The sequence below is a fragment of the Abramis brama genome, assembly GCF_963993115.1.
Source record: "Abramis brama genome assembly, chromosome: 8".
Classification (NCBI taxonomy): domain Eukaryota; kingdom Metazoa; phylum Chordata; class Actinopteri; order Cypriniformes; family Leuciscidae; genus Abramis; species Abramis brama.
In genome coordinates, this window is record NC_139970.1 from 34061450 (window position 1) to 34133538 (window position 72089).

The 72089-nt window shown below is 38.1% G+C and overlaps 3 protein-coding genes across 3 annotated transcripts; 2 read left to right on the plus strand and 1 right to left on the minus strand.

Annotated features, from left to right (window-relative positions):
* Positions 1 to 2933: 2933 nt before the first annotated feature.
* Positions 2934 to 22968, minus strand: ralba (v-ral simian leukemia viral oncogene homolog Ba (ras related)). The gene is made up of 5 exons (XM_084123170.1): positions 22841 to 22968; positions 6975 to 7144; positions 6431 to 6639; positions 6114 to 6291; positions 2934 to 4033 (listed from the first exon to the last, which is right to left on the minus strand). The coding sequence occupies exons 2-5, from the start codon at positions 7086 to 7088 to the stop codon at positions 3911 to 3913; spliced, it is 624 nt and encodes a 207-aa protein (XP_083979296.1). The 5' UTR covers positions 7089 to 7144; positions 22841 to 22968; the 3' UTR covers positions 2934 to 3910.
* Positions 22969 to 24688: 1720 nt separating this feature from the next.
* Positions 24689 to 31763, plus strand: klhdc3l (kelch domain containing 3-like). Its single transcript, XM_084123166.1, has 9 exons — positions 24689 to 24793; positions 24957 to 25121; positions 26256 to 26450; positions 26571 to 26653; positions 26832 to 26910; positions 27174 to 27220; positions 27298 to 27418; positions 27569 to 27749; positions 29920 to 31763. Exons 3-9 carry the CDS (start codon positions 26288 to 26290, stop codon positions 30512 to 30514), a joined length of 1269 nt encoding a protein of 422 aa, XP_083979292.1. The 5' UTR covers positions 24689 to 24793; positions 24957 to 25121; positions 26256 to 26287; the 3' UTR covers positions 30515 to 31763.
* Positions 31764 to 33470: 1707 nt separating this feature from the next.
* Positions 33471 to 41308, plus strand: inhbb (inhibin subunit beta B). The gene is made up of 2 exons (XM_084123167.1): positions 33471 to 34408; positions 39075 to 41308. The coding sequence occupies exons 1-2, from the start codon at positions 34012 to 34014 to the stop codon at positions 39854 to 39856; spliced, it is 1179 nt and encodes a 392-aa protein (XP_083979293.1). The 5' UTR covers positions 33471 to 34011; the 3' UTR covers positions 39857 to 41308.
* Positions 41309 to 72089: the final 30781 nt, after the last annotated feature.

The following is a 72089-nucleotide window of genomic DNA, read 5'->3' on the forward strand; positions in this document are numbered from 1 at the left end:
GTTCCCCAAGATTGTCTTCAAATAAGACTAATATCAGTTCAGTTCAGTTTTCAGCACATACTTTTGTTGTAATGGTTGCTTTAATACAAACAACAGCAAGCTCTCATACTGTAAACATCAAGACATCTCCTTTTGATTAAAGAAGTTGTAAAAAAAAAAAAAAAGATGACAACATCAATCATGTTCCAATGCAAGGTTTATGAATAGACATTGTGCACAGGGTGAATGCAAATGACATTTGAAAGAAGCCTTTTGATCAATATGCAATCTTATATCCACTCATCCACTACTTCTCTCTTCCAAACAGAACTATACAATCTTTTAAAAATGTGAAACAGCCTAAGACACAGAAAGTAAATGATCTATTATTCATAATTGTCTGACATATTTTGTTGTTCTGTATGGGTTTGTTTGTACTAATAATACTTAATTCCACAACCCAAATAATAGGAAGCAGAGACCTTGTCTAAAGCATAATAGCAGATCTTATATTAAACTGTTACCTTTTAAAAAATATATAATAATAATAATTTATATATATATATATATATGTACACACACACACACACACACACACACATGCATACATGTATATGGTAACTCAAAAGCCACTTTGAATTAAATATTTGACAGCAATCATTATTTCATTATATCTGATGAAGTATAATGTTAATGTCAAATCTTCTGTTTAGCTTTTCCCTGATAACACTCTAATGGCTTGAGAGGATGTATAAAGAAATGCAATGCATGGAAAAGCATGACATGTTCCTTTACTGAAAATGGCAAAGGGTGGATATCAGTGCAACATTGCTTGGTCTCAAAACTTAATGTTTCTTAATTACAGAAGAAAACATACCGTATAATCATGCATAACCTTGCCTAATTGTAGTCTCCATTAAGGTACTTATTGGCTATTGCTACCAAATGCCATGTACGTGTATCAAATGGCATGCATTAGAAACTGTTCATGCGAACCACTGATCCAGATCAATATATTCAGAAATAGCTGCATGTGGCAGCCAGCAGCACAATCTGAATCTGTGGAAACAGCATGACTGCCATCCAGTGGAAACCTGCAGGTTTATCAGCACTACTGATAAAACACCGCTGTCTTTGTTCTTCTGCTGCTCTGCCAATAGAGCAGAATATTCATGATGCAGTGGTGAAAATAAAGTTTCAAACTTATTATTACCTTGTGATGAAATATTGATATAATCTACCTCTATGATTTTTATTTAGTGTGCAACAGATATTACTGCTGATGAATTTGAGATCCAACACTAATAGAAACAAATCATGCCTAGTCAATTTATAAATAAAATTATAATTTTAGCTTTTCTAAATGTAAATATGTTGGAGTGTGGCCCACTAGGGGCCTATACCATGAAGCCGGTTTAGGTGGCTAGCCAGGTATGTTTCAGTTTAGTTTGCGCCAACCGTGGGTTTTAGGCACCATGAAAGTGGTTTGGCTTTTAGCAGTGTTCATCGCCATAGTAACTCGCGCTCCACGGCTAACCTGGTCCGGGGCAGGTTATGTTCCAGGTAAGAGGTTGCAAACCGAAACTGGACCAAGTCACTCCACTCCACCTGTTTCTCCAAATTAAAGGTCACTACATAGCAAATGATTTTTAAAGACAAAATCGTCAGGCTTTTAGTAACACTTATTTAGAATAATAATTTTGTATGATTTAGATATTATTTATGTAATTATTAATCGATCACACATACAATTTTAGTTTATCAGTTATTATTATGCACAGTTTAAATGAATAAATATATAAAAGGTAATATAAATACGCTTTAGAATCAATAGAAAAAGCTATAAAATGAGCTTAAATGTTCAATTCTCTCTATATCTTTATCAACTGTATAAATTAACTTCACAACTTTTACTCTTTTTTTTTTCAGTTGTCCTCTTTCATAGACAGCTATTTTCTTGCTGTGTAAATTTGTTTAAATTCAATTTTGTTTAAATTGTAATATTCTGCAAAGAGAGAAGTGAATCACGATGCTTCTCTCGCGAGAAATGAATCGCAGTTTCACTCTAAGCATGTGATTGGCCGTGATCAGTTCCACTGATGTCACACCTAAACTCAGGATCAAAGCCTGAGTTGACAGAGAAAGTTGATGATCAGCATCAAGGTACCAACAAAGCCTGGTTGGATTGATTTTTTGTTTTTTTAAATGGTTTGTTGTTGTTTAATAATAAATATATACTGTTTGTAATACTGATAATATCTATAATAATGATAATAAACGATATATAATTATTAAATTAAATATTTAAAATGTATAAACCAATAAATAAAGTACCGAAGTCTTAAGTTATTATCCTTAGAAAACACATTTGTTATTAACCAGCTTCAACTCATCCCTCCAAATGCTGGCGTGATGTATCCAATCTTTCAGCAGAAGGAGCTGGATAAAATATTCTGAATGCTCAATCTACAATCTGACTTGTGATGCAGCCTGGAATCATAATCACAACATGTTGGTTTGTTTTTCCAGAGGAGAACTGGTCCCTCGACCCTTGCCTGGTTTCTCCCAAGGTTTTCCCTCCATTTATGTCAACTGATGGAGTCTGGGTTCCTTGCCACCGTCATCTTTGGCTTGCTTAGTTGAGGACACTTAATATTCAGCAATATTAATTCAACTCATTCCATAATTGATGAACTTCACACAGTTCTTGAACCAAACTGAATAATGACACGAAGTACTGTCTCTTTAGAGCGGCTTTACAGCAGATTTGAACTCTTTTTGCATCATTGATCATTATTTTCCTGTTTATCACTGTAAGCTGCTTTGAAACAATCTGTATTTTATAAAGCGCTATATAAATAAAGGTGACTTGATTTGACTTAACCTAATACAGGATCATACAGGACTTTTGATGGCTAAAAATTCTTTAAATCTTAGAAGTGAAGAACAAGTGATACAAAGGAGGAAAAATGTTTATTTGGCAACATACTTGACATTGTTCTTCTAAAAGCAGTGGAAAACTACCAATACAAATAGCAGTTTAGGTTAGGTGATATTTGTATAAAAGAGCCGTTTTAAATTACTGGTGAAACCGCAGCTCCAAGCTCAGAGTGCTAAACAAACACTAAATAAAATGTGTCTTATGTTCAGTCTGAAAATGCTGCAAAGTCATGATGCTTGTTGGCACATTTTCACACAGAATACATTCTTCTCATAAGACAGTGGTGAAAATGTAACAAGTATTACAAAAATATTTCAATAAAACACCAAAGCATAAAGGCAGATAAGTTCACAGAGGTTAGTAACTTGTAGTTCGGCATGAGGACTTCCTGAAATATATACTTTTAAACCACCAGGCGGCGCTATTGATCAATGCTTCGCATTCTGTCCTCAGTACCACGTGTGCTTTTCAATGGCGTCATTCATAGCAGGTTTTCAAAGTTGAAAATCACAGTACTGACATCTACACAAACATTTCTTGCTCTCTATACCATGATGGTGTCAACAGGAGTTGAAATAAAAATGGATAGATTTGAAAAAACCTGACACAAAAATACTGAAAAGATGTGCACAAAAAAAAAAAAAAAAAAAAAGAGATAAATTTGCCAACTAAAAACTGTGGAGGGAAAGATATTATAAAGTTAGTGTTGGGCGCATGTTGGCCAACTACATTTTATAAAGTCCTAAAGTGCCACAGTCTTCTTTAACCAGTAGCCATATAGTGGTCATCATCGTCCATTAAAACATATGCATACCATTCTTAAATCTAGTTGTTTGAAATGAACTAAGCAAATAAAAGATTGTGATAAAGGCTTACCTCTCCAAGTACAAAACCTTACGCATCAAGTTATTTTAATAAAGAAAAAGCGCTCTGCTAGAGTTTCCCCACAGAGTTGCAAGTAGATTTGGCGAGGAAAAGTCCATGTGTAGTTCAAAGTAAACAGCATCGCTCTTTGAGGCTCTTCTTATTCTTCTTATTTTTTCCCTTCCCGTTTTTGTCCTTATTTTCTGACATCTTTTTAGCACGGACTTCCCTCATTAGATCAAAAAATACCTTTGGAAAAACAAAAGGCTCATTATTGCTCAGTATGACAAGGTTGTATGAAAACAATCAGTGCAAACATATAATCCAAAATTGGATTCTGCTACATTTAGTAAACTGTAGCCACCATCATATTTCTGCATTCAAGGCATCTATCATTCCGGAATACAGACTGGATGCATATTATCAAAGCAAGTGTATGGTTATGGGCAGCAATGGAACAATGTGTTACTATGCTTCTAAATAGTGTTGTCACGATACCAAAATTATTGTTTCGATACCGAAACCAAGTCAAGTATTGCGATTTCGATACTTTTTCGATACTTTTCCTGAAAAGGGAGAAACACTCTCAAATATCATTGCTGTGCTTTATTTTAAAACCGGGACAACATTCTAATCATATAACACACTAATAAATGAACATATGAACAGCAGATATATTAAACATTTGAACAAAATATGAAATATCAAAATATAAAAAATAAATTAGAGCAATGACATTCAAGGTAAATTTTTTTATAAATTTAGCAGCATTATCTCATTTATCATAAGAAACATAAGAGCTTTATCTTGATTCTGAACTTTGAATAAAAATATGAACAGCGATTATATTAAACAATGTTTAATATTGGTAACATATGATAAGCCTCATTGGTGATATATTTGACATGTGGGGAGAGAGTTGTGGAAGGCCTATACTTCATGTTAAACATAAATATATAGCAGCAAAGACAACGTCGGCAGTGTTGACGGTAAAATAGGCTACTGAATATTTCGTTCTGTATTGAGAGGTGCAATATTTGAAAATCGATAATATTTTTTTAAATTACATTTATATTGTATTTATCTCAAATCTTTCAAACATCAAAATGTCATTTATTAATATGTATTCGTGTCAAAATGACATAGAAACATATTTTCCTATTCTATTTTGCCTGGAAACGCTTCCAACACGCTTGCGTGTTGCGTGCAAAATAGGCGTTGGTTCTATTTCTAGCATGCACGCGTTTTCCGTGCGTCTCGAGCTGCGCCCAGACGCGTGTGTCACGCAGGCAGTTAACATGGGAGCCGAAATAAAAACGGACACGACACGCAGCCAGTGTGTCGCCGGCCTTACAAATCTGGAACGCGGTCATTCTTATAAGTATCGATACTAATAAATTAAGGAATCGTGACGTTTTTAATTTCCGATTTACTTTTGAAGTATCGGTGCACCGTGCAACAGAGCAAGGTAGGCAACGTACTTCCATATGTCACTCATCGCGTCATCTTTTTCTACAAGTCGTGGACCACTTGTGCTCGCACATGCAGCCATCTCGCTGTAGTGTTTTGTCACATGACACTGACAGCGGCAGGTTCTTTGCTGCGTGCGTCAGGAAAAAAAACACAGATGTCCATAGGGAGGCGTTTTTTTATTTTTTTTTAAGTATCGATACTGATAAATTTAGGTATCGTGACGTTTTTAATTTCCGAGTATCGCGATACTTTTGAAGTATCGGTACACCGTGCAACACTACTTCTAAATGGTTTAAAAAAATACTACTACTATTAATAATAATAATAATAAAAAAGATAAATTGAAATAAAAAACGAATTTATATTTATACATATTGTGACAAGTCTCCAGAGTGCATCGCCCTGTAATTACTTCTCAACATTCAATCAGCAGCCATTAACAAGTACTGATCGGCCACACCTGTGCTTCATTAAGAAGAGAGAATATTAGCAGAGCAAGAGAATGAAAGGGTGAGCTAGTTCTCCACTGCAGGAAATGCTAATAGTGTGTTCTCTTTGTCTCTGCTTCTCCAGATTCAAGTGAGGATTAACTGATCAGCACTGGCCTTCTAACACTGGAAAGCCACATACCTTTTCTGCACCTTCATCACTTCATCAACCTTTGAGCACCGTAATTCCTACGTTAAGATATTACTTTATGTTCAATATAAACCCACTGCGGACGTGTGCTCTGCAAGTCAGTTTGGTCTGTGTCCTCATTCAGCCCACCACAATACACACACACACCATTTAAACCGAAACTTAAACGTTATAAATGAATCATCTAAATTTAGAAAAAAACAAGCAGAAAATGTACCTTGTCCACATTGGCTCGTGTCTTGGCAGAAGTCTCTACATACTGCACACCCCACTCTTCTGCTTTTCCTCTGGCCTCCGCCACTGAAACCTTCCTCCGATCCTCAAGGTCCGACTTATTTCCAATTAAAACCAGTGGAATCTTCTCCTCCTCAGCTTTAACCCGCAGGATCTGCTCCCTGCAAACACGCACTGATACATTTAATGTTGAGTGTTCCAATTTTCCGATTATACAAGGCCACAATGGGAGATTCAATTTTCTGATTATGCTACAGTAGCTTACAACTCAAGTAGCAAGAATGGTGCAATACCACAGACCTGAATTCTGCTGTGGCTGTGAAAGATTCGTGCTCTGTTATGGAGAACACCAACAGGAAACCCTCCCCGCTACGGAAATAATTGTCTCGGATGGCCGCGTAGTCTTCCTGCCCAGCTGTGTCCAAAATGTCAATCTGGACCTCTTCTCCGTCCAACACCACTTTCTTCCTGTAGCTGTCGGCCTTTGTGGGCTCATAATCTTCAACAAACTAAAGGAGAAAAAAATACCAATATCACTGATAAAGTAAATAAATGGCAATGCAGAAAACAAAAGTATATTGAAGACTACCAACACTTTTTTTTTTTTTAACACTTATGGTTTTCCTGTAGCTCAAACAGTACAGCGTTGGCGCTTGCAACGCCAAGGTCATGGGTTTGATTCCCAGGGAAGCAAGAACTGATAAGAATGTAAATGTGTACCTTGAAATGCAATGTAAGTCGCTTTGGATTAAAGCGTCTGCCAAATGCATAAATGTAAATGTTATGGAGTAAGTAGTCTCCTGCATCTACCAGATTTTGTACAACATATAGTCTGTTGATTTACCTCATCATACATAAACTGAAGTGTGAGGGCGGACTTTCCCACGCCTCCACTGCCCACCATAATGACTTTGTGCAGGGCGAGGGAGCTCTGACCCCTACTCTTATTGGCTGCCATTTCTAATTGTCTCCCTCAGGTACACCACAAGACACCCACAGACAAACTGGCACCACCTGTGGAGAAACAAAAGTATTATGGAGAAGCTGAACCATCAACACAAGAACAGGTGTGCATTTGAACTTTCATTGGATCATGGTACATAAATCATACAATACAAATATATTTTATCATGCTGGTTCCAAAGCATTTTAGAATTACCACTCTATACTTTAATAAAACTTTCAGACAATTGTAAAGGTAATCCTTATGGCATGTTTCTTAATAAATTCACCCTAAATGCAAATTATGTATAAAGTTATTAGTATCCAAAGCCTGTTGGATTAAAAAAAAGGGGTTATTGCCCAGCACCAGTAAGAGTAAACTTATTTTTTATTTTTGGAGGCTTCCTCTTGTCACTCATATCACATTTACAAAAAAGCAACATATGGTTTTGCCATGTACATGATTAATGCCACAAAAACCTAAAAAGGAGGACAAAAACATTTCCCACGCAATTATCAAATGCAATACCATGACATTTTTAGTACATTGGAGCACCAAGTACAATGTTCCTGGATCAACATTCCGATCAACATTCCAATCAACCAATCAGATTTGAAGGACAAGTTTACAATTTATGTGAAGTTTAGGCGTACAACCAGGGCTGTGTGCTTCTACATCAGTGTTATTCACCAATATTTTCCCTCTGATTTTTCAGGGATACGTTAGGGTTAGGGTTAGGGTTGTGTTTTCAGACAGGAATGTTGTTCCACGATCAACAAAATATGTTGTCTAAGGGAAGCTCACACTACATGACTTTTGGTTGGACTTTGCTGTCACAGACAGATTTCCAAGGTCTGCGACAAAACCCCCGGATTGCGGCTAAATCAGTGCTTGTTGCATCACTGATGCTTGTCAAGTAAGAGACAGTCAGAGAGGTGATCTGAGCACGTCTCGAGCAGTCACAGGCGCTGCCATATTTTCAAACCGGTTTGTTATTATTGCAACATAATTTTGTAGTGTGTGCAATGCAACAACAAGGTGGAACTAATCCAGCCATTCAAAGTGCAGATGGTATAAATGGAAAAATCTCATAATCACTTGAGTGAATTTCTCAATACATCAATACATTTCACAAAACATTGGTAAGGGTATCTTTTTTATTTTGCATCTTTCTTCTTCTGGACATCTGTAGCAATGGCTCTCACTTGCCAACGCATCACCAGGGAAAACACCTATTTATGAAATTAAAATGTTGTGGAAGGAAAGCCCTGGGTTTATTTTTATGAGCAGCACTGGTACTTTTCCCATCCACAACATCACAATAGCACAATAAACCACTTATGATGCATTACTTGAAAAGTACACACCATAAAAAAATTATAAAAAAAAAAAAAAAAAGTAAAATCACATCAACAGACTGATTCTTGCATAAATGGCACTTAAAACTTGAAAAACGATGTGTACTGACGTCTTTCTGCGGTTGAAACAACATACCTTATGATGTTCATTCATGTTTACTTGATGCTATAAATTAACGAAGTAAGAGATGATCAGTTCACGAGCAGCTTTAAAAGGTACAATATGTATGATTTTTGTAATAAAATAAACAAAAATTTCACTAGCACAGTGTGATATATTTCCTGCAATTGTGTACTTACAATATCCCAAAAGTTCTCAAAGATTTTTAATTTCAGAGAAATTGCAATTTTAAATAATGGCTCGTCCCTGTTCATTGTCGCCTGTCAATGATGTAATATCCGCATTATCCATGGTTTCCCCTCATACCGCCATAGTAACCATGGTGACAGACCTGGACAACTGCGTTACGTCTAGCGTCACACTGTTGTTGTTTCGTTCAACTATTATGGACCATGGAAAGCAGACTTTGGGACAAAAGGAGAAATAAAATGAGGATCAATATCAGCGTGGCGTTTTCGAGATGCCGAGAGCTTCACGTCCGCGACTAACTTCGACTTGACAGAGACGCAGTTCTTGCATGTACTTTATTAGACAGGTGAGCAAATGTACATAAAACGAATCAATGTTATAGCTCAACATGAAGAAATGTTAGATCAGTATGTTATTCAAATGTTGATCTAGCTTACTGCTAGTCTCATACAGCAAACAAACTAACACATAGAATAACATTATAACTTTCAACACACTCAAATGCAGTTTAGTATGTTAGTGTAGACCAAATGAAACAGCGCTGTGTTACCTCACAAGTTTCATTCGTCAAATAAACTGACCTGTGTGAGTAGTAATTCAGCACTTGTGGGTAGTTTGGTAGAATGAAATGTCCTTAATCCTTTATATCCGTGGGACTCGTGTGTGACGCTGATATCTGTCTCTTATTAGCAATCACGACCTGCTTCATTCCAGAGTCATGTTAAAAAACATCAATGTATTCACTCATCCATAAACATTATTAGATCCTTCGGCATGACGGCAAGTTCCATAATTCTGCTTATGCGTCATCAACCTACGCCTTTGTTATTGTAAGAGGTTAGTGACCCCTAGTGGCGAAAAAAAATACATATTGTAGTTTTAACTGAGGCGCTACAGCGAACAGTCAACACATTAAAGAGCCACAAAACGGCATTTATTGTTTAAATTTGTATTTTTAAAAAATGACCAAATTTGAAAGTTGAGACTGTTCCATATCAAAAGTAACCTGCTCTGCCCTGTCTGTCAGCGTGTTCTCAGAGTCCTCTTTGCTCAGCGATGTATTTTTCACTGCGTGAGAACATGATGTGTGGCACCGCGTGAGAGTGGCATAGCTTGTCGGACATAGCAACAGTAACTAAAGGGGGCGGGTCTTTGCGAACGGTCATGTGTAATTTGAGCACTATTGTTATATGGTGCATTATCTTTGGAGAACCACAGCTGATTAATGAGGATGATACTTAAGCTTAATTAGGTCTGAAATCCAAACAGGCTATTTCTGCATCTTGTTATGATTCATAAGACCATTCATAGGAGAATAATAAGACCACAGAAGAACTTTTCATACTAGTCTTCTTGAGCAGAGGAAAGGGGAACATGACCCACTGCTTCCAGCTATTGTTCCTGGTGGTCCCAAAAAAAAAAATGCTTCAGTAGGAAACTAGGGCATCGTGCAGGAAGACGCAGGAATCTGCTAACGAAGGCTTATTTAAAGCTGTCCATTTAAGATGCTTGTTGTCCCATTTAGTCATGTTGGGGATGGGCAATATCCCAAAAATAGCAAAAAAGTCAGCAAGACCCCACTGATGCATTTATTTGACCAATAAGATCATGCATTTTATAATATATACCTCAAATATTTACTGCTAACGTAACCTTCTTGTTACAGAAAACAGTTGTGCTACTTAATATTTTTGTGGAAACCATGATTTTTATCAAAACATTCAAAATAACATTTATTCAAAATAAAAATGTTTTGTAACAATTAAAAAGTCTTTACTGTCATTTGATTTAAACAATGTGTTTTGAATGTAATGCATCACTGCTGAATAAAACTATTACTGTTTTTTTTTTTTTTTTTATCAAACCAACCCCAAACATATCCAATAATGTAACAAAAACAATGGTCAGTGGTTTTATTTGATTGTAGATAGCAGCACTTTCTAGGAACACTTCGGAAAATAGCTCAAAAGTGCTAAAAGATTGTACTGGTAAAATCCAAATGACAACACAGTGGAACAATACATGCACAATGTCATCGGCGTTACAGAAAATGCCAGTTAAATAGGGTTAAACAGGGGCTGGGCAAACTAAAATGATGACAGATATGGATATGACCTACATATGCATGCTTCTTAAGCTTCTGAAACATTAATGATGGCCCTACTCCTCCTCCCCAGGCTGGAGGAGTTCATTAGGATTCCCTGAGTACTGTCCACATTCTGCTACACTCGTTCATCACCAAACCCCTGTGAGTAGGGCCTGTGGAGCTGCCGTGCCACTAAAAGCGATGAGCATTCTTCAGCTGTGTCGCCCAGTGAGCCTCTCCACAGCTGAGGGAGAAGCTCAGAGATCAATGATGATTCTATTCCCACGCAGCACAGTTTCTCTCATTTTCAGCCATTTAAATGGATGCCAGTTTTGAAGAGGGTCACTGATTTCATGCACAGGAGAGCTATGCCCTCTGCTTGAGTGGAGTGGCAAGCTGACCTATTCAGCTTCACCCTCTCTGATTGCAGGGCTGCTGGGGACAATCATGGGACACGTCAGGAGCTCGGGCAAGGATAAAGAAGAGGCCAGAGCAAAGCAGAGCAGGTGACGGTGAATGGGTCAGGGCCAGCATTAGGCTAGTTCACATGGCACACTTCATTCACTGATAAAGCATTCTAAGGGTAATTGTAACAAAGGACAGAATACATACAAGCTAAATTATCATCATTATTTTAACTATATTAAAAACCCTGGTATGATGAGTAACACAAAAATGTAATATGTGTAATATCTAGTGCAATACTAGTTCACACTTGACTGAGAACAGTGTGGTATTGGGATACATAAATAATACCCCCCCCCCCCCCCCCCCCCTTTTGTGTAGTTCCTTTATATCTGATTGTACAGTCTTTTTTTAAAAGGAAGTGATTGTTCCACTTAATTGTGATTGCCATTTTAATGGTGTTCCTAAAAATCAGCTGTTGCCAGCCATAGCCATAGGCAAGATCATGAGTTCAATTGCCAGTTATCACACTTACTGAAAAACACAGCTTTTTTGATGGAAACACCTGCCAAATACATAAATGGATTGATTGGATTGGATTGATGTTGCAAATCAAGACAATATTAAACCCCTTTTATTTGGAGTTTACTGAGTGTTTTAATGTCAACTTTCAAAAACATTGAGGTTGACCCTGACTCGGTTTATAATACTAAATTTGTCAATATTACTGCATGCAATTAATTAACTACTGTTTAAGTGTCTTCATTGTCACATGATCCTTCAGAAATCATTCTAATGTGCTGATTTGGTGCTCACGAAACATTTCTTTTTATTATTATCAAGGTTAAAAAAAAAGTTGTTCTGGTTAATATTTTTGTGGAAACCATGATGCTTTTTTAGGATTCTTTGATGAACAGAAAATGCATAAGTACTTGCTTAATAAAAGTATTCATTTCTTATAAAAAATTAACAGAGCCCAAAATAATAAACGGTAGTGTACAATGATTAACACAGTACATTTTAATATTGTTATTTTTAATGGTTGACAGCCTCAATAAATACAGATTGTATACTTATGAAATGATCGTGCTCAAAGCTGACATTAAACTCTGCTCATAAACTTGGGGTATTAAAGGCAAGCTATCTTGATTGCAGAGAATAAATATTTCAACAGCTATACAGAAGTTTAGCTTGAAGTTGTCTTTCTGGAATTGATTTTACAAAATAATAATTAAAAAAAACTAGGCTATATAGATCCTCTGACATGCTGTGCGAGAGGAAATATCGAACCTACAGGAAACCAGATGACTTTCTTCACTGAGCTAGGCTTGTATGGAACTTCCTGGCCGGATTGATGGGAAAAACAGAGGGGAAAACTGGGCCAAGACCTGATAGGGCTCCAAACATCCCCCTCTCTCCCCTTCCACATCATACACTCACTTCCCTGCATACTTTCCCTGTACACTCTCATACCCTCGAGACCAGTGCCAGCTGGGAACAGACAGCAGAGATAAGCTCTCATCTACAACAGAGACCGAAAAAAGGAATGTACAGCGGGGGAACAAATAGGCTACAGTACAAATAAATAACATGAGTTAGTACAGGCAGGTTATAAGCTTTGATTCAACGGCAATGCCCTGGTGAAGAATGGGTAAACAAACAATGGACACACACACACACACACACACACACACACACACACACACACACACACACACACACACACACACACACACACACACACACACACACACACACACACATCTTAGAGGCAGAAAGCATTCTCTATCAGATCTTTCAGGTGAATGTGAGTATAGAAGCATGCCTCGAAATAAAACAGAGTACCAAAAGTAATGATAAAATTCAGTAATAGTGTAATAACAGTGAAAAGCTAAAAAAGAGGTTTGAAAAGAAATGGAAAAAGATAATACATTAGCAAAAGAGCAATGAAAAAACAGTCAGTCTCTGGAAAATCCTCTGACATACTGATTAGAGCATTCCTCTTAGATGTATTCATGGGACTTTCTTGCCAAATTGCATCATAGGCCTATTTTCTAAACTTAATGTAATGCACATGGCCTTATAGATAGGGTGCAGCGGGGGTAGTAGATCACCTCACGGACAAACTGATTCTTTTTCTGGACCTAAAATATGTGATTAAAACAAATCAATTTTGATCAAGGAACATCTAGGCTATAGAAACGTATGGAAGCCTTTCAAACAAACACACCTGCATTTCTTACTTGTTACACATACTAGAAAAAAAATAAAAATAAATAACCATTTAGTACAAATCTGAAAATGACTAACAAAATAGCACAGTTCATTTTAAGTTTCATTTATGTTAATGTCCTGCTACACATACAATTCATTGTTTCCAGTTGAAATGAACACTAAAGGCAGTAGGCCTAATAAAAAAACGTTTATTCTTTTCAGAAATTATGATTACAGGGGCAGTTTATTTATTAATAAAGACTTTGTGTGGTTCCTTGCATAATACTACACTTACTATGACCTATGATGCAATGCATGTTTACACATTTTCAAACTTGCATCATCACATAATCAGCTCCATTTGGGTTTTCTAGCGTAGTAAACTTGCTTGGTAATATTTTTAGTGACCTGTGAAGGTCAAGTATAGTAACCCATACTCAGAATGTGTCCTCTCCATTTAACCTATCCAAGTTAATGCAGAGGACACATTCTGAATATGGGTTACTATACTTGACCTTCACAGGTCACTAAAAATATTACCAAGCAAGTAATATTTGTAATATTACCAAGCAATAACACACAAACACACTGCAAACCATGGACATACACACCCAGAGCTTTGGGCTGCCATTTTTGCTGCGGCGCCCAAGGAGCGATTGGGGGTTAGGTGCCTTGCTCAAGAGCACCTCAGTAATTTCCTGCCTATTGAGAATCGAACCCAAAACCTTCGGATTACCAGTCTGACTCTCCAACTGCCCCCACTGCAGTGTACCTGGTACAGAATTGCACTTGTGGTGCTGAGCACACAGGTGTCCTGTGTTTGGTTTAGGTTTGGGTTGAGGGATGCACCGAAATTTCGGCTACCAAAAATCTTCTACCGAAATGGTTTTGTAGGGCCAAAATCAACGATGACTAACAGACGCTTGCCTTGTTGCTTTTAATATGAAATAAACTTTTATTACGAAATTCAAACAATAAAAGACGTTTTGGAGCTTTTTAATGCGCTGTGACAGATCACTGTAGCCATCTCAGTTCGGCAGTACGGATCAAGCGCATGTGAAACTGATCATCTCATGTCCTCTTTACTACTATACAGCTCAAAATAAACATGAGTGAACACCAGAAGGTACGTTGAAAGATACAGTATAACTTACCAAAATGAATCCTGTCTCATAAATCGCTCAATCAGTGTTTCAACCGGGAAAATGAGTCAATAAAACAGCTTGCAGGCCGCTATACAATGGCAAGCAATTTGAGACTTGGAAATACCACAGTATAGAAGTAATACAAGCATGAACAGCCATCTCTAGAGATTTGTCAGATAGAAAGTGTTTGATTTTTGACAAAAGACGAAGTTGATAAAAGCTAGATCCAATTACAGATGAAATTTGTTTGCCAAGTTTTAAAGATTTATCCTAAAGAACACCTAAGTTCCGCACACGCGACGATCTAAAAGCAGATGAGCTTCCCAAATCAATGCTGTGGCCTGAAAATTGTGGGACCAAAAACGATCACCTCAGTTATATCTTCATTTAAAGTAAAAAAAAAATTGTAGGCTAGCCAAGATTTAACCTAGTCTAAGCACATTAATAGAGATGTAAATACTGAAGGATAATTTCTATTGATCGGTAAATAGATCTAGGTATCGTCGGATATCCCTCGTCTTCCTAGAATGGAACTCAAAGGTAACATAGCTATACAAAGAAAAGAGGGAAGGCGCCAACATCAAACCTTGAGGAAGACCACAGGCGAGATGAGCAATGGAAGAGGAAAAACTACCTAACTTGACTAAAAACTTTCTGTCAGATAAATATGACTGAAAACATTTGATGACTGTTCATTTTAACCCCACCCATGACTCTAATCTAGAAATCAGTGTCGAGTGGTCAACACATAGTATCAAATGCTGCAGATAAATCTAAAAGAACAAGGACCACAGAGTCACCAGAGTCAGTAGCTAAAAAAAAGGTAATTTAACACTCTCAAGAGGGCGGATTCAGTGCTGTGAGCAGACTTAAAACCAGATTAAAAAAATTCAGAAATAAAATTACAGTTGAGAAAAGACTGAATACCTTAGAGATAAATGGTAAGACAGAAATAGGACGAAAGTTATTCAAAACAGAAGGGTCCAGTGAAGGCTTCTTGAGCAAGGAAGTGACGGTAAGCCACTTTAAGAGTAGCAGGAAGGAACAGAACCAAGAGACACAAAGAAAAGACACCAAACCCCACCCAACAGAGTCAACAATTAATATAATTGAATAAAATCTAAATATTATAATATCAAGAGAACAAAAGGAGGGTTTTTGATTAGCGAGGGTGTAAATAAGTATTTGTTGAGAGATAGGATCAAAAACATCCCTGGATGCAACGAAGGGATAGGAGGTTCGATGTGGGAGGAGCTTACTTTGGGTCATAAATTAGAGATTTTGTCATTAAAAAAATAAATCTCAAGAGGCTTTCACATAAAGCATCAGAGGCAACAGACATCGTATTGACCGGAGGATTTATAACAGAATTAATAACCAAAAACAAAATCTTGTGTCTAAATCTTTTTTTTTTTTATTAAAAAAATACGTAGCTTTTGCAGACATAGCAGCACTCTGATAAGCCGATAAGTGGTCTTTGAGCAATTGAAAATAAATATGCAATTTATCCTTTTTCCATTGACGCTTGGCCTTTCATGTTTGCCTTAAAAGTCTGGTATCAGAATTATGCCACAGTTCTTTTTTTTTTTCAAAATTGTCACTAGCCCACCCCCGCGTCCATTTGGGCGGGTAGAATTAAAAAACGTACAGTCATCAGAAAAAGGGATTAAATCACCAACCTTTGTCCAGTATTTAGTGATGAACATATGCTGCATACACATACTTTTTGAGTGATAGGCATGCAAACTTTGGAAAAACAATATTTATGGCTCTCAGACAGGTATATTCAATGCAATTGTGTTGATAGAAAAAAAAAGAAAAAAAAGATGCATTTCTAGTTTCAACAATATATGTTGTCCAGATTTTTTTCCTTAATTAAACGAAAAAGGTATCCACTGTATGCAAAGTGACCAACATTTGTTTTCTGGCCACTGAAAATGTTGACCAAATTACTCATGGAGTAAATTCTCATCTCTGGCATTGTACCATATGGGGCCTTTAAATGAAAATACCAAAAGAAAGGTTTGTTAAAAACCAAAATATAAAAGGATATTAAGATATCTTTAATACTTCTTGAGTTACAGGCATTCAAAATTGGGGCAAAAAAACACAAGTGCTTTTTTTCCCATTTTTGAACGGTCACCCAAGTTGGCATAATGCAACAAAGATTGCTAAAGTAAATTGATTTAACTAATAGACCTACCAATCACGGTGTAAAAATAAAATGATGATGTTGCAATCTTTTAAAAAGTGATTTTTCCCCCGTGTAATTTGGCTCCAAATCTCAGTTGAAAATAGTCATTTTTGACCCCCTTCTACAAAATAGTGGATTACACCGTAAATATACATCCATGACATTTAATATTTTGACTTATCTATATTTATCTTTCTTTCTTTCGATTTAAAAAAAAAACCAAAATCAAAAATTTGAGCCGGGGAAGTTTCTGCAATTTGGTTGATTTGACACTGAATGACCCTTTATCATTTTTTCAGTGAGCCTGTTGGTATTTGGACACATATGGATGGTGTATGATTTAATTATTACATTGCACCACTCACTTCCTTCAAACATGCCTGCCCACCCCCAGATCAACATACATTACAAATATTAAATTGGTCAATTTATGATCAGATGTTTTTGTATCTGTATTGGAAAAAAAAGTAAAAAATAAAAAGCAATAAACACTTAATTCAAGATAAAGGTGACCTTCCTCAATGCTTTTCTAATTTGTAACAAGACTCTTTTTCTTAAACTCATTTTATTCTGGCATAATGTTCTGGTGTTCTTAATGTCATGATCGTTCACTTTATAATTCATTATTCTTGAGTAATCTGGATTGCAGAGGGTCATCAGCAATCTTATTTGAGACGATTTTATGTCTGAACCTCCAAAAAGAAACATTCTTTTAAACATATTGAATACTTGGAGGAGAATGTAAACGTCCATGCATGCTTTTGAAGCCACCGTAGTTCCTATAATGCTCTTTTATTCATGCTCTTTCATGCCATAGAATATGGGCATATTTTTCTATAATTTTGTTTGTAGAATCAAAGAAAAGGCAATAAAAGAAGGTCTAGATATTGATTTGTCTGTTACTGATAAAATAGGTGAAGCTTTTAAATATGTTGATCTGTGGTGCTCATTTGGGAGATGCAGGTTCAATTTTTCAATATTGTTTATTCCAGACCTATGGAACACAAAAGAAAAAAATCTATAGAACATTCCGGCCATTTTTTTCAATATAAAATTCTTCAAAATTTTATTTACTTTTTAATTTACATTTAACTCTAATTTACACTTAAAGCCAAACAGGTTTGGAATTGGAACAATATGACGGTAAGTAAAAAAAAAAAAAAAAAAAAAAAAAAAAAAACATTGTGTGAACTATTCCTCGACACAAAGATCTGCATTAACTTAACTGCCAACCAGGATCTGCTATATTTTGTCAGATTTTATAATTTATGAATAAACTAAAAAAAAAATCGAAATCTGTGCAGAAAAGCAAATAATCTGTCACCCAAGGAGCTTGTTTCTCCCTCTTACTCAAGGTGAGCATCTCTGCTGAATACTAACCATCTAGAGCTGGGACACAGAGGCTTCATTCAGATATATAAAGGCAATGGTGTTGAACTGGGACGTTTCAGCCATGTTGTTATCCAGAACGAGCATGGAGAAAGGTAAATCTCTTCTGATGGACAATCTCTTTACACATTGCTATTGGATAATATTTTCACACTATAATGTGAATAACCAAGTAAAAGTAGCAAAATAATTTCCAACTTGCCACTACTCCCTGCTCTGTGGGAAAGGTGGACTTCATTTCAACAGCACTGTGAAAACATTCTCCAGAGCAAGTGAAATAAACGTCTCAAGTATCTCCCCATTTCATTTACAGGGAGGGAAAACAATTTGCTTAGCTGTTAGGCAAACATAAGGAACTTTCCATTCAAATAAATTACAGGTAAAACCTTATGCAACCAATCTGGGAAAGGACATTTTTTTAAATTGTTACTTAAATGAATGTTACACTTAAGTTACTATTTATGAGCAAATGTGAAAAGGCATCTGCCGATAATTGAGATTATTGATCTTTTTTCCAATTATTGGCAAAACTGATAATTATATGACCTTTAATTATATGTATATAAAAGTTTTAAAAGAAGTATGTAGCAAGTTTTTTTTTTTAGAAAACACAGGCAGAGACCTCCATGTAGATTCACAGGACCGAACCACACAGCAGATCTCTCTCTGTTTATCTCAAACCCTTTTAACATATTCAGAGACAGACTCCATTGGGCTTTCAAGGGTTATGCAGGGCAAGAGAAACATCCCATGTGGGAGCATTTAGAAGCAAAGTCAAACCCAAGAGACAAATTTCTGAACTAGCTCCTGGCCTCACATTCCTCACTGGTATGACTAGTTCATCATGACCCTCTGCAAGATTACACAAGAATAATGAATTAGCCTAGCCTATAAAGTGAATGATCATGACATTAAGAACACCAGAACATTATGCCAAATTAAACAAGTTTAAGAAAAAGATTACTGTATCAAATTAAAAGTCAGGTTATACCCTAGTATTATTCCAGACTTCTGAACACAAAAGAAAAAAATTCTACAGAACATTTTGGACATTATTTTCAATAGCCTGGATGCCAGCCGAACTTAGCCCCGCCCACAACATTTGAGGTCGGGAAGGTCGGTCTGGACTTGATCCGTTGTGGAGCAACTATGCTCGAACCAGAGCTGTTCGGACCAATCAAATTGTCAGGGCGGGCTTTATACGACGATGGAAAGATGATCAACAGTAACGTAATCATCCACTTCAGAAGATCTGCATTAACTTAACTTATTAACTGCCAACCAGGATCTGCTACCTGCTGGGGAACGTGGCAAATCAGCACCTATTGCCTAAAAGGAAGCGCACAGAGCATACTAATGATGCTGGTATGAGACTGTCTATAATAAAAAGCAGAACTTAACCTTTAACCAACCTTTTGTTTTTTTTTGCCAGAAGATCACATGACATAGTAAAAGAGAAACAAATCTAAGGGAAACTGATGACATTCATAAACTTGACTAGGTTTCTTCAAAAAGTACCCTGATTCACCTCAGAAAGCAATCACTACCACAGAGGAGATTTTTCAGGGGAAGAAGCCCAGCTCTAAAACATTAGCAAACAAGTTTGACACAAAGACATGATTCATGAATGTGAACTGAAAATATGTTCAAAAACCCACAATGTGTGGGGTCTATTTCAAATTAATGCTGTTCTTTTGAACAACTATTTTCAACATTGATGATAAGAAATGTTTCTTGAGCACCAAATCAGCATATTAGAATGATTTCTAATATGCTTCTATTCTAAATATATATATATATATTTCAAGGATCATGTGACACTGAAGACTGGAGTGATTCAGCTTTGCCATCACAGGAATAAATTACATTTTAAAATTAAAATAACAGCCATTTTAAATAGTGATAATATTATTGGTGAGCATGGCTTTTTAAAAACAAATCCAACCCCAAACTTTTTAAAGATTGCATATTGTGGGGAATTTGGCAATACCCAGGCGAATACACCTGCCAACGGGGTATTTAAATACAATATTATAGATAAAACATAATATATGCATCAACAAAGAGGGGCGTACAATGAATGATTCAACTTTTCGGCCTATATTTTCCCCCTGTAATCTGATGAAATTCTACACCGACAGGGTCAACATAGTTACACATCAACATGACATCTGGAACATTATGACTTAGATAGCGAGAATGTTCACTCAATCATCTAGAATTAGGTTTAATGCTATTAAGTTTTAAACTTTATCCTATTCATAAACTGAGTAGAGACACATGACTTCACTGTTAAAGTGGGATATTTTGTTGAGGAACATTTAAAAAAAGCATCTGAGCAGGTGATTACTGACAAAACAATGAATGATTATTCTACAGCCATTCTCAAAATCAAATCTGGTCTTTCTTAACCTATTTTTTTCTTAAATACCCACACAACATCAGCAATAGCCTAAGCCTCTAGTACACGTTCAACACCAAAGCAGATGTGTGTTCCTTTTTGATTGATTTAGTGATATCAATATTATTAAAGTGGCCATTTTTGCAATGACTCACTCTCTTTCTAACACTTTTTCCAGAGCACATTTTTTGCAGTTCAGGGACCATCAGAAACTCTATATGAGAAAGACCTGATGGCAAATGTATTAATAAAAGAAATCCAGATATAAAAGTAAATAGTAAAATATAAACACCAGAGAGCTCAGAAAGTATGAAATATCACCTACAAGTAAACATGTGTCCAGATTTTAATGATATAACATGACTAGGGAACAAAGTCTCAAAATCTTTCGGACTCTAACCTGCTCAAGACTCAAAACCTGCTCAAGTACCCAACACAGACAACTGGTTAGGAATCACTGACCTAATTAATGCTGAAAACTATTAAATAGCTAAGTAAATTGAGGAAAAAAAGACAGATTCTGTCTGGAACAAAGTACAGAAAAAAAATTGCAAAGCTTCAAACATGTGTTGAACCCAGAGGCTTGACTTTTTCAAACTAACCAATTCAAGTGCACTGCAAGCCACCTAAAAAATAAATAAAAACCTGTTGAACAAGCCCCATCAACCTAAGGAGAAACTGTTATTTCAATGTGTGGCACTGCACAAGGATGTATACGTCTTTTTATATTGTTGTTCATTAAATAAGCATTGTAGCTTCCAAGCTAATGTCACGCAAGACGCTATCAATCATCAACGCTATACAAAAGTTCAGAAATACGAACAGGTCAGGTACTACAGGGAGTTGATTAAATATGCGCATAAAATACTATAATAATAAATGTAAAGATCAAAAACATTGAGGTAACTGGTCCATGACTTTACAAGTCCCATACTGCAGGGTGATAAGGGAACAGACACTATTGCCAGAGAGGTCACACCCAAACAACCTAGTGACTGGTAAAAACTGTGACCACTCAGAATTTAAAATAAAAACAAACCAAAGTAGCTGACATTACAGATTCTGCTCAAGTCACCCTACATGCAGGCTTGCTTTCAAGGTTAATATGTATGCTAGATACAAGGACATCTTAAATAATGATCAAACTACTGAGACAGAGAAGCACATCTTTACAGCCATCTTTCATTAATGGTCAAAAAAGACTAAAGATCAACTAAAATAGGTTGTAAGTCTAAACGATTCAGAGCTGGACTGTTTTGTGTAAACATAAAGGAAACAGTTGAGATGGAAAAAAATAGGGGAAACGTAGTGCATTCTACATTTTTACCATTATTTAGGTGAATATAGTAGGCTCAGAAGTCCCTGAAAGATTAATAAGAAGTAAAATTAACACTTTTCATACACAAATAGAAGTGAAACATTCCATGAACACTTTGGTGTCCAAAAAGAGAGAAAAAAAAGAAAAAAGATATTGTTTCATGTTCTAAACGGTATCCAACAGAAAGACAAAAAAAGCCAAAATACAAAAATAATATAGGTCTATTTTTATTTTTGTACTTATGGGAAATACAAGTTTAGCAATAACTACAAACTAATATTTGGTCCCAAACATAATGCCACTTCTGAATGACAACTTCATTGTGCAAATTTGGATAAATAAAGTTAATAAAAACACAATTGAATTGTATGTGTTTAATGTATATATATGTATGTATTTAGGGTTTAGGTAGGCATATGTTTCAGTTCTTGTAAGAAGGTCCAACAGAGAAACTGGACAGAAAAATAAGTCATATTTAATTAATTTGACCTAGTGAGTTTAACGTGACATATTTTTGCCGTTTTAGCACCTAAATTTACTTGCTTTACTACTTTATTTTCTGAAAAAGAAAAGCAATATAAGGGACACATGCTGTACTCTAGTCATTGAAAGTGTTAAATATCTTTGATTCATACACGTACTAGGCTAAGCAGAACATAAACGTTGGTGCTTTGAAAATAAACCTCCACATCAGTCAAACACGCGCAACATCCGCAAAAACGCCCGTCTCGCGTGATCTGTCATCAGCTGGGTCCAACTAGCAAAATAATTATAACGGCTGTCTTATTCAACTGACATTTTTCATAAAGACTGAAATATGCACAGAGGGACTTCTTATAACTGACTGTCGAACAGTAACAAAAGCTCGAGCTGGCGTAGAAGATAATTTCTAGATTTCAAAAACAAGCAAAAGAATGGATAAATAGGAACACAAATATACACATTACCTCTCGGTGACTTTGTCCTCCACAGTCTCTTCTGCTATCTCGTGGAACGCATTAATCGCCTGTTCCGATACACCCTGTAGTTCCTCTGAAGCTGAAGCTGCTGGTGTCATAAACCCCACCCTCTGGACATGCAAAAGAACAGGATATGATGTCGTTAACCGTAGACCCCGCCCTCGTGAGGAGGGATGAACAGGATATGATGTAATGAACAGATATGCTGCTAGAGATACCAGCCATAACTTGTGATGTATGTTATGTTTAGAGTTTAGAGTCAGTGTATAGTAAATGGTATGACTTTAATAGAAAAATACTGTATTCATAACTGCAACTTTTATACACAAGTTTGCAATCTTTATGCATGATTTTACCTCAGTGTTGACCTTAAGACTACAAAGTAACAAATGTTAACAAAAACTGTTAAAATGTAGGTATGATAAGACCTTGAATGCTTTGTAGCTAATTATAGACATAAAGACCCTACCCTAATATATCATACAAAACTATATAACATATCACACACACTGGTTTTAAAAGTCTGCATGAAACGGAGGTTGCAATAGTCTTATCTTCTCTATTGTGATGTGTATCCAAGTAAAACGGCTTCTCGATCAAGAAAAATTAAGGATGGATGGGACTTTTTTCCCCCATCGGGGGTTGATTGGTATGGACCATTGTTGTTTGCTATTGCTGTGATGATCTCATGTAAGTGACAAGTTGTCACGCCCTCGCACCAGTGAACACGTCATCAAGAGATGTTGTTGCAAGAGAGAAGGGAAGTTATTTTGATTAAAGATTATGAGGGGACATGAATTTGAAATAATAATTAATAATAATAATAATGCATGGATAAATAATTTATAATAAATACTGCCATATTCCAGAAAAATATGAGTAGTCAATTTTGATTTTATGGTGACTTTAAAATGCCTATTATGGTGCCTATTTTATGCCAAGGATTACCAAATATGAGGGTCCTGTTCCTAAAATATTAAAAACTGACATTTTATTTTATAAAGACCTATTTATACTGTGTAAGAAAAAAAAAAGTTTATTAAAATTAGTTATTAAAATGTTATCTGAAAAATATTAACATTGCAAGTTGACGTTGTAAATTATTTCTAGTCTACCCACTGGTAATGATAGCAAAGATAGCGTACAGTAAATAGGTTATTGATGCCCCCTGTTGTTGAACTTGAATGAATGAATAAATGATAATGATACCATACACAGACAAATAACAATATAAAATTCAGACAGTTTATATACAAGTGAGCCTAACAGATTCTAGACTAAAGACTATAATGACTAGTCTACTGTATGGTTTTGAGTTTCTCCAGAGAGTTGTCGGGCCTTCTTCACTAAGGAGGTGTTGTGGTTACAGGAGAAGTCCTCAGTGGACAGTGGAAATTTAAGCTGGAGGGAGTGGGCTACAGTCAACTTCCTGAAGTCAACAATCATTTCTTTCATTTTACATTAAGAAATTGTTGTCTTTGTACAAGGTCTCTCACAACCTCCAGAACACACTGTAACATCCAGTTATGGGCCTAGAACACAGTTTTGAGGACCTCTATAGTGTTGTGAGAGGAGCACTTTCTGTTAGTCAGGAAATCAAGGATCCAGTTGCAGAGCGTGGTGTTAAGTACAAGAATGGAGTCATTTACTGGTACGTGTTTAAAGTATAATGATGCTGAATGAAGAACCGAAGTCAGTGCACAGCATTATGACAAAAGTGTCTTCACATGACCCTCTCATTCATCCACAGCAGAGTGGCTCTGTCTGTAGGCATCATGGGAGCAAATGTCTGCATTTAGCTAAGACCTCTTGGTTGGTGGGAAACTGTGAGGCTATGACACTCTTCTTACTGAAATAGCATGTGACCGATGATGACATACTCCTAGGTCCTCATGGCAGGTTTCAGCATGTTTGTATTGTATCCTGGATGTTCTGGCTGTGGTAAGCAAATTTCCTCATTTCTGGAATGCAAGGAAATGGAAGACTGGTCATAAATTAAGTAGGAATTACTCTATCCCCCGGTTTCACAGACCAGGCTGCTTCAGAGTTTACAAGCTCGTTTGCTCGCGAGTGTACAGCCTTCTTTTTTTTTTTTTTTTTACAGTCTATGGGTTACAGTGGAGACCCTCTTGAGAGAGAATTAACGCAACAGAGTGTTCTTCGCCCCTCCTTCTCTTCTACTGGCACTCTGTCTGGCAGCGATACTTCACAACATCTTTCCAATGAAGATCAATGGGAGGACACAGACATTCACCGACGATTTTTAGCGGTAAGTTATTCTACATTTGTAAACAACGCAATCTAAACGGTTATATTACAGTCAGCAAAAAAGCAAAAAATAACAAACATTTGCGCTTCTATCGACGACCTCTATCCACTCGTTGCTATCAGTTTTGAAACAGTTCTTCACCGCGGTCATGTGACACGTTCGGGACTTTCTTTAATAACAAGTCACATATATAAACTTCTTGTTTATATGTATGCAAGTAATTACTCAACGACCACTGTAAAGCGATTAGGTAATGTATCTTAGTTACTTTCACGTGCCCATTTTAAATGCCAATGATAGTAGATGTATAACGGGCTGGGCGTTTACACGTTAAGAATGATCACGCGGTGGTGGGCAACATAAACGTGGACCTTTAGGTCTAACTTACTGTATTTACTTTATAGTTTACTTTAAGACTAATACGATGAATCACTTACTAAACGTCGCCTAACATGTCTAATTTAGGCTATTTTAGATTTTTTAGGTTTAATGTGAGGTGTTAAAGATTTTCAAAAAGATCAATTAAAAAAAACAAACAAAAACAATTAGCCTACTTTGTTGGATATTAAACCATAGAAAAGAGTGTGAGTGAGAAGATACATGGCCTACATCGGAAACTGTAGGCTATTGTTGTCGGTAAACAAAAACAAAAAAAGAAAGAACAGGAAATAAGTTGGTTTCCTTATCAGTTGGTAAGCATATAATTAGTTCCTTTTATAATTACTGTGTTCATACAGTATACATTATGCCAGTAGTGGCAACAAGTAACTTTTTTTGGGTGAGAGAGAGTCCCTTCGAGTCATTCAATCAATTCCGTGGCTTTATTTTAATGGTGAAATAGACAATTATTATTGTGTCAAAATGTATGTTTCTCTTTTGTGTATTAAACTGTTTATATAAAAGCCTTTTTTTTTTTTTTTACATTATATGGTCTACAATCTCCAATGTTGCTTACTAAATATACCTGTTTTCTAGTCAAATATTTGCTCAACACTTACCTAATGTATTACCTAATCCCATAATAAAAATTCCTTTCATTGCAATATTCTTGTTCTGCTGTGTCTGCTATTCTAGGAAGTATTGTTAACCTGACTTCATTAGTAGCCCTTGTGTATTTCATGCTTGTCTTCACAGGGATTAACCCATGAGACTCTCAAAGACCAAGCATGAACCAGGGGAGCGGTGCTTGTTTGTGGACCCCAGTGCCGCAGCACCGCCCTGCACCATCTGATCGTTACAAGCATGCTTCTTGTGCCCACAGAGGACATGTTTACTTACTAGGTGGTAGAGAAAAATGCTCACTGAGAGATTTCTGGAAATATAATGTGGGTATGTTATCGTTATTTATCTGTGTCTGTCTGCTTTGGACACTTGCACTTGTTATTGCACAGTAAATGGTTCCTGCAGCATTGACTGATTATAATTCAGGGGAAATGTCTATATTTTTAGTCTGTAATGAGTGGACCGAGCTTCCTTGTAATAGTGAAGAAGCACCTGAAGAACTGGAGGAGCACACCATGGTAGCACATCAGGTAATTATAAATTAATTTATTAATAATAACAAACTCACAGTTGGGGATTGGGTGTTTACCAGTTATGAGGAACAATGTGGCATTGTAAAATGTACATTTTCATATATTTACATAGATTTCATTTTTCATATAATATATTTCTTATAATCATATAATTATTTCCGCTTTTTCTTCTAAGGAATTTCTCTATGTCTTCGGAGGAATGCAAGATTCATCGTATACTAACTCAAAAATTCCTTTTTGGGTGTTTGATATAGGTATTTTTTTATTGCGTATTCAGTGGGGTCCACTAGAAAACTCATAAATTCATTTAAGTGGAATTTTACTACAATTTGTACTACAATTTTATGACAACTAAGCATAACCAATCTAAGGTAAAAATTGAATAGGTCAAAATTAATCTGAATTTCAGATTTTGATTTACTGACAGCAAAAGTTGACTTGCATAAATGAAGATTTTGTTTTACCACAGCAATATGTCACTTAGTTGTTCACCTCTTCAGTTTTATATTCTCTGCAGTTAAAGAGTGTTGGATTAACTGGAAAACAGGGAGTGAAACTTTACAGGTAAACATCTTTGATTTTACAAGACTTACAGCTGAAACACTTGATGGTCCTTTTATTATAGTAAACTGTTTTTGCAGGGAGTGACACCAGCAAACAGAAAAGGGCACAGTGCTGTCGTCTTTGGGTCGTTTATGTATGTCTATGGTGGATACATTGATATAAGAGGATCAACAAAAGAATTCTGGAAATTTGATTTTGGTGAGTGTTATTACATATTTATGCTTTTTGGTAAGCAAGCATCTCCTGGCTAAGACTGAATATTTACTGTTATCCACCTCAGGGATGATTTTTGTAATTTGCATATAGCTGAATGACCTTTCCAAACTAATTATATTTACTGCATGTTAGATTCCAGGATGTGGTCACTACTAAGCAGCGCACAAGGTGGGCCTGGTCCCAGACATGGTCACTCAGCTATGACACACCAGGACTGTATGTACCTCTTCGGTGGCTTGCAGGGCCTTAGAGAACAGAAGGACCTGTGGAGCTGGAATTTTTCCAGTCAAACCTGGAGCCGCATCAATTTCCAGTGAGTTTCTTTATTAACATCCATCGTTCCTTCATTCTTTAATTCTGCCTGTAATATCCATCTAATTTCCCTGGCTTCATGATCACAATGACTTTATTCTCAGTAAAATTGTCATACAACTACTAAACATTCTTTCATCGTGTGAGCCGTCACATGTAAACTGATCCATTCAATTAAATTGAATTGAAAAAAGCTCAGTGTGGTAAACAATAGCATTCCTCTAAACAAAACTGACATACTTGTATAGTATGGTAAGCAGTCAGTATCAACAAAAAAGTAGAACAAAACATTTGTATGTACAGTGAGGAAAATAAGTATTTGAACACCCTGCTATTTTGCAAGTTCTCCCACTTAGAAATCATGGAGGGGTCTGAAATTGTCATCGTAGGTGCATGTCCACTGTGAGAGACATAATCTAAAAAAAAAAATCCAGAAATCACAATATATGATTTTTTAACTATTTATTTGTATGATACAGCTGCAAATAAGTATTTGAACACCTGTCTATCAGCTAGAATTCTGACCCTCAAAGACCTGTTAGTCTGCCTTTAAAATGTCCACCTCCACTCCATTTATTATCCTAAATTAGATGCACCTGTTTGAGGTCGTTAGCTGCATAAAGACACCTGTCCACCCCATACAATCAGTAAGAATCCAACTACTAACATGGCCAAGACCAAAGAGCTGTCCAAAGACACTAGAGACAAAATTGTACACCTCCACAAGGCTGGAAAGGGCTACGGGGAAATTGCCAAGCAGCTTGGTGAAAAAAGGTCCACTGTTGGAGCAATCATTAAAAAATGGAAGAAGCTAAACATGACTGTCAATCTCCCTTGGACTGGGGCTCCATGCAAGATCTCACCTCGTGGGGTCTCAATGATCCTAAGAAAGGTGAGAAATCAGCCCAGAACTACACGGGAGGAGCTGGTCAATGACCTGAAAAGAGCTGGGACCACCGTTTCCAAGGTTACTGTTGATAATACACTAAGACGTCATGGTTTGAAATCATGCATGGCACGGAAGGTTCCCCTGCTTAAACCAGCACATGTCAAGGCCCGTCTTAAGTTTGCCAATGACCATTTGGATGATCCAGAGGAGTCATGGGAGAAAGTCATGTGGTCAGATGAGACCAAAATAGAACCTTTTGGTCATAATTCCACTAAACGTGTTTGGAGGAAGAAGAATGATGAGTACCATCCCAAGAACACCATCCCTACTGTGAAGCATGGGGGTGGTAGCATCATGCTTTGGGGGTGTTTTTCTGCAAATGGGACAGGGCGACTGCACTGTACAGTATTAAGGAGAGGATGACCGGGGCCATGTATTGCGAGATTTTGGGGAACAACCTCCTTCCCTCAGTTAGAGCATTGAAGATGGGTCGAGGCTGGGTCTTCCAACATGACAATGACCCGAAGCACACAGCCAGGATAACCAAGGAGTGGCTCTGTAAGAAGCATATCAAGGTTCTGGCGTGGCCTAGCCAGTCTCCAGACCTAAACCCAATAGAGAATCTTTGGAGGGAGCTCAAACTCTGTGTTTCTCAGCGACAGCCCAGAAACCTGACTGATCTAGAGAAGATCTGTGTGGAGGAGTGGGCCAAAATCCCTCCTGCAGTGTGTGCAAACCTGGTGAAAAACTACAGGAAACGTTTGACCTCTGTAATTGCAAACAAAGGCTACTGTACCAAATATTAACATTGATTTTCTCAGGTGTTCAAATACTTATTTGCAGCTGTATCATACAAATAAATAGCTAAAAAATCATACATTGTGATTTCTGGATTTTTTTTTTAGATTATGTCTCTCACAGTGGACATGCACCTACGATGACAATTTCAGACCCCTCCATGATTTCTAAGTGGGAGAACTTGCAAAATAGCAGGGTGTTCAAATACTTATTTTCCTCACTGTAGCAAACATTTCCAGGATACACTCCATGGTGGAAAAAAACATCTAAACATTTTAACCTGTACGACTCACGCTATGACAAAATCTTTGGTTGCATTGGCCAATTTACCAACATATTTTGGATAGAGTTGAGATGTCCAGTAAAACAGTTGTGCAATTGGATTTACAGTTTAGATAATGTTAGTTCTGTTTCAAACAATGAGCCAAAGCGACTGAGGAAATACTAATCAGAAACATCTAAACACATATTTCTTACTCTGCAGTTCTGGTCCCTCCAGGCTGGTTGGTCACTCTGCTGTATTGTTCAAAGACAGCATGCTCATCTTTGGTGGATGGGAAACCCAGAGTTCCCCTCAGAACAGCTTGTGGAGGTTCAACCTGAAGACAGAGACCTGGAAGAAGCTTGCATTCTTGCCTGGATCTGCCTCTCTGTGCCGGATCCATCACTGCAGCATTGGCCTAGGCCAGAGTTTCCAGCCAACAGCACCAAACAACATCCTTTTCAGGGAAATACCCTACTCTCACAACATCAGTAACAAGCTGAGACCATTTAAGAACAAGTGCCAACCGTCCCGCAGCACAATGCAAGAGCCCTGTATTGAGCTCCAGACTTTCTACATGGACAATAAGAAGTGTTTACCAGATTTGAGTGCTGCACTGAAAGACACTAAGCTAAAAGGAAGCTGTCTCACCTTTGAGAATCAGGAGGCTGTTCGCAAGAAGGGGATTAGTGGTGACCTGACAGAGGAAAACGAGGACGCCATGTTTCTCCATATGCCTGACTTGCTGTTAGTCCTGGGTGGTAAACCCCTACAAGGACAGCATATGATTTCAGTGTGGCATATGACAGTGGCATAAATCTGATGTTTTCAGTGCATTCTACTTTCTCTGTGAGAAAAGGAAAGGCATTAGCAACAATATCCATATCCTGCGGGAGAACGTTTGCATTAAAATGGAATTCAGTCATGTACACACTCTTTACAGCGTCTGTAATTATTACCTTGAAGGTGAAGTTTGTCATTTTGTATGGCACAATACTTTCTCCTACCAATTTAATGTGTATAGACAATAATCAACAACTATAAGTTAGATATTTGTTGCTTGATTTCCCTTAAAAAATGTAAATACTTGCGCTCTGAGGTGCTATCAGAATATTGCTCTGTACAGTTTCATTGACAGACTGTGATATTTCTGGATTGTGATTCACATTTACTCTGAAAAAACACCAATTTGGGCTTTTAACTTCTACAGAATGTGTCATTTCTGTAAGAGCCGCATTACATTGGTTAGCCTTATTATTTTACTGTGTATCAAAGTTTTACGTGAAAGAATCTTAACTAAATGTGAAATACCGGTCAAAACTGCTGATTGTAATTTCATTATATGATAGTATTAAATCCAAACATTGTCATTACATTACATTGAGCAAAACATTTTGTAATGTTCTCTGTGTGTTTTGTAAGATCCACGGATATTGCTGGCAGAAGAGTAGCGTCATGCAACCATTTATTTTCTTGCCTTCACATTGTTTCAAGATGGCTGCACTTAAATGATTTAATAAGTAATGCATTACACGAGTAATGTGGAATCCATTCTCAACAATTCAAATTTGTTACAGCAGTAGTTATGTTATCATTGTTATTTATTTTTTCAGATTTAAAAAGTAATCTAGCAAGGTTTAAGAACAGATATTCCTAGAAAACTATCTGTAGCATGTTTGTTTTAAATAAACTATGCTAGCTAAAAATTGTTAAAATAGTTATATATTAAAAAAATATATAAATTATGCATATACAGTAGTCAAACCAAAATTTATTCAGACACCTTCAACATTTCTAATATCACAGTTTAAAGTTTTGAAAATGGTAATAAAATATGACAAGAACGTAGAGTTATCAAATCAGTTGATATTCCACTGGTTTTGGCCATCCTTCTGTTAGACTGTCTCACAAATTAATTAGGTTGAATAGCTCTCAGCTGTTAAATTTAAGAACACAATTAGATAATACCAATTTAGGTCAACAAATTACCCAGCACTGCTTAATTTTGTTCAGTATGTGGTGTAAAAAGCTCGCATTAGCAATTAAAGAAAAAACACTTGGTCAGGTCAAAGTGTCTGAATCATTTTTGGTCCCAAATTTTTATAAATTTTACTGGTAGTCCACTGTATGAATAATTTTTGGGTATAATATGCCACAGTTTACTTTATTTTGCTATCCTCACTTACATAAATGAACTATAGTGTCCTGCACCCACTAGTAAAAAAATATACAAAATTACATCTGGTGTCTGAATATATCATACCAATTATAATATATTATAAATGAATTTACCTGTACATACATTTCTACATGCATGTAGTATTTATTACCACTTGAGGGCGACAAACTATGCCAGTCACACCATACAAAAAATCTACAAATGTACAAATCAAACAGATTTAGCATAAATCTTTAGCATATTCAACAATCAACTTAACTCTTGGGATTATTCTACACAGTATTTTTGTATATTGAGTATATTATGTGATCAACATTCAATCAGTTAATTCTAATGAAAAAACAAAACAAAAAATCAGATGTTGACCATCTCAGTATCCTTCATCCACAATATAAATTGATAATTTACCAAGTAAATGGTATTCCATTATGAAAAATCCAAGACACAAGACAATGTGTCATCTTTAAATAGTATTGAACTGCATTCAGTTGGGAATTAATTACAATTGTTATATATTAGGACAAACCACATGTGTGGGTAAAATGTGCTTATATATGCTGATAATCCGTATGAAGATGCCACTTAAGTCATCTTTACAGAAGTGGCACAGAAATTATATATTCTGCAGTGGCACAAAGCCTGTATACTCCACAAAAAGGTGTTTTTGTTGTTTATTTTTGCAGAGAGATGGCATCAATACACAAGAATTACAAATGCAAAAGCAATGTTATTAATTTTTTCTTTACATAATTACCTTTACAAATACAGAAACCAGAACCATTAATTAAATAAATATTAAGTAGGCTACATTATTAGCCTACTAAATATGTAGCCTACGCTATGAATATTCAATATGATACCTATGAATATTACATTATTTTATATGACAAAATTGTTAAAGATTTTCTCTGATAAAGAGAAAATCTCAGAATTAAAATGTAAATTCGAAAAGGCCGTTTTCAAATGTATACGGATTAATGTTGCCTAGGCCTAGTACCTACCTTGACAATGTAACATGTATTTATTTTGTTGAGGCGATAGATGGCACCATATCACCTAAGAACAAAATTTGACATTGTAATCCCGCTCCTACCCGCATTACAAAAAGTCTATTAACACTGAAATAAACCGGTGTGTTAATTTGCCAAACAAAGCGACACTTGAGAGAAATTTCTTAAAAATTGTCTCAGGCCTTGCAAAAGCGTCTCCATCATTTAAGTGTATATTTTATAAATTGAATCTAAAATGAATGACAATTATAATCATCAAACCATACAGGTGCCGCTTTATTAGCCTACTAAAAAAAAAACTAAAAAAAAAACAACACTCGATGTTAAACATAAACTGACGTCAAAAGCAACAACTGCTTGTAGCCTACTTTAGATATGCTTAAATGTAGCCTATTGTTCTGCTTTTTGAAAGAACCCGATTTAAGTTGAGTTATGACAAACACTGCAGTCTTATATGTTGACATTGAAAAGGTTAATGTGAAAAAGGTTGTTATAGCCTATCATTTGCAGATCCAGTGGTCATGCAGCACGATAATAGCGTAACCTGTTTTAGCGTATATTAATCTCTCGCGTCCAGTTGGCTGGGCGTCCCACGTGGTTTGAACTATAAAAAAGTTTCAGCGCGAGGTGCTGTAGTGTCGTGATTACACGAGAGAAAAGACCAAAGGACAACATCCCTCCTGAGGCTGAAGAAATACGAGAGAACATACACAATTCACAACACTATTACAGAGAGAAGAGGAGCACGAGCACTTGACATTCGGTGGAAAGACAAACAGTGCAATTTTGTCTTCAAACAAGAAAGAGTTTTGACTACACTGAACTTTAAAGGAATACAAGACTAATAGCCGGTTTGTTTTGATTCTTCACACAAGTCAATTTGTCAGTTACCCCGGAGATGAGGAGTTTTCGCGCTTTTTAACTGGCATCAATTAAGACTGATATTTTTGCGACTAGCCCTCATTATTAATCAATGTGTTTACCGTGTTTACACTTTCTGTGAACGTCTCTCAAAAATGACCGCGAGCATGATGATGAATGGAGATCTGTCAAAGGAGGTTGTTGGAAGTACAACTCTGTCTTGTTTATAGATCAATTGAATTAATGAACTGATTTGTTTGTTGTATGGACACGTTATTTAAGAAAATGAGTATTTACATCCTCTCTCTAACCTGTTTAATGGCTTGCATGCTCTCAGTTCAGTGTAGTCTGGGAGCTGAGACAGTATCTCAGGAGTCTCAGTGTGTCTCTTGTGGACTTGGGCACTCGGATGATTCGGGGCGAATGGACACGGACTTTCTGGAGGCGGTTAAAAGGCACATATTGAACCGACTGCAGATGAGAGAGAGACCAAATATCACGCATCCCATTCCCAAAGCTGCCATGGTTACGGCGCTGCGCAAACTTCACGCGGGTAAAGTTAGGGAGGACGGGAGGGTTGAAATTCCCAACTTAGATGGACATGCTGCCTACAACGAGGTGCAAGAAGAAACGTCGGAAATAATCAGTTTCGCCGAGTCAGGTGTGTACAAGAAATAGCATGCTGCATGGCTAATTTTACCTTAATTGTAGAAGTATTGATATTGTGTATTATATTAGTTATGAAATCATATTTAAGCATATTTTGCTTTTAACATTTCACTACAGTTGAGCATAATTAAGTACAAGTACAAGAATTTCTTGGCTGTAACTTAAATTTATGGAGGGAATTTATTTTAGAGGATGTAATCATCAATCACTAAACATGTTTTACAGATCAAATATTTCATTTGCTGGTCGAATAGTTATCAATACTTTGTACCAAAAGTATTAGCAGTTAACTACATGTACTTACTATAGGGTTAGGGTAGGATTGGGGTTTGGTTTAGGGTTAGTTGCATGTAATTATACCAAATCTATAGTTATTACTATAATAAATACATGTAACGTGTAACAAGGACAAGGATCTATCTATCTATCTATCTATCTATCTTTCTTTAATAGATTAGATTTAATACTTATAATAAAAAATAATAGATTTAATAATTATAATCACAGAATGCACACACATGTACACACATTCCTCTCTCTCTCTCTCTCTCTCTCTCTCTCTCTATATATATAGGCATGTATGTATGTGTGTGCATTCTGTGATTATAATTTAGCCAATACAAGATTTTCATGACAAAGTTTTTGCAGTGATGTAGTAAATTACAGTACTGAATATTACTGAATTGCTTTAAACAAGTGTTGCAATTTTGCTACTGTGGGTCTTTGAGGGTTAATGAGACATGCATCCTTGATCTAATATGTGTATGATTATGTAACTGGAGCAATTAGAATACATGACCCTCTCTTAACATACAATTAGATATGCTGACAGAAAATAATGAGTAGTTTGTCAAATGATGAATTTTGCTTGGTGGGTGTTGAGGCAATTAAAATCCTGGATCATCTTCGGGAACACCAAAAGAGCATCAAAAACATGGCAATCAAAGCATTACAGATAATTTGTTAATAAGAGGGCAAGGACATGCCATGCCTTTTTCCTTATTAACAGACAATATAGCAATAAAAAAGTTGTTAAAATGAATAGAAAAAGATCAAATCAAATTAAATCAAGTCAAATCAAGTATATTTGTATAGCGCTTTTCACAATACAGATTGTATCAAAGCAGCTTCACAGTATTAAATTAAAATAAAATAATACAACAAGGTTTGTTTCTAGTGGAATTTATTGATTGATAAAATAAAATAAAATATCCCCAAAATATCCCCAACTGAGCAAGCCAAAGGCAACAGTGGCAAGGAACCGAAAAAACTCCATCAAGTGACCTAATGGTGTCCTAAAACTCCATCAGGTGACCTAATGGAGAAAAAAAAAAAACCTTGGGAGAACCCAGGCTCATCTGCGGTTCTTTTCCATACATTTCCCTGTAAATTGAGATCTGCGGTTCAGCTCAATTTACAGGGAAATGTATGGAGCTTGTAAAGTGTTAAAAAAACATGGATAACATTTTGCATATTAAGTTCTGTAAATTTGCATGAACAAAATTATATGATAGAAGCAGATTTTTATAATCGTAATCTGTTGTCATTATTAGGAAGGATAATTGATATGTAAATATTTGATACTTTTTTGAATACATTTTCAAAATCCATCACGGTTTGATGCACATTCAATCTTGTAAAACTGGCTTCTTTATCTTCTAGTCTTACACACTGCAGCACAATTAGCTTGGACATTATTCAGACTTCTTGCTCCAATAAGAATGATCTGAACACACTCATGACAGTGCAACAAAAGAAGGCAATTATTGAGCGAGTACTGTGCGTTCTTGCTAAACCCAATATGTCAACATTGGGAACAAAAACAACAAAAGAAATCACTCAGAATAATGCATGAGACATTTGAGTCGTTGTGGGTGACAGAGGCTGGGGTGGGGGGGCTGGCCTTCTTATATCCTACTCTGAAAATGAATTTCACATATCAAAGCTCTATCAGGCCTCTTTTCAGTGTCCCCTATTATTCACGACACCTTTGAACCACTGAGCAGCAATGCATCATGATACTGGCTCTCCGAACCCCCATCTGCCTCAAGGCCAGCTGGCACTAACCCTTCAAGTGAAGGCTGCCAGCCAGGGCATAGCATTAGGACAACCCTAGATCTACTCTGCTCAGAGGTACAAAAAGAGGAATTTGTGAGGTATGCAATGTGCAAATCACTGCAGCTGCAGGCAATTGTGCTGCCTCGCGTGTTGCATGCTCTTCCCTGCTGTTATGCGCTATGATGGCAAGCCAGAAGGTGGCTCCTATCTCACTCCATGCTTTAGGAGAGCAATAAGAAGAGGACTGCCAAGGTACAGGAGAGGACGGCTGCCAATTTCAGGTCTCTATTGACACTGTCCTATGGGCCATTTCAGAAGTATTTGGTGTCCCGTAGCCACAGAAGCGGAGCGGTAGATGCTCGCTTCTCATTTGTCAGCGTAACCATTCGGACTCGCTGAACTCTTCAGGACCAGTTCAACACGGGATATTAAGACTTCATTATTAGACATTATTCAGTGTGGCACAGTGTCCATAAGGTCAAAGAGCCAAATTGATCTCTTTAGAAAATCTTTGTTTTTTGACATTTGATCCAAGCAGGGAAATTAGAGCCTGTAGTGCTAACTGATTGGCTGACAGTCAAAATCTAATCAGGCAGCATGCCATGGTCTTGATCTATTGATCTTCAACAAGCAGTTGAATTAACACGAGATTAATCTTCAGTGAAACACAGAAACAAACCTAACGTCCATTTTCTCAAAAGTACTGTTGACTGCTTATTTTGACAGTATTCTGCATGCTTGGTGTCTTGTAGGCCATTGGCTTTTTAGCTTAATTGATTAATAAACACATTGTTAAGTTTAGAAAAGACTCCAAATCTAGAGTATCAATTAAATAAAAAATATAATTACCTGGGAAGTGGAAGCTAAAAAATTTGTATAGCATTTACTATAACTGCGTGAAATGTGAAATGCATTGCTGATATTAATATTTGTCATGCTGACTGATTAGATAACTTACCATTTTACCTGGTCTGCCAATCAACTAGCTCAGAGAAGATAAAAGTTAAACGCAGACTGTGAACCACAGGATGCAGAAGAAGCAAGCATACTGAAACTTAAAACAATATTTTGAAATTAACAGCTGAACCATTAATTTCCTTAAAATATAACTCATTAAAAATATAAAATAATTGTAATGTTTTGACAGTTTTTATTAAATTAAAAGCTATTTGATGCAAAGGCAAAGATGTCAATGTAATGAAAGCATTCTGATGTAGGTAGGCTAAATGTTGATATTGATGGAGAGAAAGTATGCCACAACACATACTGCACCTTGTCTCCCTGTTCGCATTGCCATGGAGAGTGCAAAGTGGACAAAACCTTGCCCTGTTAATTTCAGTTTTAGCAGGAGCTGTTGAGGCAGGTTCTGAAACACTTGATGGCCATGCAAGTATATTTGTATCCAGGGGGCATATAAAAGCAGGTAACAAGGTGAAATGGTGGAGTAATCAGTTCAGTGAATGTGTTCCCTATCATCAGAGAACGTACTTGTTCACACCTGACACCTCTCCAGGGCTTGATTCTCTGTCACTGATAAACTTTGACTGTGTTCCTGCACTGTGGGATATAAACAAACCTTGACAGCCCTGTTCAAAAAATATAAATGTATATATAAAAATGTATATGTGTTTTGGATTTTTTAAGTTTTTCTTTACAAACTTGGTTAGGGTTTATCAGAAATTTTGACAGCTAGAATAACTATTATAACACTTTTACTGGAAAATCAAGTCATACAGTATTGTGTGATAAAATGATTACTGATTAGTTTGTAGTTTAGCATTTTTTTTCAAGACAATCATTTTTAAAATGTTCTGAAAGGCAGGGCGAGCCAAGTGCATGTAAAGCCACTGTATGTGAGATCAAGCTATGAAATGAAGAAGCCACCCTTTGTGGCAGGTTGTTGGCATTAAACCAAACTAATCTGTTTGCAAACATGGTTGTTTTACTAGAACATGGTTACGGAGAACATGATTCATGTGCAGCTTTCAATATATCTGGATTTCCCTAATTTTATTGGGTGGTCAAATAAATCTTTGCAATCAAATTATATATATATATATATATATATATATATATATATATATATACATACACACACACACACACACACACATAAATTAACTCTTGCATCTTAGACTACGCAATTCACTAGTTCCCAGTGTCATGTAAATGCCTCATAATGCTTCTCATTTGAAGGGCACACGCTCAATGCTAGGCTGTGCCACAGCACTCTCCTAATACCTTTCACAGAGCATTGTGTTGTCAGTCTCTGAGGCTCCAGAAGCTCTGGGTTTTCACAGTTCTCCCTGTGAACTCAATGAACCCCCTGGGGCAAGGCTCACGTCCGACAACCCCCAGCCTTTCACCCGGTCCAGCATCTTCAGCCCAAACCATGAGGCCAATTGGACTTGGGCCCAGACCTGTGGCATCTAGTAAATCTTGACAAGTTGGGGGGTTTAAGTCAGTGAATGTGGCTAAGGAGAGGTAGCCGTCAGCAGAATCACAACCTGTTTGTGCCATTTCAGATCTGACAAAAGGCATAAACAAGACTGTTTTGTAAGAAAGAACCACCATTAACAAACTTCTTTGGTCTCTTACAGATGATGTGACTCCATCTAAGTCCAGCCTGTACTTCCTGATCTCCAATGAGGGGAATCAGAACCTCTACGTGTTGCAGGCACACCTGTGGCTGTACTTCAAGCTGTTGCCAGGTGCTCAGGAAAAGGGACTGCGACGGAAAGTGACAGTGAGAGTGCACTACTATGAGCCCGGTGGGCAGAACATGCACTGGCCCGTGATGGAAAAACGTGTGGAGTTGAAACGCAGTGGTTGGCACACCTTCCCTGTGTCCGAGGCTGTAAGGGAAATGCTGGCGAAAGGGGGTCGCCGTCAGGACCTCGACATCCACTGCGAGGGATGCGAAGCTGCCAACGTTTTGCCCATCCTGGTGGACCCGAGTGACCCCTCACACAGACCCTTTCTGGTGGTTCGCGCCCAGCAGGCAGAAGGGAAGCACCGCATCCGAAAGCGAGGCCTGGAGTGTGACGGCAACAATGGCGGTTTGTGTTGCCGACAGCAGTTTTACATTGACTTCCGGCTCATTGGCTGGAACGACTGGATCATCGCGCCAGCAGGGTACTATGGGAACTACTGTGAAGGCAGCTGCCCAGCTTACATGGCAGGTGTTCCGGGCTCTGCCTCGTCATTTCACACGGCTGTGGTTAACCAGTACCGCATGAGAGGCATGAGTCCTGGATCGGTCAACTCCTGCTGCATACCTACCAAACTCAGCACCATGTCCATGCTCTACTTCGATGATGAGTACAACATCGTCAAGCGCGACGTGCCTAACATGATCGTGGAGGAGTGTGGCTGTGCCTGAACAAAATCCATGTTAGGACATGTTACGTAAGCAGTGACAGTCTTTCTGAACCACATGCATATAGATTGTGTTAATATTTGTGCACTCACAAAGTACAATCACGCACGTGTGTGTGTGTGCATCGAGCAGTAGATCATCAGATGTATGACAGGTGGGTCCTTCTAATGAACAAAAAGGCTTTGGGATGATAAGGGAAATGGAACAACAACAGTTTTTTCTCTAGTTTGCCATTTCTAGACTTAAAAGAAAATGGCTCAATACTTTCCTCTCCAACTGCAAAAAGGAGACAAACTGGTGTCACACTTTGATACAAGTACTTAGAAACTGTTTTACAAGCACTGGCATATCTCAATGTCCCTTCTACTTCAGAACACCAGCACTTCAACAGCTTGTTTAAGACAACATGACAAATCATTCCAGCTGAGGGGGAGATTTCAAAATCAGTGCATGTCATCATCCCAGTCGTTCTCAGAGGCATTCCCTTAGCAATGACTCTAGTTGTCTGCGGCATTGCATTGTTAAACCATTGTGAGGCTTCTACTCAAACTGCAAACACCTCTGGACAAGATCATCTTGAAACTACTTCTGCTTTTCTACTAATGTGTGCACGTCTCGACTGCGGACGACTTCTTAACTAGATCTTGAGGTCTAACCGGTACAGCACAAACTTCACCACTTCCTTCATCTGCACAGTTCTGTGACTGACAAACGCTTGCAGTGGTGTGCATTCCACGGAGCCGCTTCCCTTCTGTCCAGCTGGTTTACAGGGAGTACAGCACTTGCGAAAACTCTCGAAATGCACAATTTAAAGCACTTGCATAATGCAAAGCCTTCAAAAGGGTATAAAGAGGTGGACCTACCCTTGCCCATAGTCCTTTTAATATAAAGTGCCGCACGAACTATGCAATGTATAGTAATCCTGAACTATGTCAAACTGAATTCTTTTTTCTGCTTGTCTTTAAATCTTTATCAATACTTGAAATGTGATCTTTCGCTTGCTTTCCAAAGCGGATGATTGTTACGATGTTTGCACTGAAAAGTTGCGGGATTAGTAAAAAAAAAACTGCCATTGAAAATGTTATTTTTATAGTAAAACTGAATTTTGTGAAAAATGTATTGTACCTAATTAATTGTACCAAAGAGGCCAATATTTTAGCTATTATAATAAGGTGGCAAGGCCATTCCAATATTTGTAAAATAATTATTGATAATAATTATTATCCTTCTCAAGAGGCCTAATAATCAGGGTACAACATTATGGATTCCATTTGTAGCTCTGTCTAATTTTTTATACTATGTACAGCAAACCGATGAAACAATCTCTTCCTTGTCTTTAATTTTCCAGTCTTCTATTTAATAAGAGTTATTTCTTAGCTGTTGTTACAAAGTCATTTAGTTAAACGGATGTCATCTCTGTACAGATTATGTAAAATAAAGATATTCTTTCTTAAATATTTTGTAACTTTAAAATAAATTCTTACTTTGCATCCTTGTGAACAAGTTGCTTTTAACAGCGTATCAAAACTACAATACAGATTGTTCATTGACAGTCTGACTCCTGCATGCATTTAAAAGAATATACTGCCCCCCCCCCCCCCACACACACACATAATTACAAGATGTGCAACTACTGAAGTTCTGCAAGTCTGCAAGAGCGCTTCGTTAACATAATTAGGAGAACACACTTCCTTAACTTAAACCACACACTGAGATATCGATCAACAAAGTGAGATAGTATCAGTATATACTTATATATACACCAGTTAACACTTTGCACATAAATGCAATTTTCCATGGTTTCAATATTTGTCATTCTTAGTACATTCTTGGCTCAGAGTCAAGAGGACTCTCACTGCACAACATGTAGTCACAGAGACTGATTACATCAGAGTGGATCCCCTGAAAGCACTATCAACAAGTACTGCCTTTTCTGAGCCCTACAGGTATAAATGCAAAATATGCGGCACTAAAAAAAAACCTTAGGCAAACAGAAAGACCAGACCAGCACACCTACCAATGGTCAGGGCGTTTCAGACAAATCCTGGTACAAAACAACAAGCACTTTCCAAAACATACCACATAACCCAAGTCAGATAATTACCCGAAATGTACCTGTCTTGCATCTGTCAAGAGAGGCAGATAAAGTGGTGTGAAAAATTACTTGTTTGTAGAAGTCCTCTCAAAATGACAGCACAAGATAGATATGAGTCAGAACTGACACCCACATGTAACAAAAATAAATATTTCGCTTTTAGTTTCTAAGTTATGGAGGTTGGTATGTGTTTATATGTATTTGTTTGTGTAGGTGGGTGTTCGGCGTGAGAAAAGTAAGAGCGACGTTCAGAGAGAAGGAGCAGCAGGTAGAGAGGTACAGGCAGAGCTGTCCCGTCATGTAGCAGAGTGTTAACGGTGCCGCTATGACTGCTGGAATGTTAATGATACCATAGCTACGCTGCAGGCAAACTCATGAAGCCACACACACGTTAAGAAAACACCTCAAACCATCTCACTTGCAAAATACATACAATACAATCTGTACACAACATCTGAGGTTAACAGGTGTTAAGAGATTTATGGGGACTAAATTGAATGTAAAACAACATAGACACATACTTGCCATAATTTGTCATTAAAATGGCCATTATTATGGGTAAAAATGCTTAGAATTTCATAAGCAAACATATGGATCTACATGGTTCACATGCACTCGAAGTGAACCAAGTGCAGATCCTAAAACAGTGTTTCTGTGTTAATAAATTGCATGATTTTATTTTCAAACAAAACAACATTTTATAAAACATGAAATGTATGTACATAAAAAATTAAGTAAAGACTTTCACATTGTTAAAAAAAATCTATCAAATAACTGCTGTTTTTTGAACATTAAAGAATTATAAAAAACATGGTTTCCACAATTAAGCAGCACAACTGTTTGATAACATTCTACATTGATAATAATGAGCAATATTACTTGAGCTTCAAATTAATATATTAGAATGATTTCTGAAGGATCATGTGACACTGAAGACTGGAGTAATGACTGCTGAAAATTCAGCTTTACCATCAGAAATTACATTTTAAAATATATTAAATAATATATTCACAATAGTGCTGCTTTTACTGTATTTTTGCACAGCCTTATAAATAAGAGACTTCTAAAAACATGTAAACTTTTTTTACTGAGAGTAACTGTGACTCAGCTGTATAAATCTATCAAGAATTTCCCTGTGTTTTTCCCCTTTTTATTTTTGCAGTGCTACAACGTACTAGATAGTTTTCCAACAGGCAGTGTTAGATTTGCATTTGGTTTTATTGCATTAATGAATAACTACAAATTTATCCTGCTCTGAATTCTAAAAGAAGAAGAAGAATTTATTGTCACAGAAATTTTGACCCTAGAATTGACCTGCACAAGGCCTGTGAACACTCAGAGAGGGATTACAGGCCAGGGTAAAAAAGCTTGAGAACTTGTAAGCATACTTGAGTGGCCCAATGAGCAGAAGGTTCATTAATCCAGCAATTCTCCAGTGTCTGCACACTTATGCTACTTTTAACATTTAAACAATTCATCTAAATCTAAAATGAATGATCAAAGAAATGATCTTTGATCATTCATTTTAGATTTAGATTTGAGCTTTAAAGTCAAACTTTTTTCCAACTGCCATGTTCGAAGGAAACACCTTTTACTCTGCAAGGAAACAACTTAAGGTTTGTCACTCTCCACCTCCCTCCTCCCCTCCACATTGACCCCTTGACTCCCTGAGCACTAGCGTACATTCAAGCCAACAAAGCTTCCATTTGTGCCATGGTTCTACCTAGTACCGACTGGGGGATCAGGGATCAACGAGGGTCACCTCTATAGGGAACCTAGGAGAGAGTCACCACTGTGAAAGAGCTGATAGTACAGTGTATGGCATAAAAAGGGCAACTAAACACTGAAAGCCCACAGTCAACCACCCCTAACCTTCTGTCTGGCATCCAAAACTCATTTAATATCCATCATAGCCAAACACGATGTTGATGTTGGCTTAGGTCTGAGCTAAATGAAGCTGCTTTGTGGCAGTGTTCTGAAGGATAGGATTATTTTAACCTTTGGAGAACGGAAGAAAGGCAGAAAGAAGACTTGAACTTGTGAGTAATTCCCCGCGCGTACACCACAGTTAAAAGGGGAGCCAAGAGCAAACAGCTGGCCTTTTGTTCAGCCAGGCAGAGTTTCTGCTCGCATTCATGTGACGTGGTGCATGCAAGGGCTGAAACCGCTGACGGTGATAGTGACAATGACGCGTACAAGTGAAACTGCAGCACAGCTCTGCCTTCAAGTTCACAGACAAAGGCCTGCGACTCTCTGATCTCACAACACAAGGAAAATATGGGGGGAAATAAGGGCATATTTGCATCGCCGAGCACACTGTGTGTTTGTGATAGGGGGAATTCCATTGGAGGGGATTTCAGGTGTGGTTGTACATTCATCGCAGGCCACTTTAAAGCGAGCCATCATGCCTACGTTGCTCATCACGGCTGACTGAGGGCTCATTATTTTGCAGGTGCCTTATTGTTTTCCATTGTTCAGCCTTTAGGGAATTTTTATGATTTGACCAAAACAGAGATGCTGACTGTGGGCGTCTCAAGATGCTGCCGTCTCCATCACGGATGGAAGAAAGAAGACCTTTGTGAGGAGAAACTGATGTCGGAAGAGACCTGTAAGAGAGAAGGGCAGTGGAAAGAGTAGCGGAATGTCGCTCTTGGGTGACACGCCTATTGGTTAAAAGGAAGCTAGAAACAAAGACACAAAGAGAGAAGGCAACCTGATCAGATGAAAAGACACACAGAGGCTTGACATGCTCTTCTACGCTAATGAATGTGGACAAAGTCAATATATAGAGGGAATGCTCCACATGGAAGGGAATATTCGGCATCATATCATCAAAATGTGTCTGGAGACAATGTATAGGTCTAACTGCAAAATTGACAAGTCAGCTACAGTTGTGCACACTGCTTCTTTCCCGTGGATGAAGCCTCATTAATAAAGGCCTGAGCTGTGAATTATAAATGAAACGTTGACTGACCTAAACTGAATGAATCCCTGAATCTTTAGGTCTCACACAGGACAGGTTACAGTGCATCCAAGATTGTCCTGCGTGCTGACTGAATAGGGCTGAAAGAATTGCATTAATTTGTCAGGTCTGTGCGCCAAAAAGAAAAAATAAAGGTGCATGAGGTGTCCAACATTTCAGTTAAATAAGTGTATTTTCAGGGCATTTAAATTACATTTTTTCTTGTTAACACAGTAATTGCATTCAAAATTTCTACTACAAAAATTGCTTTGAATAGTGCATAAGTGCATTAACTGCATGGGATGCATCTATTATCTTTTTATGAGAGCAGTACCTGTAACAAGATAATAAAATGTAATTATAAAAAGGGCAACATGTAAAATTATAATTTTTTTCTTCTTCAATAAATCAGCAAAATGTTGCTTTTTATTCAAGTAATCAAAGAAATAATCAACAGATTAATCAATTACCAAAATAATAATTAAACGCAGTCCTCTTAAAGAGACAGCAGCAAAGCAATATCATGTCTTTTAACATGTAGGAACAGTTACTGCCAGTTGGAGATATGAACTCCTAGGAGAAGGTTTATTTTCCACCGTTATCTGATTCAACGCACAGCGATAAAACCAAAATGGGATGTTAATTGGAAAGCAGCGAGGGACCCAAGGACAGTACGCCATCAAAGAACAGAGAGCTGGACTTCTGCGGGACTAGATATCTGTCAGACTTTGGGCTTTCCCCTCGGGGGTACAACACAAGTCAAAGGCTACGGTTATCACCCGATTCAAATGAATTTCACAGAGCGCTGAGTCAAAGAGGGAATGAGAACCACACACAGCGTGCGGTTCTCCAATGCCTCTGATGATGATGCCTTGGCTCGAGATACCATCTTAATTTTTTCCACTCTCAAAGGCTGCTCTATGTGAGATTGGAAGCGTGCCCGTAATCTACCACCAAGGAAGCGAACGCAACAAAAGCCTCTGTTTTAATATGGATCCCATTGTGTGATTTAATGTAAATACTTTGATTGATGACATTTTCAGGTGCATACAGAACATTCCAATGGCCTGTGCCAGAACCACACCACAGGTAACTATTTAATGGGGGAAAACAGAAACAGGAATGCTGTGAAGAGGGCATACAAGCACAACACAAGAGAGCAGTTTTTATTTAGGAAATGTTTGCCTTTGAATGTTATATTCAAATTCATTGTCTCTGACCCGTCTCATCCTGGTTTACTCAATAATAAGGTGAGGCATAATAATGTGGTGATTCAGATTGTTTTACCCACTCTACAGCAACCAAAGCTCAACAACTGCCAAATCTCAATCCCACCTTACAAAGCACATGTCAAACTTTAATGCTGTTTTTTCCAGTTCCACAATGATGACATGAGCCATTTGCCCAAAAAAGGTGGCATTGGGTGTGGATTGCTCAAGCGCGAATGACTGAGGTAATGACTGGATTCCACACATCTTACCTAATGCCCTTAAGCATTGAATAATCCCTCAGTTATCTCAGCCACTTCCTCATGTTGACCACAATTATCAGCTGATGTGAAGACCAGCAGACAAGCGACCGAGTACCAGGCCAGGGTCAAGATTAGATTGGGAAGTTGGACAGCTGTTTGCATGCTGAGAGCCAATGAGAAAGATATGCAGTGTGTGCTTCAAGAGCAGCAGGCCTTTGCCGTATCGGTACTGACACATAGACACTCACAGGAAAAGAAGACATTGCCTCCAATGCTAAGTTCATGCTGCTGTAATGTGTGTGAGTGTGAGAAGATCCAGACGTGGTATGTATCTGATGCAATGTTATGTTAAGGGTGGAGTAAACCTTTGGGATTTGTGGATTGCAGGTAGGGCATGTTATAGGCATGTCTCATTTAAAAAATAGCAACCGTAATAATTCCATACACTTGCTTTTGCATGTTAATAAGTGATGAAAAACATTGAAGGTGTTTATGAGACATTATTATCCATAGCATGTCAAGTCAAGAACACTTTATACAATACAGATTGTTTCAAAGCAGCTTCACAGTGATAACAGGAGAATGATTCAATGACACAGAGTTCATTTTGGCTGTACATCGGCTCTAAATGAATGTATGTGTTGTCATTGCTCAACTGAAGTCAGTTCAGTGTTGATTCAGTTCTGTTGTAAAGATCATCAATTATCAAATTAGTTCATTTCATCAATAAAGCAGTTCTGCAGAAAACAGTGATGCCATCGTCCAGCTCAGTTCAGTTCTCATCAAATAGTGTCAGTGCAGTCAAAACAGTAATATTGTTGAATAATAAGTGTCCCCAACTAAGCAAGCCAGAGGCGACCCGGACTCCATCAGGTGACAGAATGGAGAAACAAACTGGGAGAAACTAGTCTCAGTCGGGGAGGGCAGTTGTCCTTTGGCCAATGAACGAAGACGGTGTGATGATTCAGGCTGCATCACAAATCAGAAATCAAATTGTGGATCTGTAGCATTCATCCAGTTCTTTTTGCTTGAAGTTTGGATTCATCACGCCAGTATGGAGACGAAATTAGTCTTATCTGGTTCTTGTTGGTCTTTGCTGAGGATCTGTGCCGATGGTGACCACTGACCAGATGTCCCGAAATTTGAATGCCTTTTAAATTACAATTCAATTCCTAAATTAAATTTGAACTATAGTAGCAAAATTAACATAGAATTGCAATTAGAATTTTAATGGAAGAAAATTGAATAAGAAAATTTAATTCTTATGAAATTCACATACTGGCAGATTTTGGTTTAAATTTTAAAGCCTTGTTTAAAATTGGATGGATGGATGGATGGATGGATGGGTGGAAAAAAATGTAAAGCCTTGTTTAAAATTGGATGGATGGATGGATGGATGGATGGATGGATGGATGGATGTGTTTTGCTTTCTGAAGCCAGTTACTCAGACCTTGATATTAAGCCTCTGACTGAGTGAGGCAGTTTCACAGTGAAGGAGGAGGACTCGTCACAGCAGATGTTCAGCTGTCCAGTTGTAAACATGAAAACTCTGGCAACAACAACGGAGATAAGGGAAGGAATGGAGCTTTCTGAAAAGTCCCATGACTCACCAACAGGATTTGCTCAGCCCTGCGCCAGCAGACCACAGAGAGTGCCTGTGAAGACATCTGACCACAAACTGACCGTAGCGACAGGCTTCCATGTTGGATATGTGCCTTCATTACTGCTTATTTGGAAGATTATTTAATGGCAGCTCTGAATATGGAACATTGTGGCATTCACACATCATAAATGTTTTTATTTTATATTTTTACATTGAGCAAACAAAAAGTAGGATGATAAAAAAAAATGCAGGCACTCCAAGGAGGAATGTCAAGTTTACAATGGGGAAAAATCAAACTTATGACTAATGACATTTTAAAGCAAGGAACACTAGGACACAAGTAAACAAATGACCAAATGACAATTTTTCTGAACTGGATGTTGCAGACAACTTTTAGAAAATTTTAACAAGCTAATAAGTCTTAAAGGCAGGACTCCAGAAAAAAAGAGATGAGTAGCATTTGCTTCTAAAAATGAAACATTTTGAATCCAAATAATGTTTTATTTTAATTAAATTTGTTTTTTTTTCTTAAGTAGAAAAATTACAAAAGTACTCAAAAGTATCCTCACAACTATGTTCCTTTTTTTTTTTAGAAAGAAATTATATCTGCGAGGATCTCCAGTCAGGATTTAGACCGTGTCACAGTGAGACTGCTCTCATTAGAGTAACAAATGATTTTCTCTTATCATCCGATCATAGTTTTATCTCTCTATTAGTGTTACTGGATCTTAGTGCTGCATTTGATACTAATCAACCACGACATTCTTTTGAATAGACTCGATAATTACGTTGGCATTAGTGGAATTGAATTGGAATGGTTCTAATCATACTTATCTGACCGTTATCAATTTGTAGCAGTAAATGAAGAATTGTTATATCGATCATAAGTTCAGTATGGAGTACCACAAGGCTCAGTACTAGGACCGTTGCTGTTCACCCTGCACATGCTACACTTGGGAGATATCATTCGCTGATGATCCTCAGCTCTAAATTTCTTCGTGCCAGACGAAACTTACCAATTCACAAAATTAACGGAATGCATAGTTGATATATAAAAAATATAATAATGGATGACTAGTAAATTCCTATTACCTAATTCTGAAAAAATAGAGGTTTTAATAATTGGACTAAAAACCTCAGCACGCAGTAACCTAGAAGAATACAGTCTAACACTTGATGGCTGCCTTGTCAAGTCTTCGTTGTCAGTTAGCAACCTAGGTGTGCTCTTTGATATCAATCTTTCATGTGAAAGCCACATTTCTAATATCTGTAAAACCATGTTTTTCCATCGTAAAAACATATCTAAATTACTACATATGCTCTCAATGACAAATGCAGAAAAGTTCATGCATTCATAACCTCAAGGCTAGATTATTGTAATGCTCTTCTTGTTCTTACTAGAACCAGGAAGTATGACCATATTAGCCCGGCTGTGTCAACACTGCATTGACTCCCTATTAAACATTGCATACATTTTAAAATCTTGCTAATTACTTACAAAGCACTAAATGGTTTAGCTCCTCAGTACTTGAGCAAGCTCTTAACGCATTATAGTCCTTCACGTCTAATTCTGGCCAGTTGATAATACCTAGAATATCAAAATCAACTGCAGGCGGTAGATCCTTTTTCTATTTAGCACCTAAACTCTGAAACAGTCTTCCTAGCCTTGTTCGGGAAGCAGACACACTCTGTCAGTTTAAATATAGACCAAAAACAAATCTCTTTAACCTGGCATACACATAACACATTATCACATTTCTATAATTCATATATGTTAAAGGATTGTTAGGAATCATAAGAAGAATGGCATCTATGCTAATATTAGTTTCTTTTTATCCCAAGGTTACCGTCAGCCGCATCTGGTCCATATCCAGATCAGATGGTGGACCTGCACCTTGACACGACCACAACGCATCCCTGAATGTCAGCAGAGATCCTGTCAACTAGACAATCCCCTGTGAAGGCCTTGTCAACACGACAGCCATCGGCACAGATCCCCAGCAAAGACCACTAGAACCAGCAAGTCCACTTTAAGGATGTCACGGTGAAACTTTCACACCGGTAAATAAACTTGTGACAACACCAATATTACAGATAGCACTGGGTGGGGCAGGGAGTTATTGTAGCCTACGTAGTGAAATCACTTTTGAATGTGCGCCCATTTTTCACTTTCAAAATTGCGATCACACGTATTCTGTGTATAGTGAGTGATGGTACTCGAATGGTAGTTTGGATTGATGCGGAACAATTATGATGATGATGCGGAACAAATGCGGAACAATTAGTTCATGCGTTTATGACCTCAAGGCTAGATTATTGTAATGCTCTACTGGGTGGTTGCCCTGCACGCTTAATAAACAAACTACAGCTGGTCCAAAACGCAGCAGCTCGAGTTCTTACCAGAACCAGGAAGTATGACCATATTAGCCCAGTTCTGTCAACACTGCATTGGCTCCCTATTAAACATCATATAAATTTTAAAATATTGCTGATTACTTACAAAGCACTAAATGGTTTAGCTCCGCAGTACTTGAGAGAGTTCTTAATGCATTATAGTCCTTCACGTCTATTGCGATCTCAAAATTCCGGCCAGTTGATAATACCTAGTAGATCCTTTTCCTATTTAGCACCAAAACTTTGGAACAGTCTTCCTAACATTGTCCGGGAAGCAGACACACTCTGTCAGTTCAAAGCTAGACTAAAAACACATCTCTTTGACCTAGCATACACATAATACATTATAGACTTTTATATTTCAATGTTAGGCTGCATAGATTAGGTCAGCCGGAACCGGGAACACTTCCCATAAATCCTGATGTACTCGTTACATCATAAGAAGAATGGCGTCTACGCTAATTTTAGTGTCTTTGTTTATCCCAAGGTTTTCCCGCAGCCTGCCGGATCCAGGCCGTATCCAGATCTGACGAAGGACCTTCGCCTGGACCCGATGACAACGCAGTGCTGAAGTGCCAACTAGTCTCTCCCTATGGAGGATCCTTTACCACTCTACAGATAAAGCGTTTTCAGGAAATTCGTTTCGCGTACCTATCCCGAAGTGACAAAATAAAATAAAATTCTGTATCAAAATTTTTAAGGAAAGACCAGTTCTTTGTTTAGGCTTGGTTTGTAGAGAATTACAAACCTGCGCACATATATTCAAACGCACATAACTATAGAACCAATTCTTAATGCGCATGTGAACGCCATCAGCGTTTATCACAGGTTCGTGTTTAAAGTCTGTGTAGAGAGAATGGTGTCGTCTTAGCGGCTCCTAATTTAATAACAAATAATCGTTGCGACGGAAGCGAATCAATCAAAAGAACCGCTATAAAGCCAAAACAATCTCTGTTACCTTAAATTATACGTTTATCTCTGTAAAGCTGCTTTGAAACAATCTACATTGTTAAAAGCGCTATATAAATGAAGATGACTTGACTTGAGAGAATTTTCATTTTGAAGTGAACCATTCCTTTAAAAGTGCAACAGAGCCAATCTGCACATTAAACTGAGAGCATTTTAACATCAAAACATTAAGAATCTTTTAGAATTTTATTTCCAAGTTTTTGATGTCGACTGTACGTCCAAACACAGCTGCACATTATATCTCTAGTCACCTTGGTACACAGTGTTCATCAAGCCCCCAGCACTTACAAACACTTTTAGCTTGTTAACTTGTGTGGCAAGGTCCTGTAAAGAAGAAAGAAAATGAAGGCTGGAATTTGCTCCAGCACCTGAAGATTAGCTCAGCATTCCTGACCGGGGCTGATGCCGGAATGGTGCAGCCATCCTGCTCTGATCCGTAAAAAAGGCTCAGACAGGACCCTGTGCCTGCTGTTGCATGTTCACTTCAGGTATGGTGCAGGGCAGAGCGTACAACACTTCTCGGGGTCAAGGCCCCTGTGTGCATTTGACTAATCTCTTGGTATGAGTGATTCCATCAGTCAAGAAGGCGGTCGCTCGGCCCCACTGCACAGTGCATTTCATTAAGGGGCTTATACAAGCTCGTGGTGGGAACGCCGAATACCTTTACCCGCTTACACAGATTTGCCTAGCTACTTTAAATATATGTTTGTTTGACTTCACATTCCTTCGAAATTCTCAAGTAAGTCCATTTCATAGCTGAGAATGTTGGCTGTGAAATGATGCCATTTTCTGGCTCTATACACAATGGCAGGAATGAAGAGATTAAACCAACAGCTGTAGTTCCTGTTTATTTCCAATGAACTTTGTAAATATTACATACCGTGTTACGCCCTTCCTGTGCCATAAAAAAATTAGTACTGTTTTGACATTTTTATACAACTGTGTAAACCATATTGTTCAGTCTCAAATCAACAGCTCTCAGATCTTCAACATAGCTTCAAAGCTTTAGATTGACCCCTTTATAAAACATGCACTCGGAGCCACAAAGAACATGTGCAGTTTGTGGAATTCTGTACAATTACGTGGTTTCACTAAATTAACAATACTGAGATAATCAACACAAGTTAATTATATACACTAACGTTCAAAAGTTTGGGGTCAGTAAGATTTTTAATGTTTTTAAAAGAAGTATCTTCTGCTCATTTATTTGATTAAAAATACAAACAAAAACAGTAATATTGTGAAATATTATTCCAATTTAAAACAGCTGTTTTCTATGTGAATATACAGCAAAGTGTAATTTATTCCTGTGATCAAAGCTGAATTTTCAGCATCATTACTCCAGTCTTCAGTGTCACATGATCCTTCAGAAATCATTCTAATATGATGATTTGATGCTCAAGAAACATTTATGATTATTATCAATGTTGAAAACAGTTATTTACATTTTTATTTCATGATGCTATGATGAATATAAATTTTAAAAGAACATAATTTATCTGAAATCTAAAGCTTTTGTAACATTAAACATTACCGTTCAAAAGTTTGGGGTCAGTAAGAATTTTTATTTTATTTTTGGGGGAAAGAAATAAAATAAATCAATACTTTTATTCATCAAGGATGAGTTAAACTGATCAAAAGTTACAGTAAAGACATTTATAATGTTAGAAAATATTCTATTTTAAATAAATGCTGTTCATTTGAACTTTCTATTCATCAAATCATTTTGAAAAAAAATGTACACAACTGTTTTCAACATTGATAATAATAATGAATGTTTCTTGAGCATCAAATCATCATATTAGAATGATTTCTGAACGATCATGTGACACCGAAGACTGGAGTAATGATGCTGAAAATTCAGCTTTGATCACAGGAATAAATTACAGTTTAAAATATATTAAAATAGAAAACAGTCATTTTAAATTGTCATAATATTTCACAATATTACTGTTTTTTTTATTGTTTTTTATCAAATAAATGCAGCCTTGGTGAGCAGAAGAGACTTCTTTAAAAAAAAAAAAAAAATCTTACCGATCTCAAACTTTTGACCAGTAGTGTATATACAGTGAGGAAAATAAGTATTTGAACACCCTGCTATTTTGCAAGTTCTCCCACTTGGAAATCATGGAGGGGTCTGAAATTGTCATCATAGGTGCATGCCCACTGTGAGAGACATAATCAAAAAACAAAAAAAAAACAAATCACAATATATGATTTTTTAACTATTTATTTGTATGATACAGCTGCAAATAAGTATTTGAACACCTGTATATCAGCTAGAATTCTGACCCTCAAAGACCTGTTAGTCTGCCTTTAAAATGTCCACCTCCACTCCATTTATTATCCTAAATTAGATGCACCTGTTTGAGGTCGTTAGCTGCATAAAGACACCTGTCCACCCCATACAATCAGTAAGAATCCAACTACTAACATGGCCAAGACCAAAGAGCTGTCCAAAGACACTAGAGACAAAATTGTACACCTCCACAAGGCTGGAAAGGGCTACGGGGAAATTGCCAAGCAGCTTGGTGAAAAAAGGTCCACTGTTGGAGCAATCATTAGAAAATGGAAGAAGCTAAATATGACTGTCAATCTCCCTCGGACTGGGGCTCCATGCAAGATCTCACCTCGTGGGGTCTCAATGATCCTAAGAAAGGTGAGAAATCCGCCCAGAACTACACGGGAGGAGCTGGTCAATGACCTGAAAAGAGCTGGGACCACCGTTTCCAAGGTTACTGTTGGTAATACACTAAGACGTCATGGTTTGAAATCATGCATGGAACGGAAGGTTCCCCTGCTTAAACCAGCACATGTCAAGGCCCGTCTTAAGTTTGCCAATGACCATTTGGATGATCCAGAGGAGTAATGGGAGAAAGTCATGTGGTCAGATGAGACCAAAATAGAACTTTTTGGTCATAATTCCACTAAACGTGTTTGGAGGAAGAAGAATGATGAGTCCCATCCCAAGAACACCATCCCTACTGTGAAGCATGGGGGTGGTAGCATCATGCTGGGGTGTTTTTCTGCACATGGGACAGGGCGACTGCACTGTATTAAGGAGAGGATGACCGGGCCATGTATTGCAAGATTTTGGGGAACAACCTCCTTCCCTCAGTTAGAGCATTGAAGATGGGTCGAGGCTGGGTCTTCCAACATGACAATGACCCGAAGCACACAGCCAGGATAACCAAGGAGTGGCTCTGTAAGAAGCATATCAAGGTTCTGGCGTGGCCTAGCCAGTCTCCAGACCTAAACCCAATAGAGAATCTTTGGAGGGAGATCAAACTCCGTGTTTCTCAGCGACAGCCCAGAAACCTGACTGATCTAGAGAAGATCTGTGTGGAGGAGTGGGCCAAAATCCCTCCTGCAGTGTGTGCAAACCTGGTGAAAAACTACAGGAAACGTTTGACCTCTGTAATTGCAAACAAAGGCTACTGTACCAAATATTAATATTGATTTTCTCAGGTGTTCAAATACTTATTTGCAGCTGTATCATACAAATAAATAGTTAAAAAATCATACATTGTGATTTCTGGATTTTTTTTTTTAGATTATGTCTCTCACAGTGGACATGCACCTACTGTCACATGCCTGTCCTGTCTTGTGTTGCACATGGGTGTTTTGTTATTTTGGGCCATGTGCTCTTGTCATTGTCTGATCCCTCCCACTTGTTATCTGATTATTGTTTGAGTTCTCCCACCTGTTCCCCCTTGATTAGTTTCCCTTTATTAGTTCCCACTTGTTTGCAGTCTGTGTCGATCGTTGTCTATGTTTCCCCTGTGTTATGTTTTTGATTATGCCTGCCTTGTTTTCCCCCACGGGGAGTTTTTGTTTGTAGTTTTATTTTTGTTTATTATTTAATAAATTCCTTACCTGCACTTGGATCCTCGCTTCACTTTTTGACATACCGTGACAGAACGATCGACCATGAAGAGGATTCAGCGGAAGGATTCACTCCAGCCTCCTATTTCCTGCCCTCATTTTGAACGCATCGAGAGATTTTGTGTGTTGAGTTCCCTTCGTCAGAAGGGGACTGACATCCGAGAGTTTTCATTGAGGTTCTGCGCTGCTGCAGAGGGACTGGGGCTTGGGGTTATGGCTATGAAGGATTTGTTTAATTACGCCCTTGATGAACCCATCGACTTTATGGTCATGAGAGCCCTGAGACATCTGACGTTTGAGGAATTAGTTAATTCCTTGGAGCGTCACTGTAAACCCCCTGCTAAGAAGGTTCCAGTGCCGGTGATCCCAGTTCCGGTGGTCCCAGTTCCGGTGGTCCCGAGTCCGGTGGTTCCAGTTCCGGGGGTCCCAGTTTCGATGGTCCCGGATTCGGTGGTCTCGAGTCCGGTGGTCCGGAGGCGGAGGAGGAAGAGGAAGCACGTCACGTCTGCCCAGCCAGAGACTGTTCAGGTCACGTCTGCCCAGCCAGAGACTGTTCACGTCACGTCTGCCCAGCCAGAGACTGTTCACGTCACGTCTGCCCAGCCAGAGACTGTTCACGTCACGTCTGCCCAGCCAGAGACTGTTCCTGAGCCTATGTCTTCGGACAAGATGATCGTCGCTGCCGCCGAGCCTGTTCAAGTCACACCTGCCGAGCCTGTGTCCCCTGACAAGATGGCCGCCGTCGAGCCTGTGTCTTCGGACAAGATGGCCGCCGCCGAGCCTGTTTACGTCACGCCTGCCGAGCCTGTGTCCCCTGACAAGATGGCCGCCGTCGAGCCTGTGTCTGAGCCGGTGGTGTCTGTTCCTGAGCCTGAGCCCTCAGTGACCGCGACACTGGCCATTATGGCCACAGCCATGTGGTGTGTGTGGGCTACGCACACACTTGAGCCGGTGGTGTCTGTTCCTGAGCCGGTGGTGTCTGTTCCTGGGCCGGTGGTGTCTGTTCCTGAGCCGGTGATGTCTGTTCCTGTTCCTGAGCCGGAGCCAGTGTCTGTTCCTGAGCCGGTGATGTCTGTTCCTGTTCCTGAGCCGGAGCCCGTGTCTGTTCCTGAGCCGGAGCCCGTGTCTGTTCCTGAGCCGGAGCCCGTGTCTGTTCCTGAGCCGGAGCCCGTGTCTGTTCCTGAGCCGGAGCCCGTGTCTGTTCCTGAGCCGGAGCCCGTGTCTGTTCCGGAGCCGGAGCCCGTGTCTGTTCCTGAGCCAGAGCCAGTGTCTGTCCCTGAGCCGGAGCCAGACCCAGTGTCTGTCCCGGAGCCAGAGCCAGTGTCTGTTCCTGAGCCAGAGCCAGTGTCTGTTCCTGAGCCGGAGCCAGTGTTTGTTCCTGAGCCGCAGCCAGTGTCTGTTCCTGAGCCGGAGCCAGTGTCTGTTCCAGTTCCTGAGCCGGTGGTGCCAGTTCCAGAGCCGGAGCCGTTGGTGTCAGTTCCAGAGCCGGAGCCGTTGGTGCCAGTTCCAGTGCCTGAACCGTTGGTGCCAGTTCCAGTGCCTGAGCCGTTGGTGCCAGTTACACCGCCCGAGGGGTCGTCGCAGCCCGAGGGGTCGTCGCCGCCCTGGCCGCCCGAGGGGTCGTCTCCGCCCAGGCCGCCCGAGGGGTCGTCTCCGCCCAGGCCGCCCGAGGGGTCGTCTCCGCCCAGGCCGCCCGAGGGGTCGTCGCCGCCCTGGCCGCCCGAGGGGTCGTCGCCGCCCTGGCCGCCCGAGGGGTCGTCTCCGCCCGGGCCGCCCGAGGGGTCGTCTCCGCCCAGGCCGCCCGAGGGGTCGTCTCCGCCCTGGCCGCCCGAGGGGTCGTCTCCTCTGTCCAGGCCACCCGATGATCTGTCGTCTCCGCCCTGGTCGGCCGTTGGACTGTCGTCTCCGCCCTGGCCGCCCGTTGGACTGTCTTTGCCCTGGTCTGTCCCTCCCGTCCCGCCCTGGTCTGTCCCTCCCGTCCCGCCCTGGTCTGTCCCTCCCGTCCCGCCCTGGTCTGTCACTCCCGCCCCGCCCTGGTCTGTCCTTCCCGTCCCCCACCCTGGTCTGATGGAGCGTCTGGTAGCCGCTCTGTAGGGAGGGGGTAATGTCACATGCCTGTCCTGTCTTGTGTTGCACATGGGTGTTTTGTTATTTTGGGCCATGTGCTCTTGTCATTGTCTGATCCCTCCCACTTGTTATCTGATTATTGTTTGAGTTCTCCCACCTGTTCCCCCTTGATTAGTTTCCCTTTATTAGTTCCCACTTGTTTGCAGTCTGTGTCGATCGTTGTCTATGTTTCCCCTGTGTTATGTTTTTGATTATGCCTGCCTTGTTTTCCCCCACGGGGAGTTTTTGTTTGTAGTTTTATTTTTGTTTATTATTTAATAAATTCCTTACCTGCACTTGGATCCTCGCTTCACTTTTTGACATACCGTGACACCTACGATGACAATTTCAGACCCCTCCATGATTTCTAAGTGGGAGAACTTGCAAAATAGCAGGGTGTTCAAATACTTATTTTCCTCACTGTATATATATATACACTCACCTAAAGGATTATTAGGAACACCTGTTCAATTATTCATTAATGCAATTATCTAATCAACCAATCACATGGCAGTTGCTTCAATGCATTTAGGGGTGTGGTCCTGGTCAAGACAATCTCCTGAACTCCAAACTGAATGTCAGAATGGGAAAGAAAGGTGATATAAGAAATTTTGAGCGTGGCATGGTTGTTGGTGCCAGACGGGCCGGTCTGAGTATTTCACAATCTGCTCAGTTACTGGGATTTTCATGCACAACCATTTCTAGGGTTTACAAAGAATGGTGTGAAAAGGGAAAAACATCCAGTATGCGGCAGTCCTGTGGGCGAAAATGCCTTGTTGATGCTAGAGGTCAGAGGAGAATGGGCCGACTGATTCAAGCTGATAGAAGAGCAACTTTGACTGAAATAACCACTCGTTACAACCGAGGTATGCAGCAAAGCATTTGTGAAGCCACAACACGCACAACCTTGAGGCGGATGGGCTACAACAGCAGAAGACCCCTCCGGGTACCACTCATCTCCACTACAAATAGGAAAAAGAAGCTACAATTTGCACAAGCTCACCAAAATTGGACAGTTGAAGACTGGAAAAATGTTGCCTGGTCTGATGAGTCTCGATTTCTGTTGAGACATTCAGATGGTAGAGTCAGAATTTGGCGTAAACAGAATGAGAACATGGATCCATCATGCCTTGTTACCACTGTGCAGGCTGGTGGTGGTGGTGTAATGGTGTGGGGGATGTTTTCTTGGCACACTTTAGGCCCCTTAGTGCCAATTGGGCATCGTTTAAATGCCACGGCCTACCTGAGCATTGTTTCTGACCATGTCCATCCCTTTATGACCACCATGTACCCATCCTCTGATGGCTACTTCCAGCAGGATAATGCACCATGTCACAAAGCTCGAATCATTTCAAATTGGTTTCTTGAACATGACAATGAGTTCACTGTACTAAAATGGCCCCCACAGTCACCAGATCTCAACCCAATAGAGCATCTTTGGGATGTGGTGGAACGGGAGCTTCGTGCCCTGGATGTGCATCCCACAAATCTCCATCAACTGCAAGATGCTATCCTATCAATATGGGCCAACATTTCTAAAGAATGCTTTCAGCACCTTGTGGAATCAATGCCACGTAGAATTAAGGCAGTTCTGAAGGCGAAAGGGGGTCAAACACAGTATTAGTATGGTGTTCCTAATAATCCTTTAGGTGAGTATAGATAGATAGATAGATAGATAGATAGATAGATAGATAGATAGATAGATAGATAGATAGATAGATAGATAGATAGATAGATAGATAGGTAAAATATATAGATATATTATATATACATATTGCAGTGGACAATATTTTTATACAATTTGCTTAGACACGACTATGTCAGTAAATGAAAAAAATAAAAATACACACTACCGTTTAGAAGTCTGTGGTCAGTAAGATTTCTTTAATGTTAAGTCTGTTATATGACTCAGAGTCACATGATCTTTCAGAAATCATTCTAATATGCTGATTTGGTGTTTAAAACGGTTTTGCTGCTTAATATTTTTGAGGAAACCATGATTTTTTTTCCAGAATTCTTTGGCGAATAGAAAGTTCAAAAGTTCAATCATTAATTTGAAATAAAAAATGTAACCATGTAAAACATTATACTTTCACTTTTGATACATTTAATGCGTACTTGCTGAATTAAAGGGGTCCTATTATGATTTTTCACTTTTTCAACTTTAGTTAGCGTGCAATGTTGCTGTTCGACTCGTTTGGACTACAACGTGTTTTTTCCGGACTTTGTGAAGTCACAATATTACTCATTTAAATAATCTCCGCCCACAGAATACGCAAAAAAAAGTGAGGCCTGGTTGAGCAGCATTAGAGTTATCAAAGAGACATAACTCATTTGTTTGACCTTCCTAAGGCTGATGAACTTAGAAAGGTTCAAATGTATTTTAAATACTGTTCCTGAACATTATAACACCAGCATTTATCTGTGTGCTGCGCATTGATCACAAATTGTAAGTATGTCTTATTATTTGTAGTTGCGTTTATAAGTTTCATGTTGTTTCTGAGATGTAAATAAAGGGCAAACCTTTGCCTCAGCTCACCTACTAGTTAGGGGAGCGACATTTCCTGAATACCCGCTAAGAGATGCCAATCACAACACACTGGGCCAGCTAACCAATCACAGCACATTTCGTTTTTCAGAAGGAGGGGCTTCATCGAAACAGGAAATAGATGGCACATTCGAGTCAGTCTGGGGAGAGAGGTGCTGTAATAATGTAAAATATGTGAAAAATAATGTGTTTTTTGAACAATCAAGCATGAAAACATATTCTAGTACAAAAAAACGTACTGACCCCAAACGTTTAAATGGTAGTGTACTTAAACAGGGTGAACATGATTTCACCAAGTACAACATGTTCCTGGATCAAAATTTTTGTTTATCCTGGAACAACAGTCCAATCAACCAATCAGATTTGGAGGACAAGTTTACGGTTTATGTCAAGTTTAGGCTTACAATCAGGGTTAGGTGCTTCTACATCAGTGTTATTCACCTATCATTTCCTTCTGATTTAGGGATAAGTAATGGGTAGGGTAAGGTTTAAGGGTAGGGACAGGGTTAGGACAAATTTTTCAGACAGGAATATTGTTCCAGGGTCAACAAAATATGTTAGGTGTAACGATGCTGGCTGAATGATGGGAGAAAGCAGGATCCACATGCAGCAAACTTTATTTAATAAATCTAAAACTAGACAAACTCAGACTCTGGAAAAAGGACACAGGAACCAAACAGCCAACATACAAAAACAAGAACTCACAAAGACTGAGACTAGACACAAAGCTTAAATACATGGGCAAACAAGCTAAACAAGATAACAAGGGGGCGTGGTTAATCTGAAACACCTGGGGAGACTAATAAACAAGAAAGACTACAAAGGACTACAGAACATGGCACAGAACAGGAAATAACAAAAATGCACACCAGACAAGGGAAACACAGGACAGGAATCATGACATTAGGTGACCACCTAAACAGACAGAAGTTCTTTTTGAAATTTGTTATAAAACATGTTAGTTGTCTAGCATAATCTGGTTGCCTTCACCACTTTCAAGTTGAATCAGCATCAGTGGCTGAATGTGTTGACACTGTCCAGGGTCCGGGTCTAGATATCTCAGACAAATAAACAAACACAGAACAGACCCTTCACAGCTAATGCCAGACAGGGTACTTCCTCTGTAAATGTGACTCCACCTCTTCCCTGCTCACTACTCTTCCCTGTATCCCAAAAAACCTACATAGGCGAAACCCTCACCACTTAACAGTTTCCTGCTACAGTACATTGTAAATGCAGCCAGAAATGAATTGATTTTCTAAATTCCAAATCATTTCAAATTTAAAACAATTTCCTTCTGAGAGGAATATTTGCAATGTTGTTAATGCAGACATGTGTGTATTTAGGTCAAACTGCGAATGACAATCAATATCTGTCACTTGTCAATATCGCATTGTTCAAGATTACCAGAAGCCTTCCATTGTGACCCCTTACACTTCACTGACCCAGAAAACATGGCTATAATTGATCGATTTTGCTTTTCTTGGTTAAGAGCGTGTCCCATCTGTGTCGAATTAGTGCAAAAGGTAGGGCAAGTTAGGAACAAACAAAGAGAAATTCGGGTATAGTGCAAGGTAGTGCGAATAAAACCATTTACACAGACATAAATGTGAGTTTGTGTAAAAGTAAAAGTGCAAGTTAAAGAAAAAGCCTGCAATGTTTGGTAAAGTGAATGTAGGGGGGACTGAATTGAACACTGGTCCTAAAAGGCCATCCTTTAGAGGCTGGAGCGTGCTGCGAGGGGAATACCAAGCTCTATGAACAATGACTGCAGGTCAGGGTCAGCTCAGACAGGCTTTCAGAGTGGTCCACACTAGTGTAGAGGGGAACAGAGACCGCCAAGGCAGGCTGAAGAATAGCTCTGACCTGAAACGGCAGCACTTCTGGAATAAATTACATTCAGTGGTCTATTACGTTACAAAATCTGTGTACTTTATTGTTCTGCTGTGTGTCAAGAACAATTTAAAATAAATGTAGGATGTAGGTCTCTCTATTTTATATACTTAAATATTCCTCTTTATATACAAAGTATACTAAAGATGAAGTATGCAACTAGTGGCACCTCACAGAATTGAAAAAAAACCCCAAAAAATGACTGTTTCCATATAGGTTTCTCAAGCGCTACCCAAGATTGGCTGAATAAAGAGATAGTCCCGCCCCAAACTCACAGTATTGGGCCAATGGGTCAAGGTTTTAGCATGGTCCGATTAGCCCCTGCTTGTAGATGTTGTAGCTATACACTGTCTGGGGAAAAAGCAAGCAAGCAAGCAACTTTATTTATATAGCACATTTTTTAAACAACAGACGTTGCCCCAAAGTGCTTTACAAAATAATAACATGAAAGTCATACAACAAAACAAACGTACTTTATTCAAAAGCTAAAGAAAATAAATAAGTTTTTAAATAAGACTTAAAAGTTGTAATCGATGGAGCTGACCCATGACCTCACAAAAATCATATTTTTGAAGCTGCATCTGTATGGCAAAATAAAAAAATTTGCAAGCAACATACAAATTGCAGATATTTATAATAGTAGATGTTTTCCCACTAACTAATTTATTTCTTATAAATGATCATGTCAGAAATCATGTAAACTAGCTATCAAAAATACACGGTTTTAGAAAAGAGAGAGAAGAGTTCCAGGAAGTAACTTAAAATGTTTAAACAAACAAAAAAACTTTGTAAAGATATTGTTGCCTATCAACTTGAATGCTGTAATCCAGTGTGCTGTTTATTGTTAATCATTTTCTATTATTTCTCTTTTGCTATTTGCAAGGAAGTGTTCAAATTTGTTCATGCTGTAGTGTAGTGAAATGTATCAAAAATATATAATAAATCATTATATGAAGAGAAAAACTGTTCTATGTATATATATATATATATATATATATATATATATATATATATATATATATATATACATACATACATACATATATACATATATACAGTGAGGAAAATAAGTATTTGAACACCCTGCTATTTTGCAAGTTCTCCCACTTAGAAATCATGGAGGGGTCTGAAATTGTCATCGTAGGTGCATGTCCACTGTGAGAGACATAATCTAAAAAAAAATTCCAGAAATCACAATGTACGACTATTTATTTGTATGATACAGCTGCAAATAAGTATTTGAACACCTGAGAAAATCAATGTTAATATTTGGTACAGTAGCCTTTGTTTGCAATTACAGAGGTCAAACGTTTCCTGTAGTTTTTCACCAGGTTTGCACACACTGCAGGAGGGATTTTGGCCCACTCCTCCACACAGATCTTCTCTAGATCAGTCAGGTTTCTGGGCTGTCGCTGAGAAACACGGAGTTTGAGCTCCCTCCAAAGATTCTCTATTGGGTTTAGGTCTGGAGACTGGCTAGGCCACGCCAGAACCTTGATATGCTTCTTACAGAGCCACTCCTTGGTTATCCTGGCTGTGTGCTTCGGGTCATTGTCATGTTGGAAGACCCAGCCTCGACCCATCTTCAATGCTCTAACTGAGGGAAGGAGGTTGTTCCCCAAAATCTCGCAATACATGGCCCCGGTCATCCTCTCCTTAATACAGTGCAGTCGCCCTGTCCCATGTGCAGAAAAACACCCCCAAAGCATGATGCTACCACCCCCATGCTTCACAGTAGGGATGGTGTTCTTGGGATGGTACTCATCATTCTTCTTCCTCCAAACACGTTTAGTGGAATTATGACCAAAAAGTTCTATTTTGGTGTCATCTGACCACATGACTTTCTCCCATGACTCCTCTGGATCATCCAAATGGTCATTGGCAAACTTAAGACGGGCCTTGACATGTGCTGGTTTAAGCAGGGGAACCTTCCGTGCCATGCATGATTTCAAACCATGACGTCTTAGTGTATTACCAACAGTAACCTTGGAAACGGTGGTCCCAGCTCTTTTCAGGTCATTGACCAGCTCCTCCCGTGTAGTTCTGGGCTGATTTCTCACCTTTCTTAGGATCATTGAGACCCCACGAGGTGAGATCTTGCATGGAGCCCCAGTCCGAGGGAGATTGACAGTCATGTTTAGCTTCTTCCATTTTCTAATGATTGCTCCAACAGTGGACCTTTTTTCACCAAGCTGCTTGGCAATTTCCCCGTAGCCCTTTCCAGCCTTGTGGAGGTGTACAATTTTGTCTCTAGTGACTTTGGACAGCTCTTTGGTCTTGGCCATGTTAGTAGTTGGATTCTTACTGATTGTATGGGGTGGACAGGTGTCTTTATGCAGCTAACGACCTCAAACAGGTGCATCTAATTTAGGATAATAAATGGAGTGGAGGTGGACATTTTAAAGGCAGACTAACAGGTCTTTGAGGGTCAGAATTCTAGCTGATAGACAGGTGTTCAAATACTTATTTGCAGCTGTATCATACAAATAAATAGTTAAAAAATCATACATTATGATTTCTGGATTTTTTTTTTTTAGATTATGTCTCTCACAGTGGACATGCACCTACGATGACAATTTCAGACCCCTCCATGATTTCTAAGTGGGAGAACTTGCAAAATAGCAGGGTGTTCAAATACTTATTTTCCTCACTGTATATATATATATATATATATATATATATATATATATATACACACACACACAAACAAACATACATAGGGGAGATTAGAGATGCACCTTAAACACCTTATTCAAAGCCATCTTGAATATATGATATAATAATAATATATATAATGTCATTTTATGATAAAAATAAAATAAAATAAATATAAATATTATATAATATTTTTGAGGATTTTAGGCATTTAAATGCTATAAAAGTCTAGAATTTAATAATTACAATATTTGTTGTCCAAACCAATGTTTTTCCTTTCTGTATGTTTTGCTTATGAACTGTTTTACCTGTTACTAATTTTGGTTACACTTTATTTTAAGGTGAAGTAGTTACACGTTACTACTTACAATATGCATTATTACAAGTAACTAACCCTAAACCTAACCCTAACTCTAGTTAGTACATGTAGTTAATTAATATTACTCAGTACTTATTTGAGTAAGTACAATGTAATTACGTCACCTTAAAATAAAGTGTAACCTAAGGTTTTGCAGAAAAGACTATTGTAACAAGTAGATACTATTGTGACAACCTATCCCATATAGTCTAACAATATGGCCCCTTTCTAATTGATCAGTAATGGAGTGCTGACAGCACACTGTCTGTCAGAGATATTTGAAACAACTTCATAGACACATTACTCCATTCCCCCCAACCCTCTCTCTCTCTTTCCTCCTCTCTCACTGTAAACACATGCTTGAGCGACGCTCCCTTTAATTTGTTCAGCCCCAAACCCTTTGAATGGATGAGAGACCCTTGAGTCTAGCTTTATATTTACTCTTCCGCAAAAAGAACTTCGTATTTATATGCAGTCCCCTTTATCGTCATTCTTTTTTTTTTTTCCTTCTTCTTTTTTTTCTTTTCTTCTTGCGGTTTCTCCTCAAAGCCTCTGCAGAGATCCAAGAGTTGTAAAGCTTGTTCTAAATTACAGTAATTGCTTTGCAACATTAAAAGCTACATGGTCTCTTCAGCAATAAGAAAAACATGTATTGTTAGAAGTGCCTTTTGATCTTGACACTTTTAAAAACCAGAACTCTTTGTGGATCACTGTGAGTTTTTCATGTGTTTCCTTTCCTGTTTGAGGTTTAGATGATGGATGCCAAAATAATTAAGCATTGAAGAAACAAACAGATTCACATCTGATCCTTGTTTTATCTTATAAAACAAAAATTCACACATAGCGTGAATCCAAAACATAAGTAACATTAAGTGGCTATTCACACAGACATACTCTTAAAAATAAAGGGGGTTTTCACAGAGATACCGTAGAAGAACCAACCTGGGTTCCCCAAAGAATTTTTCAGTGAGAGCTTTGAGTGAAAGTTTCTTAAAAGAACCATTTTGTCCACTGCAACTTTTTTCCACTGTAAAGAGCCTTTTGTGCAATGGAAAGGTTCCATGGATGTTAAAGGTTTTACATGGAAATCGAGATAACAATACAGGACCTTCATTTTTTTAAATATGGCAACTTAAAAAAGTGCCGCTTGTGAATTTTTTTCAAGGATTGCAAGTTGAGTTTAATATACCTAAATTCAACTTTTTTGTAAATAATCTGCAACTTCAATTAGATGGCATCCGAGGTAGATGATTTATTTATTTATTTTTTCATCAGCAAGATATATAGAAAATGTACTAATGCATATCATTAAACACTACACATGCTGTAATTAAGTCTATGGGAAAACCTGTATTAGTCATATGCAATTAGATTAAATCATATAATTAAACACACCATACTAATTAAACGTAACACATGATCTTGAGTTTGGATAAACATGAGTTTGGATAAACAAAAAGACTGTTTTGACCATTATTTATAATGCAAGAAAATGTATCCTGCTTCTCGTTCGATTATGCACAAAAAAATCATGGCAAAAAAACAAAGTCAGAAAATTTCCTTTTTTCTAGTTTAATGAGATTATGCTGAAACGTACTCTAAATCCTGGAAATCTCTTCACACACAGGACAATCAAGGATAAATTGGACCAACCCATCGAATGACCCCAAAACACTAGGAATAGGCCACTCGTATTCTCTGACAGTGCCAGTTGATTCATTTCCCTTTCCAAGTGCCCACCAGAGACCAATCTGTGTTTGGCCCAGCCAAGAAGATATCATTGGCTAAAAAATAATTCATGTAGTATTCTGTCATGCTCTTTTCTCTCCTCAGGGTAATTTTTCAATTTTAAACTCCTGTGAATAACAGAACCTCTTTTGTGGTAAGGCTCCTGGGAGGGCCCAATTTCTGCCAAGTCAAACAACGGCTCAGTGCTCAAGGCTGGTAAAAACGGAGTGAGGGCCTCACAAGACACTGGGGCTACATAGCACACAGCAGGTACCTGGTTACACGCAGCCCGACATGTTAATCAAGACATCAATCAATACAGCACACAGACAAAAACAAGGATCATTACTTCAAATCAAAACGAATCAGTGAATGAAAGATGACTTATGCAACTATCGTCATGAAATCATTTGCTCATCTGTTTGTTGTTCCAATCTTGTATGACTTTTTCTTCTTCTGTCAAACACCAAGAAGCTTAGTGGGTGGGGATCGGAGGCTGTCAAACTCCAAATATAACAAAATAAAAAAGCTGTCTTTTAAAGGCAGTGTTTAAAGCAGTGTTATTTTAGTATTGTTTATAAACTATTATAGCATTCATATTTTGAATGAGCTTTTATTTCATTTTAAATTTAATTCAAGTTTTAGTCATTTTGTTATGTGCTTTTGTCATTAGATTTAATTTAATTTATTTAAATTTTAGTTTAGTAGAACTTTTAGTACTTTAAACCTTTATTTCTGTTAGTTGCCAAGTTTTTTTGTTTTTTTTTATGTAAGTATTTTATGTTATTTTATTACAGCTTTATTTCAATCACCAAAATTATATTTTTAATAGTTAACAATAGTAACACTGTTTTGAAGTGTTTGAACTGTGGACACGAGCTTGGACATTCTGCTGAATAACTGATTTTGCGCTGTGCAGAGGAAAAAAAAGTTTCAAATAAGCAATTATTTTAAAACCAAGTTTTAGAATCTAAGGGCCCTATTTTAACGATCTAAGTGTATGGTCTAAAGCGCACGACGCAAGTGCACTTATGGCGTGTCCGAATCCACTTTAGATTGTTTAACGGCGGGGAAAATGGTCGGCGCACCCGGCGCATGGTCTAAAAGTGTTGTCCCTATTCTCTTAATGAGTAATGGGTGTGTTCTGGGTGTAACGTGCAAACAAAAACAATCAGAGTCTCATCTCCCTTTTCCTTTAAAAGCCAGTTGAGCTTGCGCCATGGCAGATTCGCTATTTACATGGCAATATTAATCTTTTACATTTGTAATCCTTTTATTTTAAATATTTGTCATGTTTGTGTGCTGCTGTGCGTCCCTGTGAGTGTAATAAGCAGAGTGTACGTGCGTTGTGCACCCGCCTAGTTCGCATATTACTAATGCGCCCTTTAAATAAACAAAATTGTTCCTTCAAAATAGCAACGCGTCAACAAATGTGGCTGAACACACCTCGTTTTCAGACCAGCACGCCCATGGACGAACAGATGGGCGCAACCTTGTGCAGGACGTGAAAATTATAACTTCTTCGGGCTGAAACTAGCAAAAAACACTTGTGTCGTGCCTGGCGCCGGGTGTATGATAGGGCCCTAAATGTTATTACATAGATAAATCCTGAAACATTAATGACCAGTTTGTTTCAGTATCTGTATTTTCTGTAGTGTTTTATAGGAAACAGTGAGGCCTGTCCACGTGTAAATTCACACACATACAGCTCATTTTCATTGACACAGCAGGCAGCAGAGAAACTCAAGAACGAGCCTCTTTAAATGAATGATTCTCTGTGCACTTATTCCTGCATTCGCTTGTAAAGATCAACAGGGACTGTGTCAACACTTTCCACTGTTGTAATGTGGTGAGCTTTACAAGCTCATTGTATGCCATTTTGCACCATTTGCCTTAATAGCAAAGCCTCAACTGGAAACAACAGCAAGTCCTTCAAATTATTGCTGCAGGCTCACAGTCAAAGGCTTTTTTTTATAATAATGCTTTTTGTTAATGCATCTGGAACATGGCCTTCAGCACATTCCTTTAAGTGCCCTCTGACACAGCCTTGACCATATCAAGGGTCACATCCCAACACGTGCTTGTGTCCACACAGGTCAATGACGAGCACAAAGCGAGTGTCAATAAGTGTGCATTATCAACGTTAGATCTGAGAGGTTCCAACAGAGTTGATGATCCATGCTGTTTAGAGATCATACTAGTTCGCCTCTTTGAGAATCTATAAATGAACACAAGCCTGGTCAACGAACCAGCACACTTGGATTGTCGTGCCCTGTAAATCATGTCTTGATTAGATCACTATCAAATGATTTGCTCTAAGCCAAAACAATATTTTTTGACAAGTGACAGCAGAGTTAAAGGATTTCCAAGATGTTTAGCATACCTAAGCTGAAACAGCACATTCAACTGTTATCAAAAGCCGCTTTTCCATCATCGGGCCAAACCGCTCTCATCGCTTAACTTTTCCATTCCGTTCCGATCCGGTTAGCCAACCGTGTGGAGAATTCTGGGCAGAGTGCTGAACCGAGCTCAAGTGGAAATATAAAATCTACAAAATAATCTACAAGAGCTCCTTCATTCTATAAACTCTGGCCTGAGTGTCACACTCTGTGCTTAGGTCTGCACTAGACAGTAGATCCAGTAATATGACCTCTATGACGAAACAATGCGTTCTGTGTAGAAACGGGGAGCTTGACAGGTTTAAAATGCAAAGGGCAAATACAATGCTCTATCTAATGATGTGCAAACTTTTACTACTGAAATGTTTTTTTAATGGTTCCATCAATACTTAGTGCTTTAAGGAATAAATAAAATCTAATGATCTAATGCAATTACACATTTAAAATATTTCAAAGACAAAAAAAAAAAAAGTTTCACCTATTTTTCCCGTCATGCATGGCTGATGAATTTGCACCAAGTATTATACAATGCCTTTGCAATCAATGACAAAATATATGGGAATATTTTTTCTCTTTCATTTTAAAGGTTGGTAATTAGTTTACAATCTTAACTACATACAAGTTGCAGTTTTACAGTAATAAGTTGCATTATTTTACATAATACATATGGATCCCTTCAAGATCCATATCCAATAAAATATGGGAAAATATTGGCATCTATATTTAAAAAAGCCAAAATAAGCTTTCTTTCCTGACAAAGAATTCTTTAGTCATGGTTTTGTCAAGACACACTTCTTAATAGGACCCGAAAGCTCCCCACGAGGGCCTGTTTAGTTGCATGGCCTTATATTCAGATGCAAGGAGCAGAAAACATAATAATGACAGACTCATTTATGATGCCCTTTTATTATAGGACGACAATGTCATAAATAGGATTAAAACTAGCCACCGTCTCCTGCTGGAGCCTTGCATCCTGCTTTATGTAAGGCCTACTGTATCATGGTTAACCACATGTGATACAATGGCCAAACCACATGTGAGGAAGCGTGTCAATAAAAGACGCATTAATCAAACGATACAGCTCTGTGTTTTGTTTGCTGAGGTTTTCAGCATCTAAATGAGAAATATATGGAATAAAGGTGAGGTTAAGCTGAAAGAAACATGCAACATGGAGGACTCCTGCAAAACACTCCCATAAGTCATATATCTTTACGGCCTTTCATAGCAAAGACAGTGAGGAAATGTTTCATTAATGATTGAAGAGGAAATTATGCTTCATTTTAGGTTGCTAAAACATCCCACTTTTTAGTGCGTGAAAAATGATTGTTTATCAGATACTTCTAAGGCACATGTGGTCTTGACCATGTAGACTTTTGATCATTCTCCCTTGATCTTTCAATGATGATGTGGATTCTGGGGGTGCTAACAAATCCAGGTGTGATTAAGAGGGACTGACTGAATAGATGCAGAAAATAGCCCTCATGACCCACATATAACAGGCTTTTTGAGGTAGCCAACACCTGGTTCATCTCTCCTCTGTGTATATATATATGTGCTGTGACCCAGCTTTGAACTCTACAACCTGCCCAACACCACTGATCTCCTTGTTGTTTATGAATGGTAGTTGGTCCCTCTTCATTGAAAAGCGTGGCGGGTGAGCAAATGGTGTTTATCTTCAGAGGAAGAATCCTCTGCTCTTTGCCCAGCCCCTATGGGTCTTGAACATAATATAAACTTCTTACACATAGTATAATGGGGAGATGACAAAATTATTTGCAGGCAGAATAATGTTCAAGCATCTGTGTCTTTCAAAAAACAGAGAAGTCAGGGAAAGAAAAGTGACAAATCTCCTTAAAAACCTCCTTAACATATTCTCAAATGGTGATTTAGCAAAAATGTAAAAAAAATAAAAAAATAAAAATAAAAAAAGTGTCTCTCCAGTTTAGGAGGTTGTCTCATAGTGTGCTCAATTTTGCCAAGATACCAAAGTCTGCAATCTAGAGTCAGAGATTTCTGTATGAAACATTTATCCTCAGATTCAATTAAGACCATATCTAAAGTGTGACATCCACACTCGATACTCCTATGTAAATAGTTTGTATTTTTATCTCTCTTAAGAAGATTTAGGAGAAACATCTGACTCAAATGAGATGAAATCATGATAACTGCATTAATGTAGATCTTCTGAGCTATGTAAACGCAACAAAAACGTCCTCTGGACCCACAAGACAGAAAAATCACAATGAGATCCTTTTAATATATCTTATTTTCCCCAGACAGCAATGAAATTTATTAGACAGCAAGTGGACCCATGTTACCAACATTTTTTTTTTTTTTTTCTGCTGTAAAAAGGCACTCAAAATGTCTTGTCTCTCAGAGTTTCAGAAAAGTTCTCAATGTCTCACACTGTGATCAGATTTGTTAAGGTGCCAAAGTCAATCCATTGTTATAGATTTCAATATTAATTCACTCACATTTCTCATCATGTTCTTATAGATCAAATAATCTGACATCCTGTCTTCATTAATTGATTTAATAGACATAAATGGCAATACATTTGATACAACTGAGAATTACTTGGTAACACTTTACAATAGGGCTCATTAGTTAACCTTAGTTAACATGAACTAAGAATGAAAAATAATTCTTTAACATTTATTAATATTAATTAGTATTAATTTCAACATTTACTAATACATTATTAAAATCAAAGGTTGTATTTGTTAACATTAGTTAATGCACTGTGAACTAACATGAACAAACAACGAACAGCTGGAATTTTATTAACTAACATTACTAAAGATTAATAAATACTGTAACAAATGTATTGCTCATTGTTAGTTCATGTTAGTTAATACATTACCTAATGTTAACTAATGCACCTTATTGTGTTATAAGTGTTACCAATTACTTTAAGCCATCTGAGCTATGAAAAAGCAAACTTTGAACAACACATTTTTCTCTGGGCAGTATTATTTTCTTATGCCTCCAATTACGTCTGCAAGTTTAATACTTTGTGACAATTTCAATGCAACTTAAACCAATCAGAATCAAGAATACAGAAATACCTCATTGCTTAAAAATGATCAACTGGACACTTTGATCTCTAAATATAAATAAAAATATTTTTCTCTTCTTAACATGCACTGCTGCTGATCATCATTTTTCGG

Excerpts from the sequence above, each read along its gene's own strand:
- ralba (XM_084123170.1), bottom strand. The coding sequence starts at position 7,088 with ATGGCAGCCAATAAGAGTAGGGGTCAGAGCTCCCTCGCCCTGCACAAA. Across the intron at positions 6,292-6,430 it reads ACAGCCACAGCAGAATTCAG|GGAGCAGATCCTGCGGGTTA; the intron begins GTCTGTGGTATT and ends GCGTGTTTGCAG. Across the intron at positions 4,034-6,113 it reads CACGAGCCAATGTGGACAAG|GTATTTTTTGATCTAATGAG; the intron begins GTACATTTTCTG and ends GTTTTTCCAAAG.
- klhdc3l (XM_084123166.1), top strand. The coding sequence starts at position 26,288 with ATGAACCAGGGGAGCGGTGCTTGTTTGTGGACCCCAGTGCCGCAGCAC. Across the intron at positions 27,221-27,297 it reads CAGGGAGTGAAACTTTACAG|GGAGTGACACCAGCAAACAG; the intron begins GTAAACATCTTT and ends CTGTTTTTGCAG. Across the intron at positions 27,750-29,919 it reads TGGAGCCGCATCAATTTCCA|TTCTGGTCCCTCCAGGCTGG; the intron begins GTGAGTTTCTTT and ends CTTACTCTGCAG.
- inhbb (XM_084123167.1), top strand. The coding sequence starts at position 34,012 with ATGGACACGTTATTTAAGAAAATGAGTATTTACATCCTCTCTCTAACC. Across the intron at positions 34,409-39,074 it reads AATCAGTTTCGCCGAGTCAG|ATGATGTGACTCCATCTAAG; the intron begins GTGTGTACAAGA and ends GGTCTCTTACAG.